Source organism: Eucyclogobius newberryi, unplaced genomic scaffold, assembly GCF_026437365.1.
Source record: "Eucyclogobius newberryi isolate DKJ021-1_F unplaced genomic scaffold, fEucNew1.0.hap1 SCAF_109, whole genome shotgun sequence".
NCBI lineage: Eukaryota > Metazoa > Chordata > Actinopteri > Gobiiformes > Gobiidae > Eucyclogobius > Eucyclogobius newberryi.
In genome coordinates, this window is record NW_027315734.1 from 239,432 (window position 1) to 311,520 (window position 72,089).

The 72,089-nt window shown below is 48.4% G+C and overlaps 1 protein-coding gene across 1 annotated transcript; it reads left to right on the forward strand.

Moving 5' to 3' along the window:
- Positions 1–13,633: 13,633 nt before the first annotated feature.
- Positions 13,634–39,900, forward strand: cd8a (CD8a molecule). Its single transcript, XM_072432254.1, has 6 exons — positions 13,634–13,692; positions 21,766–22,089; positions 35,124–35,213; positions 35,548–35,652; positions 39,459–39,498; positions 39,832–39,900. Exons 1-6 carry the CDS (start codon positions 13,644–13,646, stop codon positions 39,881–39,883), a joined length of 660 nt encoding a protein of 219 aa, XP_072288355.1. The 5' UTR covers positions 13,634–13,643; the 3' UTR covers positions 39,884–39,900.
- Positions 39,901–72,089: the final 32,189 nt, after the last annotated feature.

Here is a 72,089-nt window from a genome sequence, read left to right on the forward strand (position 1 = left end):
AGGGTCTACAGGGTCTACAGGGTCTACAGGGTCTACAGGGTTTACAGGGTCTACAGGGTCTACAGGGTCTACAGGGTCTACAGGGCCTACAGGGTCTACAGGGTCTACAGGGTTTACAGGGTCTACAGGGTCTACAGGGTCTACAGGGTTTACAGGGTCTACAGGGTTTACAGGGTCTACAGGGTCTACAGGGTCTACAGGGTTTACAGGGTTTACAGGGTCTACAGGGTCTACAGGGTCTACAGGGTTTACAGGGTTTACAGGGTCTACAGGGTCTACAGGGTCTACAGGCTTTACAGGGTTTACAGGGTCTACAGGGTCTACAGGGTTTACAGGGTTTACAGGGTCTACAGGGTCTACAGGGTCTACAGGGTTTACAGGGTTTACAGGGTCTACAGGGTCTACAGGGTTTACAGGGTCTACAGGGTCTACAGGGTTTACAGGGTTTACAGGGTTTACAGGGTCTACAGGGTTTACAGGGTTTACAGGGTTTACAGGGTCTACAGGGTCTACAGGGTCTACAGGGTTTACAGGGTTTACAGGGTCTACAGGGTCTACAGGCTTTACAGGGTTTACAGGGTCTACAGGGTCAACAGGGTCTACAGGGTCTACAGGGTCTACAGGCTTTACAGGGTCTACAGGGTCTACAGGGTCTACAGGGTCTACAGGGTCTACAGGGTTTACAGGGTCTACAGGGTCTACAGGGTTTACAGGGTTTACAGGGTCTTCAGGGTCTACAGGGTTTACAGGGTTTACAGGGTCTACAGGGTCTACAGGGTCTACAGGGTCTACAGGATCTATAGGGTCTACAGGGTCTACAGGGTTTTCAGGGTCTACAGGGTCTACAGGGTCTACAGGGTTTACAGGGTTTACCCGGTTTACAGGGTCTACAGGGTTTACAGGATCTACAGGGTCTACAGGGTCTACAGGGTCTACAGGGTCTACAGGATCTACAGGATCTACAGGGTTTACAGGGTCTACAGGGTCTACAGGGTTTACAGGGTTTACAGGGTCTACAGGGTCTACAGGGTCTACAGGGTCTACAGGGTTTACAGGGTTTACAGGGTTTACAGGATCTACAGGGTTTACAGGGTCTACAGGGTTTACAGGGTTTACAGGGTCTACAGGGTCTACAGGGTCTACAGGGTTTACAGGGTTTACAGGGTCTACAGGGTCTACAGGGTCTACAGGGTCTACAGGGTTTACAGGGTCTACAGGGTCTACAGGGTCTACAGGGTCTACAGGGTTTACAGGGTTTACAGGGTCTACAGGGTCTACAGGGTTTACAGGGTCTACAGGGTTTACAGGGTCTACAGGGCCTACAGGGTCTACAGGGTCTACAGGGTCTACAGGGTTTACAGGGTCTACAGGGTTTACAGGGTTTACAGGGTCTACAGGGTTTACAGGGTCTACAGGGTTTACAGGGTTTACAGGGTTTACAGGGTCTATAGGGTCTACAGGGTCTACAGGGTCTACAGGGTTTACAGGGTCTACAGGGTTTACAGGGTTTACAGGGTCTACAGGGTTTACAGGGTCTACAGGGTCTACAGGGCCTACAGGGTCTACAGGGTCTACAGGGTCTACAGGGTCTACAGGGTCTACAGGGTTTACAGGGTCTACAGGGTTTACAGGGTTTACAGGGTCTACAGGGTTTACAGGGTCTACAGGGTTTACAGGGTTTACAGGGTCTACAGGGTCTACAGGGTCTACAGGGTCTACAGGGTTTACAGGGTCTACAGGGTCTACAGGGTTTACAGGGGCTACAGGGTTTACAGGGTCTACAGGGTCTACAGGGTCTACAGGGTTTACAGGGTCTACAGGGTCTACAGGGTTTACAGGGTCTACAGGGTCTACAGGGTCTACAGGGCCTACAGGGTCTACAGGGTCTACAGGGTCTACAGGGTCTACAGGGTCTACAGGGTTTACAGGGTCTACAGGGTCTACAGGGTCTACAGGGTCTACAGGGCCTACAGGGTCTACAGGGTCTACAGGGTTTACAGGGTCTACAGGGTCTACAGGGTCTACAGGGTTTACAGGGTCTACAGGGTTTACAGGGTCTACAGGGTCTACAGGGTCTACAGGGTTTACAGGGTTTACAGGGTCTACAGGGTCTACAGGGTCTACAGGGTTTACAGGGTTTACAGGGTCTACAGGGTCTACAGGGTCTACAGGCTTTACAGGGTTTACAGGGTCTACAGGGTCTACAGGGTTTACAGGGTTTACAGGGTCTACAGGGTCTACAGGGTTTACAGGGTCTACAGGGTCTACAGGGTTTACAGGGTTTACAGGGTCTACAGGGTTTACAGGGTTTACAGGGTTTACAGGGTCTACAGGGTCTACAGGGTCTACAGGGTTTACAGGGTTTACAGGGTCTACAGGCTTTACAGGGTTTACAGGGTCTACAGGGTCAACAGGGTCTACAGGGTCTACAGGGTCTACAGGCTTTACAGGGTCTACAGGGTCTACAGGGTCTACAGGGTCTACAGGGTCTACAGGCTTTACAGGGTCTAAAGGGTTTACAGGGTCTACAGGGTCTACAGGGTCTACAGGGTTTACAGGGTTTGCAGGGTTTACTGGGTTTACAGGGTCTACAGGGTCTACAGGGTCTACAGGGTTTACAGGGTTTACAGGGTTTACAGGGTCTACAGGATTTACAGGGTCTACAGGGTCTACAGGGTTTACAGAATTTACAGGGTCTACAGGGTCTACAGGGTCTACAGGATCTACAGGGTTTACAGGGTCTACAGGGTCTACAGGGTCTACAGGCTCTACAGGGTCTACAGGGTCTACAGGGTTTACAGGGTCTACAGGGTCTACAGGGTTTACAGGGTTTACAGGGTCTTCAGGGTCTACAGGGTTTACAGGGTTTACAGGGTCTACAGGGTCTACAGGGTCTACAGGATCTATAGGGTCTACAGGGTCTACAGGGTTTTCAGGGTCTACAGGGTCTACAGGGTTTACAGGGTTTACCCGGTTTACAGGGTCTACAGGGTTTACAGGATCTACAGGGTCTACAGGGTCTACAGGGTCTACAGGATCTACAGGATCTACAGGGTTTACAGGGTCTACAGGGTCTACAGGGTTTACAGGGTTTACAGGGTCTACAGGGTCTACAGGGTTTACAGGGTCTACAGGGTCTACAGGGTCTACAGGGTCTACAGGGTTTACAGGGTTTACAGGGTTTACAGGATCTACAGGGTTTACAGGGTCTACAGGGTTTACAGGGTTTACAGGGTTTACATGGTTTACAGGGTTTACAGGGTTTACAGGATCTACAGGGTCTACAGGGTCTACAGGGTCTACAGGGTTTACAGGGTTTACAGGGTTTACAGGATCTACAGGATCTACAGGGTCTACAGGGTCTACAGGGTTTACAGGGTTTACAGGGTTTACAGGGTTTACAGGGTCTACAGGGTTTACAGGGTTTACAGGGTTTACAGGGTTTACAGGGTTTACAGGATCTACAGGGTCTACAGGATCTACAGGGTTTACAGGGTCTACAGGGTTTACAGGGTCTACAGGGTCTACAGGGTCTACAGGGTTTACAGGGTCTACAGGGTTTACAGGGTCTACAGGGTCTACAGGGTCTACAGGGTTTACAGGGTTTACAGGGTTTACAGGGTCTACAGGGTCTACAGGGTTTACAGGGTCTACAGGGTTTACAGGGTTTACAGGGTCTACAAGGTCTACAGGGTTTACAGGGTCTACAGGGTCTACAGGGTCTACAGGGTCTACAGGGTCTACAGGGTTTACAGGGTCTACGGGGTTTACAGGGTTTACAGGGTCTACAGGGTCTACAGGGTCTACAGGGTCTACAGGGTCTACAGGGTTTACAGGGTCTACAGGGTCTACAGGGTCTACAGGGTTTACAGGGTTTACAGGGTCTACAGGGTCTACAGGGTTTACAGGGTCTACAGGGTTTACAGGGTCTACAGGGTTTACAGGGTCTACAGGGTCTACAGGGCCTACAGGGTCTACAGGGTCTACAGGGTCTACAGGGTTTACAGGGTCTACAGGGTTTACAGGGTTTACAGGGTCTACAGGGTTTACAGGGTCTACAGGGTTTACAGGGTTTACAGGGTTTACAGGGTTTACAGGGTCTACAGGGTCTACAGGGTATACAGGGTTTACAGGGTCTACAGGGTTTACAGGGTCTACAGGGTTTACAGGGTCTACAGGGTCTACAGGGCCTACAGGGTCTACAGGGTCTACAGGGTCTACAGGGTCTACAGGGTTTACAGGGTCTACAGGGTTTACAGGGTCTACAGGGTCTACAGGGTCTACAGGGTTTACAGGGTCTACAGGGTCTACAGGGTTTACAGGGTCTACAGGGTCTACAGGGTCTACAGGGTCTACAGGGTCTACAGGGCCTACAGGGTCTACAGGGTCTACAGGGTCTACAGGGTTTACAGGGTCTACAGGGTCTGCAGGGTTTACAGGGTCTACAGGGTCTACAGGGTCTACAGGGTCTACAGGGTCTACAGGGCCTACAGGGTCTACAGGGTCTACAGGGTCTACAGGGTTTACAGGGTCTACAGGGTTTACAGGGTTTACAGGGTCTACATGGTCTACAGGGTCTACAGGGTCTACAGGGTTTACAGGGTCTACAGGGTCTACAGGGTCTACAGGGTCTACAGGGTTTACAGGGTCTACAGGGTCTACAGGGTCTACAGGGTTTACAGGGTCTACAGGGTCTACAGGGTTTACAGGGTTTACAGGGTCTACAGGGTCTACAGGGTTTACAGGGTTTACAGGGTCTACAGGGTCTACAGGGTCTACAGGGTTTACAGGGTCTACAGGGTTTACAGGGTCTACAGGGTCTACAGGGTCTACAGGGTTTACAGGGTTTACAGGGTCTACAGGGTCTACAGGGTCTACAGGGTCTACAGGGTTTACAGGGTTTACAGGGTCTACAGGGTCTACAGGGTCTACAGGCTTTACAGGGTTTACAGGGTCTACAGGGTCTACAGGGTTTACAGGGTTTACAGGGTCTACAGGGTCTACAGGGTTTACAGGGTCTACAGGGTCTACAGGGTTTACAGGGTTTACAGGGTTTACAGGGTCTACAGGGTTTACAGGGTTTACAGGGTTTACAGGGTCTACAGGGTCTACAGGGTCTACAGGGTTTACAGGGTTTACAGGGTCTACAGGGTCTACAGGCTTTACAGGGTTTACAGGGTCTACAGGGTCAACAGGGTCTACAGGGTCTACAGGGTCTACAGGCTTTACAGGGTCTACAGGGTCTACAGGGTCTACAGGGTCTACAGGGTCTACAGGGTTTACAGGGTCTACAGGGTCTACAGGGTTTACAGGGTTTACAGGGTCTTCAGGGTCTACAGGGTTTACAGGGTTTACAGGGTCTACAGGGTCTACAGGGTCTACAGGGTCTACAGGATCTATAGGGTCTACAGGGTCTACAGGGTTTTCAGGGTCTACAGGGTCTACAGGGTCTACAGGGTTTACAGGGTTTACCCGGTTTACAGGGTCTACAGGGTTTACAGGATCTACAGGGTCTACAGGGTCTACAGGGTCTACAGGGTCTACAGGATCTACAGGATCTACAGGGTTTACAGGGTCTACAGGGTCTACAGGGTTTACAGGGTTTACAGGGTCTACAGGGTCTACAGGGTTTACAGGGTCTACAGGGTCTACAGGGTCTACAGGGTCTACAGGGTTTACAGGGTTTACAGGGTTTACAGGATCTACAGGGTTTACAGGGTCTACAGGGTTTACAGGGTTTACAGGGTCTACAGGGTCTACAGGGTCTACAGGGTCTACAGGGTTTACAGGGTTTACAGGGTCTACAGGGTCTACAGGGTCTACAGGGTTTACAGGGTCTACAGGGTCTACAGGGTCTACAGGGTCTACAGGGTTTACAGGGTTTACAGGGTCTACAGGGTCTACAGGGTTTACAGGGTCTACAGGGTTTACAGGGTCTACAGGGCCTACAGGGTCTACAGGGTCTACAGGGTCTACAGGGTTTACAGGGTCTACAGGGTTTACAGGGTTTACAGGGTCTACAGGGTTTACAGGGTCTACAGGGTTTACAGGGTTTACAGGGTTTACAGGGTCTATAGGGTCTACAGGGTCTACAGGGTCTACAGGGTTTACAGGGTCTACAGGGTTTACAGGGTTTACAGGGTCTACAGGGTTTACAGGGTCTACAGGGTCTACAGGGCCTACAGGGTCTACAGGGTCTACAGGGTCTACAGGGTCTACAGGGTCTACAGGGTTTACAGGGTCTACAGGGTTTACAGGGTTTACAGGGTCTACAGGGTTTACAGGGTCTACAGGGTTTACAGGGTTTACAGGGTCTACAGGGTCTACAGGGTCTACAGGGTCTACAGGGTTTACAGGGTCTACAGGGTCTACAGGGTTTACAGGGGCTACAGGGTTTACAGGGTCTACAGGGTCTACAGGGTCTACAGGGTTTACAGGGTCTACAGGGTCTACAGGGTTTACAGGGTCTACAGGGTCTACAGGGTCTACAGGGCCTACAGGGTCTACAGGGTCTACAGGGTCTACAGGGTCTACAGGGTCTACAGGGTTTACAGGGTCTACAGGGTCTACAGGGTCTACAGGGTCTACAGGGCCTACAGGGTCTACAGGGTCTACAGGGTTTACAGGGTCTACAGGGTCTACAGGGTCTACAGGGTTTACAGGGTCTACAGGGTTTACAGGGTCTACAGGGTCTACAGGGTCTACAGGGTTTACAGGGTTTACAGGGTCTACAGGGTCTACAGGGTCTACAGGGTTTACAGGGTTTACAGGGTCTACAGGGTCTACAGGGTCTACAGGCTTTACAGGGTTTACAGGGTCTACAGGGTCTACAGGGTTTACAGGGTTTACAGGGTCTACAGGGTCTACAGGGTTTACAGGGTCTACAGGGTCTACAGGGTTTACAGGGTTTACAGGGTCTACAGGGTTTACAGGGTTTACAGGGTTTACAGGGTCTACAGGGTCTACAGGGTCTACAGGGTTTACAGGGTTTACAGGGTCTACAGGCTTTACAGGGTTTACAGGGTCTACAGGGTCAACAGGGTCTACAGGGTCTACAGGGTCTACAGGCTTTACAGGGTCTACAGGGTCTACAGGGTCTACAGGGTCTACAGGGTCTACAGGCTTTACAGGGTCTAAAGGGTTTACAGGGTCTACAGGGTCTACAGGGTCTACAGGGTTTACAGGGTTTACAGGGTTTACTGGGTTTACAGGGTCTACAGGGTCTACAGGGTCTACAGGGTTTACAGGGTTTACAGGGTTTACAGGGTCTACAGGATTTACAGGGTCTACAGGGTCTACAGGGTTTACAGAATTTACAGGGTCTACAGGGTCTACAGGGTCTACAGGATCTACAGGGTTTACAGGGTCTACAGGGTCTACAGGGTCTACAGGCTCTACAGGGTCTACAGGGTCTACAGGGTTTACAGGGTCTACAGGGTCTACAGGGTTTACAGGGTTTACAGGGTCTTCAGGGTCTACAGGGTTTACAGGGTTTACAGGGTCTACAGGGTCTACAGGGTCTACAGGATCTATAGGGTCTACAGGGTCTACAGGGTTTTCAGGGTCTACAGGGTCTACAGGGTTTACAGGGTTTACCCGGTTTACAGGGTCTACAGGGTTTACAGGATCTACAGGGTCTACAGGGTCTACAGGGTCTACAGGATCTACAGGATCTACAGGGTTTACAGGGTCTACAGGGTCTACAGGGTTTACAGGGTTTACAGGGTCTACAGGGTCTACAGGGTTTACAGGGTCTACAGGGTCTACAGGGTCTACAGGGTCTACAGGGTTTACAGGGTTTACAGGGTTTACAGGATCTACAGGGTTTACAGGGTCTACAGGGTTTACAGGGTTTACAGGGTTTACATGGTTTACAGGGTTTACAGGGTTTACAGGATCTACAGGGTCTACAGGGTCTACAGGGTCTACAGGGTTTACAGGGTTTACAGGGTTTACAGGATCTACAGGATCTACAGGGTCTACAGGGTCTACAGGGTTTACAGGGTTTACAGGGTTTACAGGGTTTACAGGGTCTACAGGGTTTACAGGGTTTACAGGGTTTACAGGGTTTACAGGGTTTACAGGATCTACAGGGTCTACAGGATCTACAGGGTTTACAGGGTCTACAGGGTTTACAGGGTCTACAGGGTCTACAGGGTCTACAGGGTTTACAGGGTCTACAGGGTTTACAGGGTCTACAGGGTCTACAGGGTCTACAGGGTTTACAGGGTTTACAGGGTTTACAGGGTCTACAGGGTCTACAGGGTTTACAGGGTCTACAGGGTTTACAGGGTTTACAGGGTCTACAAGGTCTACAGGGTTTACAGGGTCTACAGGGTCTACAGGGTCTACAGGGTCTACAGGGTCTACAGGGTTTACAGGGTCTACGGGGTTTACAGGGTTTACAGGGTCTACAGGGTCTACAGGGTCTACAGGGTCTACAGGGTTTACAGGGTCTACAGGGTCTACAGGGTCTACAGGGTTTACAGGGTTTACAGGGTCTACAGGGTCTACAGGGTTTACAGGGTCTACAGGGTTTACAGGGTCTACAGGGTTTACAGGGTCTACAGGGTCTACAGGGCCTACAGGGTCTACAGGGTCTACAGGGTCTACAGGGTTTACAGGGTCTACAGGGTTTACAGGGTTTACAGGGTCTACAGGGTTTACAGGGTCTACAGGGTTTACAGGGTTTACAGGGTTTACAGGGTTTACAGGGTCTACAGGGTCTACAGGGTATACAGGGTTTACAGGGTCTACAGGGTTTACAGGGTCTACAGGGTTTACAGGGTCTACAGGGTCTACAGGGCCTACAGGGTCTACAGGGTCTACAGGGTCTACAGGGTCTACAGGGTTTACAGGGTCTACAGGGTTTACAGGGTCTACAGGGTCTACAGGGTCTACAGGGTTTACAGGGTCTACAGGGTCTACAGGGTTTACAGGGTCTACAGGGTCTACAGGGTCTACAGGGTCTACAGGGTCTACAGGGCCTACAGGGTCTACAGGGTCTACAGGGTCTACAGGGTTTACAGGGTCTACAGGGTCTGCAGGGTTTACAGGGTCTACAGGGTCTACAGGGTCTACAGGGTCTACAGGGTCTACAGGGCCTACAGGGTCTACAGGGTCTACAGGGTCTACAGGGTTTACAGGGTCTACAGGGTTTACAGGGTTTACAGGGTCTACATGGTCTACAGGGTCTACAGGGTCTACAGGGTTTACAGGGTCTACAGGGTCTACAGGGTCTACAGGGTCTACAGGGTTTACAGGGTCTACAGGGTCTACAGGGTCTACAGGGTTTACAGGGTCTACAGGGTCTACAGGGTTTACAGGGTTTACAGGGTCTACAGGGTCTACAGGGTTTACAGGGTCTACAGGGTCTACAGGGTCTACAGGGTTTACAGGGTCTACAGGGTCTACAGGGTCTACAGGGTTTACAGGGTCTACAGGGTCTACAGGGTCTACAGGGTTTACAGGGTCTACAGGGTCTACAGGGTCTACAGGGTCTACAGGGTTTACAGGGTCTACAGGGTCTACAGGGTCTACAGGGTCTACAGGGTCTACAGGGTCTACAGGGTCTACAGGGTTTACAGGGTTTACAGGGTCTACAGGGTCTACAGGGTCTACAGGCTTTACAGGGTTTACAGGGTCTACAGGGTCTACAGGGTTTACAGGGTTTACAGGGTCTACAGGGTCTACAGGGTTTACAGGGTCTAGAGGGTCTACAGGGTTTACAGGGTTTACAGGGTCTACAGGGTTTACAGGGTTTACAGGGTTTACAGGGTCTACAGGGTCTACAGGGTCTACAGGGTTTACAGGGTTTACAGGGTCTACAGGGTCTACAGGCTTTACAGGGTTTACAGGGTCTACAGGGTCAACAGGGTCTACAGGGTCTACAGGGTCTACAGGCTTTACAGGGTCTACAGGGTCTACAGGGTCTACAGGGTCTACAGGCTTTACAGGGTCTAAAGGGTTTACAGGGTCTACAGGGTCTACAGGGTCTACAGGGTTTACAGGGTTTACAGGGTTTACTGGGTTTACAGGGTCTACAGGGTCTACAGGGTCTACAGGGTTTACAGGGTTTACAGGGTTTACAGGGTCTACAGGATTTACAGGGTCTACAGGGTCTACAGGGTTTACAGAATTTACAGGGTCTACAGGGTCTACAGGGTCTACAGGATCTACAGGGTTTACAGGGTCTACAGGGTCTACAGGGTCTACAGGCTCTACAGGGTCTACAGGGTCTACAGGGTTTACAGGGTCTACAGGGTCTACAGGGTTTACAGGGTTTACAGGGTCTTCAGGGTCTACAGGGTTTACAGGGTTTACAGGGTCTACAGGGTCTACAGGGTCTACAGGATCTATAGGGTCTACAGGGTCTACAGGGTTTTCAGGGTCTACAGGGTCTACAGGGTTTACAGGGTTTACCCGGTTTACAGGGTCTACAGGGTTTACAGGATCTACAGGGTCTACAGGGTCTACAGGGTCTACAGGATCTACAGGATCTACAGGGTTTACAGGGTCTACAGGGTCTACAGGGTTTACAGGGTTTACAGGGTCTACAGGGTCTACAGGGTTTACAGGGTCTACAGGGTCTACAGGGTCTACAGGGTCTACAGGGTTTACAGGGTTTACAGGGTCTACAGGGTCTACAGGGTCTGCAGGGTTTACAGGGTTTACATGGTTTACAGGGTTTACAGGGTTTACAGGATCTACAGGGTCTACAGGGTCTACAGGGTTTACAGGGTTTACAGGGTTTACATGGTTTACAGGGTTTACAGGGTTTACAGGATCTACAGGGTCTACAGGGTCTACAGGGTCTACAGGGTTTACAGGGTTTACAGGGTTTACAGGATCTACAGGATCTACAGGGTCTACAGGGTCTACAGGGTTTACAGGGTTTACAGGGTTTACAGGGTTTACAGGGTCTACAGGGTTTACAGGGTTTACAGGGTTTACAGGGTTTACAGGGTTTACAGGATCTACAGGGTCTACAGGATCTACAGGGTTTACAGGGTCTACAGGGTTTACAGGGTCTACAGGGTCTACAGGGTCTACAGGGTTTACAGGGTCTACAGGGTTTACAGGGTCTACAGGGTCTACAGGGTCTACAGGGTTTACAGGGTTTACAGGGTTTACAGGGTCTACAGGGTCTACAGGGTTTACAGGGTCTACAGGGTTTACAGGGTTTACAGGGTCTACAAGGTCTACAGGGTTTACAGGGTCTACAGGTCTACAGGGTCTACAGGGTCTACAGGGTCTACAGGGTCTACAGGGTTTACAGGGTCTACGGGGTTTACAGGGTTTACAGGGTCTACAGGGTCTACAGGGTCTACAGGGTCTACAGGGTCTACAGGGTTTACAGGGTCTACAGGGTCTACAGGGTTTACAGGGTTTACAGGGTCTACAGGGTCTACAGGGTTTACAGGGTCTACAGGGTTTACAGGGTCTACAGGGTTTACAGGGTCTACAGGGTCTACAGGGCCTACAGGGTCTACAGGGTCTACAGGGTCTACAGGGTTTACAGGGTCTACAGGGTTTACAGGGTTTACAGGGTCTACAGGGTTTACAGGGTCTACAGGGTTTACAGGGTTTACAGGGTTTACAGGGTCTACAGGGTCTACAGGGTATACAGGGTTTACAGGGTCTACAGGGTTTACAGGGTCTACAGGGTTTACAGGGTCTACAGGGTCTACAGGGCCTACAGGGTCTACAGGGTCTACAGGGTCTACAGGGTCTACAGGGTCTACAGGGTTTACAGGGTCTACAGGGTTTACAGGGTCTACAGGGTCTACAGGGTCTACAGGGTTTACAGGGTCTACAGGGTCTACAGGGTTTACAGGGTCTACAGGGTCTACAGGGTCTACAGGGTCTACAGGGTCTACAGGGCCTACAGGGTCTACAGGGTCTACAGGGTCTACAGGGTTTACAGGGTCTACAGGGTCTGCAGGGTTTACAGGGTCTACAGGGTCTACAGGGTCTACAGGGTCTACAGGGTCTACAGGGCCTACAGGGTCTACAGGGTCTACAGGGTCTACAGGGTTTACAGGGTCTACAGGGTTTACAGGGTTTACAGGGTCTACATGGTCTACAGGGTCTACAGGGTCTACAGGGTTTACAGGGTCTACAGGGTCTACAGGGTCTACAGGGTCTACAGGGTTTACAGGGTCTACAGGGTCTACAGGGTCTACAGGGTTTACAGGGTCTACAGGGTCTACAGGGTTTACAGGGTTTACAGGGTCTACAGGGTCTACAGGGTTTACAGGGTCTACAGGGTCTACAGGGTCTACAGGGTTTACAGGGTCTACAGGGTCTACAGGGTCTACAGGGTCTACAGGGTTTACAGGGTCTACAGGGTCTACAGGGTCTACAGGGTCTACAGGGTCTACAGGGTCTACAGGGTCTACAGTGAGACAGGACAGAGTTTTTCAGTTTGAAACCACAAACAGAAGAAGCTTGAGTAGCAGAGACCACACCAGAGTTTGCATGTGAGACCAAAGGACAGAGTCAAACCTCAAACCACAAACGAAGTGTGAGCAGAGGCCGGACCCAGAGTCCAAGTTTAGTCCTGGTTTAGACCTGGTTTGTCCTGGTTTAGTCCTGGTTTAGTCCTGGTTTAGTCCTGGTTTAGACCTGATTTAGTCCTGGTTTAGACCTGATTTAGTCTGGTTTAGACCTGGTTTAGTCCTGGTTTAGTCCTGGTTTAGTCTGGTTTAGACCTGGTTTAGTCCTGGTTTAGTCCTGGTTTAGTCCTGGTTTAGTCCTGGTTTAGACCTGGTTTAGACCTGGTTTAGTCCTGGTTTAGACCTGGTTTTGACCTGGTTTAGTCCTGGTTTAGTCCTGGTTTAGTCCTGGTTTAGTCCTGGTTTAGTCCTGGTTTAGACCTGATTTAGTCCTGGTTTAGTCCTGGTTTAGTCCTGGTTTAGTCCTGGTTTAGACCTGATTTAGTCCTGATTTAGTCCTGATTTAGTCCTGGTTTTGACCTGGTTTAGTCCTGGTTTAGTCCTGGTTTAGTCCTGGTTTAGTCCTGATTTAGACCTGATTTAGTCCTGGTTTAGACCTGGTTTTGACCTGGTTTAGTCCTGGTTTAGTCCTGGTTACACTTTGAGTTTATGTCGTTTATGATTTATTCATATCTCGTTTCACTTCTGCTTAAACACGAGACATTTCTTCTGATAAAAACACAAACTCTGACACAAATAAAACACAAACTCTGACACAAATAAAAACACAAACTCTGACACAAATAAAAACACAAACTCTGACACAAATAAAAACACAAACTCTGACACAAATAAAAACACAAACTCTGACACAAATAAAAACACAAACTCTGACACAAATAAAAACACAAACTCTGACACAAATAAAAACACAAACTCTGACACAAATAAAAACACAAACTCTGACACAAATGGATCATTTGATCAAAGGAGGAAAAGCTCCTTAAACGCTGGATCTAAACCACAGATAAAGAAAAGAAAAGCATAATTCAGGTCTTTTTCTCTCACACTTTTTGCAGTGTTAAAGCTGCAGGTGGAATGCACTGCTCTGATTGGCCGAGGCGGCTGCAGGAGGCGGGGCTTCTTCTGCCTCTGGATCAAACTTCATCAAACTTTTATTTCTCAAACGAAAAGAAACGAGACAAAATGGAGCGAGAAATTGTCTTTGTTTTGGGATTTTTTCTGATTCACCAAGGTAAGAAACTAAACTGGGTCTAAACCGGGTCTAAACTGGGTCTAAACCGGGTCTAAACCAGGACTAAACCAGGACTAAACCGGGTCTAAACTGGGACTAAACCAGGACTAAACCAGGTCTAAACCAGGTCTAAACCAGGACTAAACCGGGTCTAAACCGGGTCTAAACTGGGACTAAACCAGGACTAAACCAGGACTAAACCAGGACTAAACCAGGTCTAAACCAGGACTAAACCGGGTCTAAACCGGGTCTAAACTGGGACTAAACCAGGACTAAACCAGGTCTAAACCAGGACTAAACCAGGTCTAAACCAGGACTAAACCGGGTCTAAACCGGGTCTAAACTGGGACTAAACCAGGACTAAACCAGGTCTAAACCAGGACTAAACCGGGTCTAAACCGGGTCTAAACTGGGACTAAACCAGGACTAAACCAGGTCTAAACCAGGACTAAACCAGGTCTAAACCAGGACTAAACCGGGTCTAAACCAGGTCTAAACTGGGACTAAACCAGGACTAAACCAGGTCTAAACCAGGACTAAACCGGGTCTAAACTGGGACTAAACCAGGACTAAACCAGGACTAAACCAGGACTAAACCAGGACTAAACCAGGACTAAACCAGGTCTAAACTAGGACTAAACCAGGTCTAAACCAGGACTAAACCAGGACTAAACCAGGACTAAACCAGGACTAAACCAGGTCTAAACTAGGACTAAACCAGGTCTAAACTAGGACTAAACCAGGACTAAACCAGGACTAAACCGGGACTAAACCAGGACTAAACCAGGACTAAACCGGGACTAAACCAGGACTAAACCAGGACTAAACCAGGACTAAACCGGGACTAAACCGGGACTAAACAGATTGATCCAACACAAATGTAAAAGGTGGAAAAACAGAAGATCAAATGTCATTAATAATAATATATAATGTGTGTAATTTTATTTATGAAGTAAAAGTCGAGACGAATGAAACAGTTTCACATTTGAGTAAAAATAAAAAGACAAAGCGAGTTTATTTGTGCCGCACATTTCACACAAAAGACAAAAATATATACGAATATATACAAATACAAATACACAAATATACAAACACAGAAATATACAAATATACAAATATACAAATACACAATTACACAATTACACAAATACACAAATATACAAACACAGAAATATACAAATATACAAATATACAAATACACAATTACACAATTACACAATTACACAAATATACAAACACAGAAATATACAAATACACAATTACACAAATATACAAACACACAAATATACAAATATACAATTACACAATTACACAATTACACAATTACACAATTACACAAATACACAAATATACAAACACAGAAATATACAAATACACAAATACATCACAAACGTCTCATGCTCTTGGTGTTTGTAACTTCAGATGTAGATTTAATTTAAATGTAAAATTATTTGAGCTTTTTGTTTTTTGCAGCGTTTTAGAAAATATACATTTCTGTAAATTCAAGTAAATATTATTTCAAACTTAATTTGTTTTGTAGTTTTAGACTTTGATTCTTTTTATTTCATGGGCAAAAAACAAACTGTGAATGATTTAAAAAAATAACCAGGAATGATTTTTTCCGTTCCAATGGAGTTTTGTAAAGTTGGATTTTAGCGTCGCTGGAACATATTTCGAAATCTAAAAACGGTTGACATTTTCAAACAAACTGATGCAACAAACGTTTAAAATGACTCAAACCAAATGATTTATTCCTTTTTTAAATATCGTTAACTCTGTTTTCTGAAAAGAAACAACACTTGAAATAGACTAAAACTGCTTTTTTTATTTAATCACTTTTATTCAGACTCTTTTCACTTCTTATCGTGTTTTGTGAATTATTATTGAATACATTTTCTTATTTCTTTTCCTTGGTTTTGAGAGATTGAACAGTTTTCTTGTTCTTTTGTGATTTCTTGTGTTTTGTGCTGCACGCGTCGCTCAAACATCTGTGATTAGAACAACTTTATAATTATGAGCGTTAAATGTTCTGACACGAGTAAAAGAGACGGAAATTATGAAACACAAACGCTCAAACCTAAGAAACAAATGCTTCTCGTCATTTTCTGTGTCAAAACCACTAAAATGTCACATATTTGGCACATTAAAAATGGACACAGCAGGTCTCTGTGGGACATGGACATGTCTCTGTGGGACACAGCAGGTCTCTGTGGGACATGGACATGTCTCTGTGGGACACAGCAGGTCTCTGTGGGACATGGACATGTCTCTGTGGGACATGGACATGTCTCTGTGGGACATGGACATGTCTCTGTGGGACATGGACATGTCTCTGTGGGACACAGCAGGTCTCTGTGGGACATGGACATGTCTCTGTGGGACATGGACATGTCTCTGTGGGACACAGCAGGTCTCTGTGGGACATGGACATGTCTCTGTGGGACATGGACATGATTCCATGGCAGAAGTTTGATTGTTTCAGGTGAAAGTTTGGACGTTTTCGCCGGCGTCGTCGAGCGTTACGTCTCGTTTGTGTCTCCAGAGAAATGGACGGCCGATATTTGGTTTGGCTCCGGGAGGATTTAGTTCATTTGTCTCAGACAAAGAGCTTCAAACTCACACGACGAGGTTCAGAAGACGCTCCATTTAACACCAAAAGTGCAAAGATAATGGCCTTATTTCAAATGTAGACCAACATATACTTCATATACTTCATATACTTCATATACTTCATAACTTCATATACTTCATATACTTCATATTCTTCATATACTTCATATACTTCATATACTTCATATTCTTCATATACTTCATATACTTCATATACTTCATATACTTCATATTCTTCATATTCTTCATATACTTCATATACTTCATATACTTCATATTCTTCATATTCTTCATATACTTCATATACTTCATATTCTTCATATACTTCATATTCTTCATATTCTTCATATACTTCATATTCTTCATATTCTTCATATACTTCATATACTTCATATACTTCATAACTTCATATTCTTCATATACTTCATATACTTCATAACTTCATATACTTCATAACTTCATATACTTCATATACTTCATATTCTTCATATACTTCATATACTTCATATACTTCATATTCTTCATATACTTCATATACTTCATATTCTTCATATTCTTCATAACTTCATATACTTCATATACTTCATATTCTTCATATACTTCATATTCTTCATATTCTTCATATACTTCATATACTTCATATTCTTCATATTCTTCATATACTTCATATACTTCATATACTTCATATTCTTCATATTCTTCATATTCTTCATATACTTCATATACTTCATATACTTCATAACTTCATATACTTCATAACTTCATATTCTTCATATTCTTCATATTCTTCATATTCTTCATATTCTTCATATACTTCATATACTTCATATACTTCATATTCTTCATATACTTCATATACTTCATATACTTCATATTCTTCATATTCTTCATATTCTTCATATTCTTCATATACTTCATATACTTCATATACTTCATAACTTCATATACTTCATATACTTCATATTCTTCATATACTTCATATTCTTCATATTCTTCATATTCTTCATATTCTTCATATACTTCATATACTTCATATACTTCATCTCGATACGCGCTCAATTTCAAAAAACAATTATTGAAAAATGGTTTGCACAGAAATATGAATTATTTGGTTGATTTATGTTTTAGATCCAGATTTACTCTTCAAACTGATCAAAAGGTCAGAGTATTTCTGGACTTTTGTGTCTTGAATGTAATAATGATGCTTTAAGGGTCTTTAATAACAGACAACAATATATTTACACAAATAATACATTTGTGTGAGTGGATTAGTCCAATGTGTCGCCGTCTGTTTAGTTCTTTTTTAATTCAACACACAATGAGGCCGCCATCTTTATCGAGTCAAAAGTGCAGAGCCCAAGGCGCGCGGGCCCGCGGCCCCCGAGGGCCAGCGGCCCCCGAGGGCCCTCGGGGGACGCGGGCCGGCGGGGCGCAGGCCTAATGATGGACTTTGTCTTGTTTGCTGATTTCGTTACTTCAATTTAAACGACCGTTCTAATAAAAATTGTAAAATAAATCATCGTCAAATTGGGAAAAACTAAATATATGATTTTTGGAAAATATGAGGAGAATATAAAAATAAAGTTTATTTGTCGAGCACGATTCAAAGAGGAAAAAACAGGAGAAAAGCTTAATTTCTTTCCATTGAATTTAAAATTTTTGCTGAAATGAATCACACATTTTGTCCGTGTTTTGTGAAATTTATGTATTTATGTATTTATTTAAAATACATTTGTGGGAGTGATATTAGACAAAGTACATAAAGTAAATGTACTGCATCCTCGGGTCAAATGCATGTCGTCTGCATCAGGCCCGAGCCTCACGAGTCAGCTCTGCGGAGGAGCAAGACCTCGCTCAGGTCCAGAACATATTATTTCTCACCATGATGAAGAGTTTTTAGTACTTTTTACATGTACTTCTTTAGTACATTTTACACGTACTTCTTTAGTACATTTTACACGTACTTCTTTAGTACTTTTTACACGTACTTCTTTAGTACTTTTTACACGTACTTCTTTAGTACTTTTTACACGTACTTCTTTAGTACATTTTACACGTACTTCTTTAGTACATTTTACACGTACTTCTTTAGTACTTTTTACATGTACTTCTTTAGTACATTTTACACGTACTTCTTTAGTACTTTTTACACGTACTTCTTTAGTCCTTTTTACACGTACTTCTTTAGTACTTTTTACACATACTTCTTTAGTCCTTTTTACACGTACTTCTTTAGTACTTTTTACACGTACTTCTTTAGTACTTTTTACACGTACTTCTTTAGTACTCTTTACACATTCTTCTTTAGTACTTTTTACACGTACTTCTTCAGTACATTTTACACGTACTTCTTTTGTAATTTTTACACACACTTCTTTTGTACTTTTTCACGTACTTCTTTAGTACTTTTTACACGTACTTCTTTAGAACTTTTTACACATACTTCTTGAGTACATTTTACACGTACTTCTTTAGTACTTTTTACACGTACTTCTTTAGTACTTTTTACACGTACTTCTTTAGTACTTTTTACACATACTTTTTTAGTACATTTTACACGTACTTCTTTAGTACTTTTTACACGTACTTCTTTAGTACTTTTTACACGTACTTCTTTAGTCCTTTTTACACATACTTCTTTAGTACTTTTTACACGTACTTCTTTGGTACTTTTTCACGTACTTTTTTAGTACTTTTTACATATACTTTTTTAGTACTTTTTACACGTACTTCTTTAGTACATTTTACACGTACTTCTTTAGTACTTTTTTCCACGTACTTCTTTAGTACTTTTTACACGTACTTCTTTAGTACTTTTTACGCGAACCTCGTTAGTACTTTTTACATGTATTTCCTACTTTTTACACAAATTTCTTTATGTGTTACACATGTATGTTGTATGTGTTACACATGTATGTTATATGTGTTACACATGTATGTTGTATGTGTTACACATGTATGTTGTATGTGTTACACATGTATGTTGTATGTGTTACACATGTATGTTGTATGTGTTACACATGTATGTTGTATGTGTTACACATGTATGTTATATGTCTTACACATGTATGTTGTATGTGTTACACATGTATGTTGTATGTGTTACACATGTATGTTGTATGTCTTACACATGTATGTTGTATGTGTTACACATGTTTGTTGTATGTCTTACACATGTATGTTGTATGTGTTACACATGTATGTTATATGTGTTACACATGTATGTTGTATGTCTTACACATGTATGTTGTATGTGTTACACATGTATGTTGTATGTCTTACACATGTATGTTGTATGTGTTACACATGTTTGTTGTATGTCTTACACATGTATGTTGTATGTGTTACACATGTATGTTATATGTGTTACACATGTATGTTATATGTGTTACACATGTATGTTGTATGTCTTACACATGTATGTTGTATGTGTTACACATGTTTGTTGTATGTCTTACACATGTATGTTGTATGTGTTACACATGTATGTTATATGTGTTACACATGTATGTTGTATGTGTTACACATGTGTGTTATATGTCTTACACATGTATGTTGTATGTGTTACACATGTATGTTGTATGTCTTACACATGTATGTTGTAAGTGTTACACATGTATGTTATATGTGTTACACATGTGTGTTGTATGTGTTACACATGTGTGTTATATGTGTTACACATGTATGTTGTATGTGTTACACATGTGTGTTGTATGTGTTACACATGTGTGTTATATGTGTTACACATGTGTGTTATATGTGTTACACATGTATGTTGTATGTGTTACACATGTGTGTTGTATGTGTTACACATGTATGTTGTATGTGTTACACATGTATGTTGTATGTGTTACACATGTGTGTTGTATGTGTTACACATGTATGTTATATGTGTTACACATGTGTGTTATATGTGTTACACATGTATGTTGTATGTGTTACACATGTGTGTTGTATGTGTTACACATGTGTGTTATATGTGTTACACATGTATGTTGTATGTCTTACACATGTATGTTGTATGTGTTACACATGTGTGTTATATGTGTTACACATGTGTGTTATATGTGTTACACATGTGTGTTGTATGTGTTACACATGTGTGTTGTATGTGTTACACATGTATGTTGTATGTCTTACACATGTATGTTGTATGTGTTACACATGTGTGTTGTATGTGTTACACATGTGTGTTGTATGTGTTACACATGTATGTTGTATGTCTTACACATGTGTGTTGTATGTGTTACACATGTATGTTGTATGTGTTACACATGTGTGTTGTATGTGTTACACATGTATGTTGTATGTCTTACACATGTATGTTGTATGTGTTACACATGTGTGTTGTATGTGTTACACATGTGTGTTGTATGTGTTACACATGTATGTTGTATGTCTTACACATGTATGTTGTATGTGTTACACATGTGTGTTATATGTGTTACACATGTGTGTTATATGTGTTACACATGTGTGTTATATGTGTTACACATGTGTGTTGTATGTGTTACACATGTATGTTGTATGTAAGATGATTTCAGTTCTTCTCTGACACTTTCAATCTGCTGCTTCTGTCAGAAGAACATAAACATGTCAGAGTGAAATAACATCTTTGGAAATACAAACGTCTTATTATATTTTGACTCCGTCTTGTGTTCTAGGATTATTCTTTAAAAGATATAATTATATCATAATGTTCAGACTTTTGTCACGTTTTCAGTTTCAGGTGATGAAGTTTAACGAGAGGATTTCAACTTTATACATTTGATACATTTATGTTTTTGATGCATCTGCTTATTAATATTGTAAAAAAATATCTGTGTTTTTTTGGCCATCGGCAAAAACCAGTGTCACTTTTTATAAACGACACTTTAATCAAGAACCATTAAACTCAATTTCATTTGTTTTTGTAACGTTGAAAATCACAACAGTAAAAAATGAACATTTGATGAAATATGTTTCAGACTTAATTCATGTCAAAGTTTTTGTGAAGAAAGCTAATGCTAATGCTAATGCTAATGCTAATGCTAATGCTAACCACATGCGCTCTGTGAGACCTAAAGTGGTGATTTTGTGCATATTTATTTTACAAAATCACAAACTAAAAGATGATCATAAAATCTGCACAAACTAAAATCATTTTATTTTTCCCTTTGACATGTTTTTGGTGATGTTTGATGTTTGAGGAGAAACACTTGGATCTCCTCAGACTCAATTTAGAAGTTTGTTCTTTTCATATTTTCTATTTGGTGATTTTTAGTTTTGACAAAATTCAAATGTTACATATTTGAAATCACATAAAAACAGTCCAGTCTTGTGTCTTTGGTTAGTGGTGGTCACGTGCGCCACCTGCTGGACTCAGGGAGAAGGTGCAGGCCCCTCCCCCTGCTGTGAGGCTCCTCCCACACTCCGGCATGTTCTGCTCGTTCTCTTTAAACACTTCCCATGTTTGTGTTGCAGGAGCCTCAGCAGCGCCTCCTGAGGTCAGGCAGGTCCGAGAGGGTCAGCGGGTGGAGATCTCGTGTCGGGTCACAGACTCGGGTCCTTCTGTGGTCTGGTTCAGGGTCCTGGACGCGTCCGGAATGCACCACATCGCCTCCATCACCTCCATGAACCCGGCGGTGAAGAAAGAGGGAGACGGCTTTAAGTCCTTGTTCGACACCTCCAAGATCTCGTCCCACGTCCTGGTCCTCAAGGCCTTCAGCAGCTCCGACGCCGGAACTTACAGCTGTTTGTCCATGAACAAGGAGATGAAGTTTGGACCGGTCACTCGCCTGCACACAGGTCAGAGGTCAACGCTTCAGAGGTCAGAGCTTCAGAGCTTTAGAGGTCAGAGCTTCAGAGGTCAGAGGTCAGAGCTTCAGAGCTTTGGAGCTTCAGAGGTCAGTGCTTCAGAGGTCAGCGCTTCAGCGGTCAGTGCTTCAGAGGTCAGAGCTTCAGAGGTCAGAGCTTCAGAGGTCAGTGGTCAGAGCTTCAGAGGTCAGAGCTTCAGAGGTCAGAGCTTCAGAGGTCAGAGCTTCAGAGGTCAGTGGTCAGAGCTTCAGAGGTCAGAGCTTCAGAGGTCAGTGGTCAGAGCTTCAGAGGTCAGAGCTTCAGAGCTTCAGAGCTCCAGGGGTCAGAGGTTCAGAGGTCAGAGCTTCAGAGGTCAGTGGTCAGAGCTTCAGATGTCAGAGCTTCAGAGGTCAGAGCTTTAGAGGTCAGAGCTTCAGAGGTCAGTGGTCAGAGCTTCAGAGGTCAGAGCTTCAGAGCTCCAGGGGTCAGAGGTTCAGAGGTCAGAGCTTCAGAGGTCAGTGGTCAGAGCTTCAGAGGTCAGAGCTTCAGAGCTTTAGATGTCAGAGGTCAGAGCTTCAGAGCTTTAGAGGTCAGAGGTCAGAGCTTCAGAGGTCAGCGCTTGAGAGGTCAGAGGTCACAGCTTCAGAGCTTTGGAGCTTCAGAGGTCAGTGCTTCAGAGCTCCAGGGGTCAGAGGTTCAGAGGTTCAGAGGTCAGAGCTTCAGAGGTCAGAGCTTCAGAGGTCAGAGCTTCAGAGGTCAGAGCTTCAGAGCTTCAGAGGTCAGAGGTTCAGAGGTCAGAGCTTCAGAGGTCAGGGCTTCAGAGGTCAGAGCTTCAGAGCTCCAGGGGTCAGAGGTTCAGAGGTCAGAGCTTCAGAGGTCAGAGCTTCAGAGGTCAGAGCTTCAGAGCTTCAGAGGTCAGAGGTCAGAGGTTCAGAGGTCAGAGCTTCAGAGGTCAGGGCTTCAGAGGTCAGAGCTTCAGAGCTTCAGAGGTCAGAGGTCAGAGGTTCAGAGGTCAGAGCTTCAGAGGTCAGGGCTTCAGAGGTCAGAGCTTCAGAGCTCCAGGGGTCAGAGGTTCAGAGGTCAGAGCTTCAGAGGTCAGAGCTTCAGAGGTCAGAGCTTCAGAGCTTCAGAGGTCAGAGGTTCAGAGGTTCAGAGGTTCAGAGGTTCAGAGGTTCAGAGGTTCAGAGGTTCAGAGGTTCAGAGGTTCAGAGGTTCAGACTACAGCAGGTCAGAATGAGGAGAAGTGATTCTTTAACGTTCTTCTCTTTCATGAGTTTGTCAATCACTTTCCACGTCTGAACCTCAGTGTGAACATTGACATACTCAGACTACTCCACAAGTCAGATTACTCTGATGTTTATTAATAATAATAATAATAACAATAACTTTTATTTATATAGCGCTTTTCAAAGACCCAAAGACGCTGAACATAATAAAAAAGGGGGGGGTGTATTTACAGACAGGGGGGACAACACGTACAGAACACATTAATATACAGATAAAATGAACGAGACAGAAGAAGTAGAGAGAGAAAGATGGGGATGTAACAGGGGGTAGAAGAGTAGGCAATGGGGTAGAGGAGGCTAGGGGTAGGGGAGGTCATAAGCTTGGGTGAAGAGGTCATGTTTTTAGGCGGGATTTGAATGTTGTGAGTGAGGGAGAGTGGGACGGGGGGGGAGGGAGTTCCAGAGTCGGGGTGCTGTTCGGGAGAATGCTCTGTCGCCAAAAGTTTTGAGTCGGGATGTTGGTGCAGTCAGGGTGAGAGAGGAGGAGGATCGGAGAGCTCGGGTGGGGCGGTGGGGGATGAGGAGGTCAGACAGGTAGGGGGGGGCAAGGTGGGGGATGAGGAGGTCAGACAGGTAGGGGGGGGCAAGGTGGTGAAGAGCTTTGAAGGTGAGGAGGAGTATTTTAAAGTTTATGCGCTGCTTGATGGGGAGCCAGTGAAGAGAGCGGAGAACGGGAGTGATGTGATCACGGGACCGGGTGTGGGTGAGGAGGCGGGTGTGGGTGAGGAGGGTGTGGGTGAGGAGGCGGGTGTGGGTGAGGAGGCGGGTGTGGGTGAGGAGGCGGGTGTGGGTGAGGAGGCGGGTGTGGGTGAGGAGGGTGTGGGTGAGGAGGCGGGTGTGGGTGAGGAGGGTGTGGGTGAGGAGGCGGGTGTGGGTGAGGAGGGTGTGGGTGAGGAGGCGGGTGTGGGTGAGGAGGCGGGTGTGGGTGAGGAGGGTGTGGGTGAGGAGGCGGGTGTGGGTGAGGAGGGTGTGGGTGAGGAGGCGGGTGTGGGTGAGGAGGGTGTGGGTGAGGAGGCGGGTGTGGGTGAGGAGGGTGTGGGTGAGGAGGCGGGTGTGGGTGAGGAGGGTGTGGGTGAGGAGGGTGTGGGTGAGGAGGCGGGTGTGGGTGAGGAGGGTGTGGGTGAGGAGGCGGGTGTGGGTGAGGAGGGTGTGGGTGAGGAGGCGGGTATGGGTGAGGAGGGTGTGGGTGAGGAGGCGGGTGTGGGTGAGGAGGAGGGTGTGGGTGAGGAGGCGGGTGTGGGTGAGGAGGGTGTGGGTGAGGAGGCGGGTGTGGGTGAGGAGGAGGGTGTGGGTGAGGAGGCGGGTGTGGGTGAGGAGGCGGGTGTGGGTGAGGAGGAGGGTGTGGGTGAGGAGGAGGGTGTGGGTGAGGAGGAGGGTGTGGGTGAGGAGGCGGGTGTGGGTGAGGAGGGTGTGGGTGAGGAGGCGGGTGTGGGTGAGGAGGCGGGTGTGGGTGAGGAGGCGGGTGTGGGTGAGGAGGGTGTGGGTGAGGAGGCGGGTGTGGGTGAGGAAGGTGTGGGTGAGGAGGCGGGTGTGGGTGAGGAGGCGGGTGTGGGTGAGGAGGGTGTGGGTGAGGAGGCGGGTGTGGGTGAGGAGGAGGGTGTGGGTGAGGAGGCGGGTGTGGGTGAGGAGGAGGGTGTGGGTGAGGAGGCGGGTGTGGGTGAGGAGGGTGTGGGTGAGGAGGCGGGTGTGGGTGAGGAGGCGGGTGTGGGTGAGGAGGTGGGTGTGGGTGAGGAGGCGGGTGTGGGTGAGGAGGGTGTGGGTGAGGAGGCGGGTGTGGGTGAGGAGGCGGGTGTGGGTGAGGAGGCGGGTGTGGGTGAGGAGGCGGGTGTGGGTGAGGAGGAGGGTGTGGGTGAGGAGGCGGGTGTGGGTGAGGAGGGTGTGGGTGAGGAGGCGGGTGTGGGTGAGGAGGAGGGTGTGGGTGAGGCGGGTGTGGGTGAGGAGGCGGGTGTGGGTGAGGAGGGTGTGGGTGAGGAGGCGGGTGTGGGTGAGGAGGCGGGTGTGGGTGAGGAGGCGGGTGTGGGTGAGGAGGAGGGTGTGGGTGAGGCGGGTGTGGGTGAGGAGGCGGGTGTGGGTGAGGAGGGTGTGGGTGAGGAGGCGGGTGTGGGTGAGGAGGAGGGTGTGGGTGAGGCGGGTGTGGGTGAGGAGGCGGGTGTGGGTGAGGAGGGTGTGGGTGAGGAGGCGGGTGTGGGTGAGGAGGGTGTGGGTGAGGAGGCGGGTGTGGGTGAGGAGGAGGGTGTGGGTGAGGCGGGTGTGGGTGAGGAGGCGGGTGTGGGTGAGGAGGCGGGTGTGGGTGAGGAGGCGGGTGTGGGTGAGGAGGCGGGTGTGGGTGAGGAGGCGGGTGTGGGTGAGGAGGAGGGTGTGGGTGAGGAGGCGGGTGTGGGTGAGGAGGGTGTGGGTGAGGAGGCGGGTGTGGGTGAGGAGGCGGGTGTGGGTGAGGAGGCGGGTGTGGGTGAGGAGGAGGGTGTGGGTGAGGCGGGTGTGGGTGAGGAGGCGGGTGTGGGTGAGGAGGGTGTGGGTGAGGAGGCGGGTGTGGGTGAGGAGGAGGGTGTGGGTGAGGCGGGTGTGGGTGAGGAGGCGGGTGTGGGTGAGGAGGGTGTGGGTGAGGAGGCGGGTGTGGGTGAGGAGGGTGTGGGTGAGGAGGCGGGTGTGGGTGAGGAGGAGGGTGTGGGTGAGGCGGGTGTGGGTGAGGAGGCGGGTGTGGGTGAGGAGGCGGGTGTGGGTGAGGAGGCGGGTGTGGGTGAGGAGGCGGGCAGCGGAGTTTTGGACCATTTGGAGTCTATGGAGGGAATGGGAGGAGGTGCCAGTGAGGAGGGAGGTGCAGTAGTCGAGGCGGGAGGAGGTGGAAGTATGAGGTCTTGACGATGTGGCTGACATGGGGAGTGAAGGAGAGGGTGGAGTCCATGATGACACCGAGATTGCGTACCAGGGTAGAGGGGGTGATGGTCGAGGTGTCGATGCTGAGTGAAAAGGGACCAGTTTTATTGAGAGTGGATTTGGTGCCAATGAGGAGGAGCTCTGTTTTGTCACTGTTCAGTTTGAGGAAGTTGAGAGTGAGCCATGATTTTATTGTAGAGATGCAGGTTTGGATGTGGCTGAGGGGAGGGTGTGGGTGTGGGTGTGGGTGAGGGGAGGGTGTGGGTGTGGCTGAGGGGAGGGTGTGGGTGGATTTGGTGGTGAGGTATATCTGGGTGTCGTCAGCGTAGCAGTGAAAGTCCAGGTTGAGTTGGCGGAGGATGTGACCAAGGGGGAAGATGTAGCAGATGAAGAGGAGGGGGCCGAGGACTGAGCCCTGGGGGACCCCCTGCGTTACTAGGGAGAGGGTGGATGAGTGACCGGAGAGGGAAATGAACTCTTGCCTGTTGGTGAGGAGGATGTGAGCCAGTCAAGTGCAGAGCCCTCAACACCCAGTTGGCACAGCCTTTGTAGGAGGATGGAATGGTTTATAGTGTCAAAGGCTGCGCTGAGGTCCAGTAGTAACAGGATGTTGAGGGCCCCGGAGTCTGCAGAGGTGAGGAGATCGTTGAGGGCCCCGGAGTCTGCAGAGGTGAGGAGATCGTTGAGTACTTTGACCAGGGCTGTTTCAGTGCTGTGAAGTGGGCAGAAGCCAGATTGGAGGGGTTCATAGAGGTTGTTTGACTGGAGGTGGGTGTGAAGTTGGGCGGCGACGATGCGTTCCAGCGTTTTTGAGAGGAACGGCAGGTTGGAGATGGGGCGGTAGTTGGAGAGGTTGGCGGAGTCTAGGGTGGGTTTTTTGAGGATGGGGGTGATGGAGGCCAGTTTGTAGATGGAAGGAACATGGCCGAGGGATAAAGACTGGTTGAAGAGGGTGGTGAGATGGGGGATGAGAGCAGGGAGGCAGGCCTTGGTTAGAGTCGTTGGGAGGGGGTCGAGAGAGCAGGTGGTGGTTTTGGAAGCGGTGATGAGGTCTATGATATGAGAGGAGTTAACAGAGGAGAAGGTGGTGAGGGGAGGGAAGGGTGGGTGGTCAGGGAGAGGGGGGGGGCAGGGGTGGGGGTGGTGATGGAGTTAATGAAGACGGCAGTCATGGAGCTGTTGATTTTGGAAATTTTGTCATTGAAGGCAAGGAGGAAAGAGTTGCAGAGGTCAGGGGAGGAGGGTGGAGTGATGTCCGGTGGCTGGAGCAGCTTGTTGACGGTGGAGAACAGGGTGCGAGGGCTCCGGTGGGAGCTGCTGATGAGGGTGGAGAGGTGGAGAACAGGGTGCGAGGGCTCCGGTGGGAGCTGTGGATGAGGGTGGAGAGGTGGAGAACAGGGTGCGAGGGCTCCGGTGGGAGCTGTGGATGAGGGTGGAGAGGTGGGCAGATTTGGCGGCTTGGAGAGCGTCACGGTAGGAGGAGATGTGTAATTTGAAAGCTTCGGCGTGGACGGTGAGGCGGGTTCTTTTGAGGAGTCGTTCGAGTTGGCGGCCAGTCTGCTTCATGGTGCGGAGTTCAGGGGTGTACCAGGGGGCGGGGTTGATGTATGAGACGGAGGAGGTTTTCCAGGGGGCTAGGGAGTCAAGGGAGTCAGAGAGGGTGGTGTTGAGCATGACAGCATAGTCGTCGGGGGAAGAGGGGGGGGAGTCAGGGGGGAAAGCAGAGGATATGAGCTGGGAGAGCGTGAGGGGGTTGACTGACTTGATATTGCGGTAGGTGATGGTGCGTTTTTTGGGGTTGTGGGGCGAGGGTAGGGGGGCAGAGAAAAGGATGCAGAGATGATCAGAGAGTGGGAAGGGGAGGGGGTGGGGCTTAGATATGGGTAGGAGAGAGGAACAGACTAAGTCCAGAGTGTGGCCTTTGGTATGGGTGGGGAAGTCAATATGTTGGGTGAGATGGAAGCAGTCCAGGAGAGAGAGGAAGTGGGACGTCAGTGCAGCGTTGGGGTGGTCGATGTGGATGCTGAAGTCACCGGTGAGTAGGAGGCGGGCAGAGAGAGAGGATGCGATGGTGAGGAGTTCAGACAATTCAGTGAGGAAAGAGGGGTGGGGCTTTGGGGGACGATAGATCAGGATAGCGGTGATAGAGTTGGGGAGGGAGAAGGCGAGGTATTCAAATGATGAGATGGATGGAAGGTTGAGGTTCAGTTCAGTGATGGATGTAGATTTTTTATGAATAACAGCAAGACCTCCCCCACGCCCGGAGAGGCGGGGTTTGGCAGTGTAAGTGTAGTTGGAGGGAGTGGCTTGGTTAAGAGCGTAGAAGTCCAGGGGCTGTTGCCATGTTTCACAGGAGAAGCAGATCAATGTTATTGTCCAGTAGCAGTTCAGATATAACAGAGAGGGGCGCGGAGATGGATGGGGGCGCAGGGGTGGGGGGGCTGAGATGGATGGGGGCGCAGAGATGGATGGGGGCGCAGGGGTGGGGGGGCTGAGATGGATGGGGGCGCGGAGATGGATGGGGGCGCGGAGATGGATGGGGGTGCGGAGATGGATGGGGGCGCAGGGGTGGGGGGGCGGAGGTTGCTGAGGTTGGCAGTGCGGCAGGTGGGGGTGACGGGGGGGCGAAAACTAGTCCAGAGTGAGGGGATAGGTGAGCCGTCGTTGGAGTGTTGGTTATGGGAGAGACCAGAGCCCCGGTGGATGTAGCGGGGCCGGCGAAGGATCCCAGCTGGCTGCAGAGGCCGCAGCAGCTGGGAGACGGTGGTTATGGTTGAGGAGGTGAAGGTCAGCAGCGGTGTAGGTGAGTAGGCGAGAAGTTGGTGGAGCGGTGGCCTGGAGGCGCGGGAGTGATAGTCCGAGGAGGAGATGGAACGTAGCAGCAGATGAGAGTAATCCAGTTAGAATGTTGGCAGTGGCTAGAAGCTGGTTAACTAGAAGCTGGTGGGCAGAGAGTTGTGAAAAAGCAGCAGTGGACCGGGTGTTGAAGCTGGTGGAGTGAGTGGCGTTGGTTGCCCCAGACCTTGTCTGCACGGCAGGGAGGCCCCGCGATACCATGACGGACCTCAGCAGGTGTTAATCCAGCTGTTAGCTGTTAGCTGGCGGCTAGGGCAGTAGATAGTCCAGGAGTGAGGGAGGAGATGAGTGATGGACGGTGCAGTAATGTCCGATGAAGTGAAGGAACAGGGATGTAGACAGAAGACAACACAGAGACGCGGGAACAAAACAAAACAATGGAAACAACTAACAAAACAAAGACGTTGGGACAGAAGCGGCAGTCCATATACCAGACGCCGGCGTTGCTCTAGCCCAGGGGTGTCCAAACTTTTTTAACCAAGGGCCGCATTTTGAAACTTAAACGGGGCAGAGGACCACAAACAACTTGACAATGTCGAATTTGTTGAATGACAAAGTGCATTTGCATTTGACGTAATTGCGATGAGCCTCCACTTTTAATCAGACCTAGAACATTAATATTAAGTTGGTATAACATCAATATGCCTGAATTTTCCCAATTTCACAGTAAAAAGCATTACTTTATGTTGACATAGCAGGAAGCTGGAGGGCCAACAAAAATTGGTCTGAGGGCCGCATTTGGCCCCCGGGCCCTAGTTTAGACATGCCTGCTCTAGCCCAATCAAGACGCATTTGAGTCCAGTTTTGTGACCAGATCGCCCCCGTCTGTGGAGCGGGGAAAGCAGAGAAACGGGGCTGTACCTTGGTTGTATGGGGCTGCTTTTCTCCGGGTGGAGCCGGTGCCCCGCTCTCCGTGTCTGCTCCTGTGGCGGGCTGGGGCCACACCTTCGCCCAGGTACAGACCTCCGGGGCGGCGGGAGCGCGGAGCCGGTGTTTACATACTCAGACTACTCCAGAAGTCAGATTACTCTGATGTTTACATACTCCAGAAGTCAGATTACTCTGATGTTTACACACTCAGACTACTCCAGAAGTCAGATTACTCTGATGTTTACATACTCAGACTACTCCAGCAGTCAGATTACTCTGATGTTTACATACTCCAGAAGTCAGATTACTCTGATGTTTACACACTCAGACTACTCCAGAAGTCAGATTACTCTGATGTTTACATACTCAGACTACTCCAGAAGTTAGATTACTCTGATGTTTACACACTCAGACTACTCCAGAAGTCAGATTACTCTGATGTTTACATACTCAGACTACTCCAGAAGTCAGATTACTCTGATGTTTACACACTCAGACTACTCCAGAAGTCAGATTACTCTGATGTTTACATACTCAGACTACTCCAGAAGTCAGATTACTCTGATGTTTACATACTCCAGAAGTCAGATTACTCTGATGTTTACACACTCAGACTACTCCAGAAGTCAGATTACTCTGATGTTTACATACTCAGACTACTCCAGAAGTCAGATTACTCTGATGTTTACATACTCAGACTACTCCAGCAGTCAGATTACTCTGATGTTTACATACTCCAGAAGTCAGATTACTCTGATGTTTACACACTCAGACTACTCCAGAAGTCAGATTACTCTGATGTTTACATACTCAGACTACTCCAGAAGTCAGATTACTCTGATGTTTACATACTCCAGAAGTCAGATTACTCTGATGTTTACACACTCAGACTACTCCAGAAGTCAGATTACTCTGATGTTTACATACTCAGACTACTCCAGAAGTCAGATTACTCTGATGTTTACATACTCAGACTACTCCAGCAGTCAGATTACTCTGATGTTTACATACTCCAGAAGTCAGATTACTCTGATGTTTACACACTCAGACTACTCCAGAAGTCAGATTACTCTGATGTTTACATACTCAGACTACTCCAGAAGTCAGATTACTCTGATGTTTACATACTCAGACTACTCCAGAAGTTAGATTACTCTGATGTTTACACACTCAGACTACTCCAGAAGTCAGATTACTCTGATGTTAACATACTCCAGAAGTCAGATTACTCTGATGTTTACACACTCAGACTACTCCAGAAGTCAGATTACTCTGATGTTTACATACTCAGACTACTCCAGAAGTCAGATTACTCTGATGTTTACATACTCCAGAAGTCAGATTACTCTGATGTTTACACACTCAGACTACTCCAGAAGTTAGATTACTCTGATGTTTACATACTCAGACTACTCCAGAAGTCAGATTACTCTGATGTTTACATACTCAGATTACTCCAGAAGTCAGATTACTCTGATGTTTACATACTCAGACTACTCTAGAAGTCAGATTACTCAGATGTTTATATATTCAGACTACTCCAGAAGTCAGATTACTCTGATGTTTACATACTCCAGAAATCAGATTACTCTGATGTTTACATACTCCAGAAGTCAGATTACTCTGATGTTTACATACTCAGACTACTCCAGAAGTCAGATTACTCTGATGTTTACATACTCCAGAAGTCAGATTACTCTGATGTTTACATACTCAGACTACTCCAGAAATTAGATTACTCTGATGTTTACATACTCAGACTACTCCAGAAGTCAAATTACTCAGATGTTTACATACTCAGACTACTCCAGAAGTCAGATTACTCTGATGTTTACATACTCCAGAAGTCAGATTACTCTGATGTTTACATACTCAGACTACTCCAGAAATTAGATTACTCTGATGTTTACATACTCAGACTACTCCAGAAGTCAAATTACTCAGATGTTTACATACTCAGACTACTCCAGAAGTCAGATTACTCTGATGTTTACATACTCAGACTACTCTAGAAGTCAGATTACTCAGATGTTTACATATTCAGACTACTCCAGAAGTCAGATTACTCTGATGTTCACATACTCCAGAAGTCAGATTACTCTGATGTTTACACACTCAGACTACTCCAGAAGTCAGATTACTCTGATGTTTACATACTCCAGAAGTCAGATTACTCTAATGTTTACATACTCAGACTACTCCAGAAGTGAGATTACTCTGATGTTTACATACTCAGATTACTCCAGAAGTGAGATTACTCTGATGTTTACATACTCAGACTACTCCAGAAGTCAGATTACTCAGATGTTTACATACTCAGACTACTCCAGAAGTCAGATTACTCTGATGTTTACATACTCAGACTACTCCAGAAGTCAGATTACTCTGATGTTTACATACTCAGACTACTCCAGAAGTCAGATTACTCAGATGTTTACATACTCAGACTACTCCAGAAGTCAGATTACTCTGATGTTTACATACTCCAGAAGTCAGATTACTCTGATGTTTACACACTCAGACTACTCCAGAAGTCAGATTACTCTGATGTTTACATACTCAGATTACTCCAGAAGTCAGATTACTCTGATGTTTACATACTCAGACTACTCCAGAAGTCAGATTACTCTGATGTTTACATACTCAGACTACTCCAGAAGTCAGATTACTCAGATGTTTACATACTCAGACTACTCCAGAAGTCAGATTACTCTGATGTTTACATACTCCAGAAGTCAGATTACTCTGATGTTTACACACTCAGACTACTCCAGAAGTCAGATTACTCAGATGTTTACATACTCAGACTACTCCAGAAGTCAGATTACTCTGATGTTTACATACTCAGACTACTCCAGAAGTCAGATTACTCTGATGTTTACATACTCAGACTACTCCAGAAGTCAGATTACTCTGATGTTTACATACTCAGACTACTCCAGAAGTCAGATTACTCTGATGTTTACATACTCAGATTACTCCAGAAGTCAGATTACTCTGATGTTTACATACTCAGACTACTCCAGAAGTCAGATTACTCTGATGTTTACATACTCAGACTACTCCAGAAGTCAGATTACTCTGATGTTTACATACTCAGACTACTCCAGAAGTCAGATTACTCTGATGTTTACATACTCAGATTACTCCAGAAGTCAGATTACTCTGATGTTTACATACTCAGACTACTCCAGAAGTCAGATTACTCTGATGTTTACATACTCAGACTACTCCAGAAGTCAGATTACTCAGATGTTTACATACTCAGACTACTCCAGAAGTCAGATTACTCTGATGTTTACATACTCCAGAAGTCAGATTACTCTGATGTTTACACACTCAGACTACTCCAGAAGTCAGATTACTCTGATGTTTACATACTCAGATTACTCCAGAAGTCAGATTACTCTGATGTTTACATACTCAGACTACTCCAGAAGTCAGATTACTCTGATGTTTACATACTCAGACTACTCCAGAAGTCAGATTACTCAGATGTTTACATACTCAGACTACTCCAGAAGTCAGATTACTCTGATGTTTACATACTCCAGAAGTCAGATTACTCTGATGTTTACACACTCAGACTACTCCAGAAGTCAGATTACTCAGATGTTTACATACTCAGACTACTCCAGAAGTCAGATTACTCTGATGTTTACATACTCAGACTACTCCAGAAGTCAGATTACTCTGATGTTTACATACTCAGACTACTCCAGAAGTCAGATTACTCTGATGTTTACATACTCAGACTACTCCAGAAGTCAGATTACTCTGATGTTTACATACTCAGATTACTCCAGAAGTCAGATTACTCTGATGTTTACATACTCAGACTACTCCAGAAGTCAGATTACTCTGATGTTTACATACTCAGACTACTCCAGAAGTCAGATTACTCTGATGTTTACATACTCAGACTACTCCAGAAGTCAGATTACTCTGATGTTTACATACTCAGATTACTCCAGAAGTCAGATTACTCTGATGTTTACATACTCAGACTACTCCAGAAGTCAGATTACTCTGATGTTTACATACTCAGACTACTCCAGAAGTCAGATTACTCTGATGTTTACATACTCAGACTACTCCAGAAGTCAGATTACTCTGATGTTTACATACTCAGACTACTCCAGAAGTCAGATTACTCTGATGTTTACATACTCAGACTACTCCAGAAGTCAGATTACTCTGATGTTTACATACTCAGACTACTCCAGAAGTCAGATTACTCAGATGTTTACATACTCAGACTACTCCAGAAGTCAGATTACTCTGATGTTTACATACTCCAGAAGTCAGATTACTCTGATGTTTACATACTCAGACTACTCCAGAAGTCAGACTAGGAGCAGTGGTTTGGTCTCCTGCAGATTATGAGGCAGAAGCTGAGATGAAACTCCAAAGTCTCATTCTAGATCTAATGATGGCATAAACTTTGGGTTAGACCTCTGACCTCTGACCTCTGACCCTGACTCATGAGCTTCTTTGTTTCTGAGCACTTCATGGAGCTTGAAGTATTTTGATTTTGAAAAAGACCTTTGTGTTTTTAAAATGGTAAACGTTTAATTTCTACAATTCTGTTTCAAATATTTGGATCATGACATGTTCCTGGTGTTAATATAATATAATATAATATGATTTAATATAATATAATATGATTTAATATAATATAATATGATTTAATATAATATAATATGATTTAATATAATATAATATAATATGATTTAATATAATAAAATATGATTTAATATAATATAATATGATTTAATATAATATAATATAGTATAATATAGTATAATATAATATAATATGATTTAATATAATATAATATGATTTAATATAATATAATATGATTTAATATAATATAATATAATATGATTTAATATAATATAATATGATTTAATATAATATAATATGATTTAATATAATATAATATGATTTAATATAATATAATATGATTTAATATAATATAATATAATATGATTTAATATAATATAATATGATTTAATATAATATAATATGATTTAATATAATATGATATGATTTATTATAATATAGTATAATATAGTATAATATCTTATCATATTATATCATATTATATTATATTATATTTACTGGTCAAGAAGTACAATCCTAACATGTGTTTCTCAGAACCACCAGCAGGAGGCACTACCTCCACTAAGAAGACCACACCCACAACAAGACCTTTGACCCCCGAACCCTGCTCCTGCCCCACACCAGGTACATGTACTCCTACTGAAGTACTACTGAATACTACTGTAGTACTACTGCACAACTGCTGTAGTACTACTGAAGTACAACTGTAGTATTACTGTAGAAATACTGTTGTAAAAGTACTGCAGTAAAAGTACTGTTGTAAAAGTACTGTTGTAAAAGTACTGCAGTAAAAGTACTGTTGTAAAAGTACTGTAGTAAAAGTACTGTAGTCCACTAGTAAAAGTACTGAAGTAAAAGTCCTGCAGTAAAAGTACTGTTGTAAAAGTACTGCTGTTAAAGTCCTGCAGTAAAAGTACTGTGGCAAATGTACTGTGGTAAAAGTACTTGTACTTCTCAGCTGCTGTGGCCCCGACTCACTGCTCTGTCCTGATTCTGGCGCCTCTCGCTGGAGGATGTGGGTTATTACTGCTGATACTACTGTGTACTGTCCTCTACTGCAACAGTGAGTACTACTACTACTACTACTACTACTACTACTACTACTACTACTACTACTACTACTACTACTACTACTAGTTACTACTACTACTACTGCTACTACTACTAGTTACTACTAGTTACTACTACTATTAGTTACTACTACTATTACTACTACTACTACTACTACTACTACTACTACTACTACTACTACTACTAGTTACTACTACTACTACTACTAGTTACTACAACTACTACTACTACTACTAGTTACTAGTACTACTACTACTACTACTACTACTACTACTACTACTAGTTACTACTACTACTACTGCTACTACTACTAGTTACTACTAGTTACTACTACTATTAGTTACTACTACTATTACTACTACTACTACTACTACTACTACTACTACTAGTTACTACTACTACTACTGCTACTACTACTAGTTACTACTAGTTACTACTACTATTAGTTACTACTACTATTACTACTACTACTACTACTACTACTAGTTACTACTACTACTACTACTACTACTACTAGTTACTACAACTACTACTACTACTACTAGTTACTACTACTACTACTACTACTACTACTACTACTAGTTACTGCTACTACTACTACTACTAGTTACTACTACTACAACTACTACTACTACTACTAGTTACTACTACTACTACTACTACTACTACTACTACTAGTTACTGCTACTACTACTACTACTAGTTACTACTACTACTACTACTACTACTACTACTAGTTACTACTACTACTACTGCTACTACTACTAGTTACTACTAGTTACTACTACTATTAGTTACTACTACTATTACTACTACTACTACTACTACTACTACTACTACTAGTTACTACTACTACTACTGCTACTACTACTAGTTACTACTAGTTACTACTACTATTAGTTACTACTACTATTACTACTACTACTACTACTACTACTAGTTACTACTACTACTACTACTAGTTACTACAACTACTACTACTACTACTAGTTACTACTACTACTACTACTACTACTACTACTACTAGTTACTGCTACTACTACTACTACTAGTTACTACTACTACTACTACTACTACTACTACTACTACTACTACTACTACTACTACTACTACTACTACTACTACTACTACTGCTGTGAATACATTTTGCGAATATATTAATATTGTATTAGTTTTTGATTTAGTGATTTTCCGCTCCTCTGTCATCCTCTGATCCTCTGTCATCCTCTGATCCTCTGTGATCCTCTGATCCTCTGTCATCCTCTGTGATCCTCTGTCATCCGCTGCTCCTCTGTGATCCTCTGCTCCTCTGTGATCCTCTGCTCCTCTGTGATCCTCTGCTCCTCTGATATCCTCTGTGATTCTCTGCTCCTCGGTCATCCTCTGCTCCTTTGTCATCCTCTATGATCCTCTACTCCTCTGCGATCCTCTGCTCCTCTGTCATCCTCTGCTCCTCTGATATCCTCTGTGGTCCTCTGCTCCTCGGTCATCCTCTGCTCCTCTGTGATCCTCTGCTCCTCGGTCATCCTCTGCTCCTCGGTCATCCTCTGCTCCGCGGTCATCCTCTGCTCCTCTGTTACCATCTGCTCCTCGGTCATCCTCTGCTCCGCGGTCATCCTCTGCTCCTCTGTTACCATCTGCTCCTCAGTCATCCTTTGATCCTCGGTCATCCTCTGTTCCTCTGTGATCCTCTGATCCTCGGTCATCCTCTGCTCCTCGGTCATCCTCTGTTCCTCTGTGATCCTCTGCTCCTCGGTCATCCTCTGCTCCTCTGTCATCCTCTGTGATCCTCTGCTCCTTGGTCATCCTCTGCTCATCGGTCATCTGCTCCTCGGTATCCACTGATCCTCGGTCATCCTCTGCTCCTCTGTCATCCTCTGTGATCCTCTGCTCCTTGGTCATTCTCTGCTCCTCGGTCATCCTCAGCTCCTTGGTCATCCTCTGCTCCTCGGTCATCCTCTGCTCCTCGGTGATCCTCTGATCCTTGGTCATCCTCTCCTCCTCTGTCATCCTCTGTGATCCTCTGCTCCTCTGTGATCCTCTGCTCCTCTGTGATCCTCTGCTCCTCTGTCATCCTCTGCTCCTCGGTCATCCTCTGCTCCTTGGTGATCCTCTGATCCTTGGTCATCCTCTGCTCCTCTGTCATCCTCTGTGATCCTCTGCTCCTCTGTGATCCTCTGCTCCTCGGTCATCCTCTGCTCCTCGGTGATCCTCTGATCCTTGGTCATCCTCTGCTCCTCTCTCATCCTCTGTGATCCTCTGCTCCTTGGCCATCCTCTGCTCCTCGGTCATTCTCAGCTCCTTGGTCATCCTCTGCTCCTCGGTCATCCTCTGCTCCTCGGTGATCCTCTGATCCTTGGTCATCCTCTGCTCCTCTGTCATCCTCTGTGATCCTCTGCTCCTCGGTCATCCTCTGCTCCTCGGTCATCCTCTGATCCTTGGTCATCCTCTGTGATCCTCTGCTCCTCGGTCATCCTCTGCTCCTCTGTCATCCTCTGTGATCCTCTGCTCCTCTGTGATCCTCTGCTCCTCTGTCATCCTCTGCTCCTCGGTCATCCTCTGCTCCTCGGTCATCCTCTGATCCTTGGTCATCCTCTGTGATCCTCTGCTCCTCTGTGATCCTCTGCTCCTCTGTGATCCTCTGCTCCTCGGTCATCCTCTGCTCCTTGGTGATCCTCTGATCCTTGGTCATCCTCTGCTCCTCTGTCATCCTCTGTGATCCTCTGCTCCTCTGTGATCCTCTGCTCCTCGGTCATCCTCTGCTCCTCGGTGATCCTCTGATCCTTGGTCATCCTCTCCTCCTCTGTCATCCTCTGTGATCCTCTACTCCTCTGTGATCCTCTGCTCCTCTGTGATCCTCTGCTCCTCTGTCATCCTCTGCTCCTCGGTCATCCTCTGCTCCTTGGTGATCCTCTGATCCTTGGTCATCCTCTGCTCCTCTGTCATCCTCTGTGATCCTCTGCTCCTCTGTGATCCTCTGCTCCTCGGTCATCCTCTGCTCCTCGGTGATCCTCTGATCCTTGGTCATCCTCTGCTCCTCTCTCATCCTCTGTGATCCTCTGCTCCTCGGTCATCCTCTGCTCCTCGGTGATCCTCTGATCCTTGGTCATCCTCTGCTCCTCTGTCATCCTCTGTGATCCTCTGCTCCTCGGTCATCCTCTGCTCCTCGGTCATCCTCTGATCCTTGGTCATCCTCTGTGATCCTCTGCTCCTCGGTCATCCTCTGCTCCTCTGTCATCCTCTGTCATCCTCTGCTCCTCTGTGATCCTCTGCTCCTCTGTCATCCTCTGCTCCTCGGTCATCCTCTGCTCCTCGGTCATCCTCTGATCCTTGGTCATCCTCTGTGATCCTCTGCTCCTCGGTCATCCTCTGCTCCTCTGTCATCCTCTGTGATCCTCTGCTCCGCTGTGATCCTCTGCTCCTCTGTGATCCTCTGCTCCTCGGTCATCCTCTGCTCCTCTGTCATCCTCTGTGATCCTCTGCTCCGCTGTGATCCTCTGCTCCTCTGTGATCCTCTGCTCCTCGGTCATCCTCTGCTCCTCTGTCATCCTCTGTGATCCTCTGCTCCTCTGTGATCCTCTGCTCCTCTGTCATCCTCTGCTCCTCGGTCATCCTCTGCTCCTCTGTCATCCTCTGTGATCCTCTGCTCCGCTGTGATCCTCTGCTCCTCTGTGATCCTCTGCTCCTCGGTCATCCTCTGCTCCTCTGTCATCCTCTGTGATCCTCTGCTCCTCTGTGATCCTCTGCTCCTCTGTCATCCTCTGCTCCTCGGTCATCCTCTGCTCCTCTGTGTTACAGGCGTTCGCACTCGCAGATGTCCTCATCATTACAGGAGAAAGTAAGTGTTTATTTAAATTGTATTATTTAAATACTTTATTAAACCAGTGCCCGGAATGTTCCGCCGTACGGCATTAAACTTCTCTGTCGCCATGGAGACCAGCAGGGGGCTTTACACTTCAGTCTGAAGTGCACTTTTATTCTGTAACATTGCTGAAACATCTCAAAGAATCATAGAAAGCTTCAGTTGTCTCTGATCTTAGAGTCTGTGGGCTCCTGTGCAAGCCCCGCCCACCTGCTGGACGAAGGAGGAATTACACCCGATCAAACACTTCTGATCTTTAAACGTTTCCACAAGAAGAATTTCCCTTCAAACGTGTTCTTTGTGTTTCAGGCCTCGGGCGGCGGCTCCGGACAAACACTTCAAGACAAACACACACTTTTAGTTTTCAGTCAAAAGGAAAAACTGTAGATTCATCTTTCTTTCTTTTTTCATTTAAATAGTTTTCTTTTTTGAATTAAAGATCATATAAAAACTAACTCAGAGAAAGAGAAACGAGAAACAAGAGAGAGAACGAGAAAAAACACAAGCAGCAGAGCAACAGATGACATTCAGGAGGAGAACCTGTTCTTCAGGAGGAGAACCTGTTCTTCAGGAGGAGAACCTGTTCTTCAGGAGGAGAACCTGTTCTTCAGGAGGAGAACCTGTTCTTCAGGAGGAGAACCTGTTCTTCAGGAGGAGAACCTGTTCTTCAGGAGGAGAACCTGTTCTTCAGGAGGAGAACCGGTTCTTCAGGAGGAGAACCTGTTCTTCAGGAGGAGAACCTGTTCTTCAGGAGGAGAACCTGTTCTTCAGGAGGAGAACCTGTTCTTCAGGAGGAGAACCAGTTCTTCAGGAGGAGAACCAGCTCTTCAGGAGGAGAACCGGCTCTTCAGGAGGAGAACCTGTTCTTCAGGAGGAGAACCTGTTCTTCAGGAGGAGAACCTGTTCTTCAGGAGGAGAACCGGTTCTTCAGGAGGAGAACCGGTTCTTCAGGAGGAGAACCAGTTCTTCAGACAGATGTTTCATCATGGATGTGTCTGTTCCACTCGCGACAGGAAGTGAGAGAAGAAGACATGAAAAAGTAAAGACATGGCCCAGAGAACCCTAAAAAAAAAGGTCCCATTTTGTCAAGTCTGTCAAATTTGTCCATTTTCACTTTGAGTCCAAATGTGATCTTTTACATTTTGTGAATGTCCAGTTCAATGTCAGTCGAGTCCTTGATCGTCGGGCATTTTGTGTCATTTTTTTTGTTAGAGCCTTTTTCACTGCTGCCAAGAGGAGGCGCCAGAGAGAGCTGCTGGAGGTGTCCATGGCAGGAGTCCTGAGGCCCAAACACAGAGTCCTGAGGCCCAAACACAGAGTCCTGAGGCCCAAACACAGAGTCCTGAGGCCCAAACACAGAGTCCTGAGGCCCAAACACAGAGTCCTGAGGCCCAAACACAGAGTCCTGAGGCCCAAACACAGAGTCCTGAGGCCCAAACACAGAGTCCTGAGGCCCAAACACAGAGTCCTGAGGCCCAAACACAGAGTCCTGAGGCCCAAACACAGAGTCCTGAGGCCCAAACACAGAGTCCTGAGGCCCAAATACAGAGTCATGAGGCCCAAACACAGAGTCCTGAGGCCCAAACACAGAGTCCTGAGGCCCAAACACAGAGTCCTGAGGCCCAAACACAGAGTCCTGAGGCCCAAACACAGAGTCCTGAAGCCCAAATACAGAGTCCTGAGGCCCAAACACAGAGTCCTGAGGCCCAAACACAGAGTCCTGAGGCCCAAACACAGAGTCCTGAGGCCCAAACACAGAGTCCTGAGGCCCAAATACAGAGTCCTGAGGCCCAAACACAGAGTCCTGAGGCCCAAACACAGAGTCCTGAGGCCCAAATACAGAGTCCTGAGGCCCAAACACAGAGTCCTGAGGCCCAAACACAGAGTCCTGAGGCCCAAACACAGAGTCCTGAGGCCCAAACACAGAGTCCTGAGGCCCAAACACAGAGTCCTGAGGCCCAAACACAGAGTCCTGAGGCCCAAACACAGAGTCCTGAGGCCCAAATACAGAGTCATGAGGCCCAAACACAGAGTCCTGAGGCCCAAACACAGAGTCCTGAGGCCCAAACACAGAGTCCTGAGGCCCAAACACAGAGTCCTGAGGCCCAAACACAGAGTCCTGAAGCCCAAATACAGAGTCCTGAGGCCCAAACACAGAGTCCTGAGGCCCAAACACAGAGTCCTGAGGCCCAAACACAGAGTCCTGAGGCCCAAACACAGAGTCCTGAGGCCCAAATACAGAGTCCTGAGGCCCAAACACAGAGTCCTGAGGCCCAAACACAGAGTCCTGAGGCCCAAATACAGAGTCCTGAGGCCCAAACACAGAGTCCTGAGGCCCAAACACAGAGTCCTGAGGCCCAAACACAGAGTCCTGAGGCCCAAACACAGAGTCCTGAGGCCCAAACACAGAGTCCTGAGGCCCAAACACAGAGTCCTGAGGCCCAAACACAGAGTCCTGAGGCCCCAATACAGAGTCCTGAGGCCCAAACACAGAGTCCTGAGGCCCAAACACAGAGTCCTGAGGCCCAAATACAGAGTCCTGAGGCCCAAACAAAGAGTCCTGAGGCCCAAATACAGAGTCCTGAGGCCCTAATACAGAGTCCTGAGGCCCAAATACAGAGTCCTGAGGCCCAAATACAGAGTCCTGAGGCCCAAATACAGAGTCCTGAGGCCCAAATACAGAGTCCTGAGGCCCAAACACAGAGTCCTGAGGCCCAAACACAGAGTCCTGAGGCCCAAACACAGAGTCCTGAAGCCCAAATACAGAGTCCTGAGGCCCAAATACAGAGTCCTGAGGGCCAAACACAGAGTCCTGAGGCCCAAATACAGAGTCCTGAGGGCCAAACACAGAGTCCTGAGGCCCAAATACAGTGTCTTGAGGCCCAAACACAGAGTCCTGAGGCCCAAATACAGAGTCCTGAGGCCCAAACACAGTGTCTTGAGGCCCAAACACAGAGTCCTGAGGCCCAAACACAGAGTCCTGAGGCCCAAATAGAGTCCTGAGGCCCAAATACAGAGTCCTGAGGCCCAAACACAGAGTCCTGAGGCCCAAATACAGAGTCCTGAGGCCCAAACACAGAGTCCTGAGGCCCAAATAGAGTCCTGAGGCCCAAATACAGAGTCCTGAGGCCCAAACACAGAGTCCTGAGGCCCAAACACAGTGTCTTGAGGCCCAAACACAGAGTCCTGAGGCCCAAATACAGAGTCCTGAGGCCCAAACACAGAGTCCTGAGGCCCAAACACAGAGTCCTGAGGCCCAAACACAGAGTCCTGAGGCCCAAACACAGAGTCCTGAGGCCCAAATACAGAGTCACGAGGTCCAAATACAGAGTCCTGAGGCCCAAATACAGAGTCCTGAGGTCCAAACACAGAGTCCTGAGGCCCAAACACAGAGTCCTGAGGCCCAAACACAGAGTCCTGAGGCCCAAACACAGAGTCCTGAGGCCCAAATACAGAGTCCTGAGGTCCAAACACAGAGTCCTGAGGCCCAAACACAGAGTCCTGAGGCCCAAATACAGAGTCCCAGAACACGTGACAGTGGTCTCTCTCCTGCTGCCACATCCTCTCCAACAGTCTGATCCTTCATGAGTCATGTGACTGTCCAGACTCTTCATACATTTGTTTCTTTTAGATATTAATTCACTTGAAAGTTCAGAATTATAAACTTTAATAAATCTTTCAGTCCTAAAGCTCTGATGTCATTATTATCTTTAATCTATTGGTTATAATAATGTTTGTTCTGATCAGCTCCTTCCATGTTGTAAGAACAGATTTGACCCAGGGATTCTTCACTTCCTCCTCATGACTCAAGCGTCTGTCATCTGCAGTAAGAACTGTACAGGAACCTCAGGCACCACATTACTCTCAGTATAAGATCCGTACAGGAACCTCAGGCACCACATGACTCTCAGTATAAGACCTGTACAGGAACCTCAGGCACCACATTACTCTCAGTATAAGATCCGTACAGGAACCTCAGGCACCACATGACTCTCAGTTTAAGAACTGTACAGGAACCTCAGGCACCACATGACTCTCAGTATAAGACCTGTACAGGAACCTCAGGCACCACATGACTCTCAGTTTAAGAACTGTACAGGAACCTCCGGCACCACATGACTCTCAGTATAAGACCTGTACAGGAACCTCAGGCACCACATGACTCTCAGTATAAGACCTGTACAGGAACCTCAGGCACCACATTACTCTCAGTATAAGATCCGTACAGGAACCTCAGGCACCACATGACTCTCAGTATAAGACCTGTACAGGAACCTCAGGCACCACATGACTCTCAGTATAAGACCTGTACAGGAACCTCAGGCACCACATTACTCTCAGTATAAGATCCGTACAGGAACCTCAGGCACCACATGACTCTCAGTATAAGACCTGTACAGGAACCTCAGGCACCACATGACTCTCAGTATAAGACCTGTACAGGAACCTCAGGCACCACATGACTCTCAGTATAAGACCTGTACAGGAACCTCAGGCACCACATGACTCTCAGTATAAGACCTGTACAGGAACCTCAGGCACCACATGACTCTCAGTATAAGACCTGTACAGGAACCTCAGGCACCACATGACTCTCAGTATAAGACCTGTACAGGAACCTCAGGCACCACATGACTCTCAGTATAAGACCTGTACAGGAACCTCAGGCACCACATGACTCTCAGTATAAGACCTGTACAGGAACCTCAGGCACCACATGACTCTCAGTATAAGACCTGTACAGGAACCTCAGGCACCACATGACTCTCAGTATAAGACCATTGAGCACAATATTCTGGTTCACACCAGCAACGCTCTGATTTCACCTGAAATAAAGTCATAAACTCCGCCTCCTTTTACTTTTTATAATTGTAGAGTTTTAAATCAGATCCAGGTTTCTCGTCTTATCGAGGTCTGAACCCTCTCACTGCTGTTCTGCAGAGGTCTGAACCCCCTCACTGCTGTTCTGCAGAGGTCTGAACCCCCTCACTGCTGTTCTGCAGAGGTCTGAACCCCCTCACTGCTGTTCTGCAGAGGTCTGAACCCTCTCACTGCTGTTCCGCAGAGGTCTGAACCCCCTCACTGCTGTTCTGCAGAGGTCTGAACCCCCTCACTGCTGTTCTGCAGAGGTCTGAACCCCCTCACTGCTGTTCTGCAGAGGTCTGAACCCCCTCACTGCTGTTCTGCAGAGGTCTGAACCCTCTCACTGCTGTTCTGCAGAGGTCTGAACCCCCTCACTGCTGTTCTGCAGAGGTCTGAACCCCCTCACTGCTGTTCTGCAGAGGTCTGAACCCCCTCACTGCTGTTCTGTAGAGGTCTGAACCCCCTCACTGCTGTTCTGCAGAGGTCTGAACCCCCTCACTGCTGTTCTGTAGAGGTCTGAACCCCCTCACTGCTGTTCTGCAGAGGTCTGAACCCTCTCACTGCTGTTCCGCAGAGGTCTGAACCCCCTCACTGCTGTTCCGCAGAGGTCTGAACCCCCTCACTGCTGTTCTGCAGAGGTCTGAACCCTCTCACTGCTGTTCTGCAGAGGTCTGAACCCTCTCACTGCTGTTCTGTAGAGGTCTGAACCCCCTCACTGCTGTTCTGCAGAGGTCTGAACCCCCTCACTGCTGTTCTGTAGAGGTCTGAACCCCCTCACTGCTGTTCTGCAGAGGTCTGAACCCCCTCACTGCTGTTCTGCAGAGGTCTGAACCCCCTCACTGCTGTTCTGTAGAGGTCTGAACCCCCTCACTGCTGTTCTGCAGAGGTCTGAACCCCCTCACTGCTTTTCTGCAGAGGTCTGAACCCCCTCACTGCTGTTCTGCAGAGGTCTGAACCCCCTCACTGCTGTTCTGCAGAGGTCTGAACCCCCTCACTGCTGTTCTGCAGAGGTCTGAACCCCCTCACTGCTGTTCTGCAGAGGTCTGAACCCCCTCACTGCTGTTCTGCAGAGGTCTGAACCCCCTCACTGCTGTTCTGTAGAGGTCTGAACCCCCTCACTGCTGTTCTGCAGAGGTCTGAACCCTCTCACTGCTGTTCTGCAGAGGTCTGAACCCTCTCACTGCTGTTCTGTAGAGGTCTGAACCCCCTCACTGCTGTTCTGCAGAGGTCTGAACCCCCCCACTGCTGTTCTGCAGAGGTCTGAACCCCCCCACTGCTGTTCTGCAGAGGTCTGAACCCCCTCACTGCTGTTCTGCAGAGGTCTGAACCCCCCCACTGCTGTTCTGCAGAGGTCTGAACCCCCTCACTGCTTCTCTGCAGAGGTCTGAACCCCCTCACTGCTGTTCTGCAGAGGTCTGAACCCCCTCACTGCTGTTCTGCAGAGGTCTGAACCCCCTCACTGCTGTTCTGCAGAGGTCTGAACCCCCTCACTGCTGTTCTGCAGAGGTCTGAACCCCCTCACTGCTGTTCTGCAGAGGTCTGAACCCTCTCACTGCTGTTCTGCAGAGGTCTGAACCCCCTCACTGCTGTTCTGCAGAGGTCTGAACCCCCTCACTGCTTCTCTGCAGAGGTCTGAACCCCCCACAGCTGTTGGTCCACACAGAGGGAAGGTGGTCCATACAGAGGGAAGGTGGTCCACACAGAGGGAAGGTGGTCCACACAGAGGGAAGGTGGTCCATACAGAGGGAAGGTGGTCCACACAGAGGGAAGGTGGTCCATACAGAGGGAAGGTGGTCCACACAGAGGGAAGGTGGTCCACACAGAGGGAAGGTGGTCCATACAGAGGGAAGGTGGTCCACACAGAGGGAAGGTGGTCCATACAGAGGGAAGGTGGTCCACACAGAGGGAAGGTGGTCCACACAGAGGGAAAGTGGTCCATACAGAGGGAAGGTGGTCCATACAGGGGGAAGGTGGTCCACACAGAGGGAAGGTGGTCCACACAGAGGGAAGGTGGTCCACACAGAGGGAAGGTGGTCCACACAGAGGGAAGGTGGTCCATACAGAGGGAAGGTGGTCCACACAGAGGGAAGGTGGTCCACACAGAGGGAAGATGAAGACCCTGCTACGCCCTGCCAGAGATCAGACCCTGCCACGTCCTGCCAGTGATCAGACCCTGCCACGTCCTGCCAGTGATCAGACCCTGCCACGTCCTGCCAGAGATCAGACCCTGCCACGCCCTGCCAGTGATCAGACCCTGCCACGTCCTGCCAGTGATCAGACCCTGCCACGTCCTGCCAGAGATCAGACCCTGCCACGCCCTGCCAGTGATCAGACCCTGCCACGCCCTGCCAGAGATCAGACCCTGCCACGTCCTGCCAGTGATCAGACCCTGCCACGTCCTGCCAGTGATCAGACCCTGCCACGTCCTGCCAGTGATCAGACCCTGCCACGTCCTGCCAGTGATCAGACCCTGCCACGTCCTGCCAGTGATCAGACCCTGCCACGTCCTGCCAGTGATCAGACCCTGCCACGTCCTGCCAGTGATCAGACCCTGCCACGTCCTGCCAGTGATCAGACCCTGCCACGTCCTGCCAGTGATCAGACCCTGCCACGTCCTGCCAGTGATCAGACCCTGCCACGTCCTGCCAGTGATCAGACCCTGCCACGTCCTGCCAGTGATCAGACCCTGCCACGTCCTGCCAGTGATCAGACCCTGCCACGCCCTGCCAGAGATCAGACCCTGCCACGTCCTGCCAGTGATCAGACCCTGCCACGTCCTGCCAGTGATCAGACCCTGCCACGTCCTGCCAGTGATCAGACCCTGCCACGTCCTGCCAGTGATCAGACCCTGCCACGTCCTGCCAGTGATCAGACCCTGCCACGTCCTGCCAGTGATCAGACCCTGCAGGAGGAGATACAGACCACAGATGTTAAGACACAAAAGCTCCTGACACTAGCACCCTGAGACTGTACACTAGCACCCTGAGACTGTACACTAGCACCCTGAGACTGTACACTAGCACCCTGAGACTGTACACTAGCACCCTGAGACTGGACACTAGCCGTAAGGAAGGAGGCGGGACTAGTGAGTGTGAGAGCCACTGTCCAGGACGAAACGTCCAAGATCCAGAAGTACATCAAGGACAAGGCTCCTACAGAGGACGTGCTCAGTGAACGTCTCAGACACTAAGGAACAGATGATGAGGTGATGGAGGGACCATCATGAGAGGACATGCCCCAATATGGGAGGACACGCCCCTAAATGGGAGGACTCGCCCCTACATGGGAGGACACACCCCTACATGGGAGAACCCGCCCTTACACGGGAGGACCCGCCCTTACACGGGAGGACCCGCCCTTACACGGGAGGACCCGCCCTTACACGGGAGGACCCGCCCTCACACGGGAGGACCCGCCCTTACACGGGAGGACCCGCCCTTACACGGGAGGACCCGCCCTTACATGGGAGGACACGCCCCTACATGGGAGGACCCGCCCTTACACGGAAGGACCCACCCCTACATGGAAGGACCCGCCCCTACATGGAAGGACCCGCCCTTACACGGGAGGACACGCCCCTTCATGGGATGTACCACCGGAACATAACTGAAGTGGCTGATATCACGAAATCCTACCAATGGCTAGAAAGAGTCGGTCTGAAGCACAGAGGCCCTGATCTACCACACCAGACAAGACCCAAGGTGTAGGCTGTGCAAAAGGCCCTGAGACAAGACCCAAGGTGTAGGCTGTGCAAAGGGTGCCCTGAGACAAGACCCAAGGTGCAGCTGTGCAAAGGGCCCTGAGACAAGACCCAAGGTGTAGGCTGTGCAAAGGGCCCTGAGACCATCCCACACATAACTGCAGGTGCAGATGCTGCAGGGACAACATACATGGAGCTCCATCACCAGGAGCTGACATAGAGTAAGAAACATCTGTGCACTATATATATATATATATATATATATATATATATATATATATATATATATATACACACACACAGTGACAGAAACATCTGTGCAGAGTACGAGCTGGAGACCCCAAGGACAAAGTGTTTCCTCTTTGTCCTTGGGGTCCGAGTCAAGGTCCTCTGGGACTTCAGATACAGACAGAATGGTAATGGATAACCAACTGGACATAGTGATGGTCTCAAGGGTCAGAGGAAAGCTGTGGTGGTGGACATTGCGGTTCATGAGATGGAAACATCCGGAAAAAGGAACATGAGAAACTAGAGAAAACCCAAGGCCTCAGAGAGGAGCTGGAGATGGTCAAGAGCCTGAAGGTGTCAATAATGCTGAAGTGACCCCCAAACTGGAGGAGTGACCCCCAAATTGGAGGAATGACCCCCAAACTGGAGGAGTGACCCTCAAACTGGAGGAAAGACCCCCAAACTGGAGGAATGACCCTCAAACTGGAGGAATGACCCTCAAACTGGATGAAAGACCCCCAAACTGGAGGAGTGACCCCCAAACTGGAGGAATGACCCTCAAACTCGAGGAATGACCCCCAAACTGGAGGAGTGACCCCCAAACTGGAGTAGTGACCCTCAAACTGGAGGAGTGACCCCCAAACTGGAGGAATGACCCCCCTAACTAGAGGAATGACCCTCAAACTGAAGGAGTGACCCTGAAACTGGAGGAGTGACCCTCAAACTGGAGGAATGACCCTCAAACTGTAGGAATCACCCCCAAACTGGACGAGTGACCCCCAAACTGGAGGAATGACCCCCAAAGTTGAAAAATGACCCCCAAACTCGAAAAATGACCCCCAAACTGGAGGAGTGACCACAAAACTGGAGAAATAACCCCCAAACTGGAGGAGTGACCCTCAAACTGGAGGAATGACCCTCAAACTGGAGGAATGACCCTCAAACTGGAGGAAAGACCCCCAAACTGGAGGAGTGACCCCCAAACTGGAGGAATGACCCTCAAACTCGAGGAATGACCCTAAAACTGGAGGAGTGACCCCCAAACTGGAGTAGTGACCCCCTAACTGGAGGAATGACCCTCAAACTGAAGGAGTGACCCCCAAACTGGAGGAATGACCCCCCTAACTAGAGGAATGACCCTCAAACTGAAGGAGTGACCCTGAAACTGGAGGAGTGACCCTCAAACTGGAGGAGTGACCCCCAAACTGGAGGAATGACCCTCAAACTGTAGGAATCACCCCCAAACTGGACGAGTGACCCCCAAACTGGAGGAATGACCCCCAAAGTGGAAAAATGACCCCAAAACTGGAGAAATGACCCCCAAACTGGAGGAGTGACCCTCAAACTGGAGGAATGACCCCCAAACTGGAGGAATGACCCCCAAACTGGAGGAGTGACCCTCATTCTGGAGGAATGACCCCCAAACTGGAGGAATGACCCCAAAACTGGAGGAGTTACCCTCAAACTGAAGGAATGACCCTCAAACTGGAGGAATGACCCCCAAACTGGAGGAGTGAACTTCAAACTGGAGGAGTGACCCTCAAACTGGATGAGTGACCCCCAAACTGGAGGAATGACCCTCAAACTGGAGGAGTGACCCCCAAACTGGAAGAATGACCCTCAAACTGGAGGAGTGACCCTCAAACTGGATGAGTGACCCCCAAACTGGAGGAATGACCCTCAAACTGGAGGAGTGACCCCCAAACTGGAGGAATGACCCTCAAACTGGAGGAGTGACCCCCAAACTGGAAGAATGACCCCCAAACTGGAGGAGTGACCCCCAACCTGGAGGAATGACCCCCAAACTGGAGGAGTGACACCCAAACTGGAGTAGTGACCCCCAAACTGGAAGAATGACCCTCAAACTGGAGGAATGACCCTCAAACTGGAGGAGTGACCCTCAAACTGGAGGAATGACCCTCAAACTGGACGAGTGAACCCCAAACTGGAGGAATGACCCTCAGACTGGAGGAGTGACCCCCAAACTGGAGGAGTGGCCCCAAACTGGAATAATTACCCCCAAACTGGACGAGTGACCCCCAAACTGGAGGAATGACCCCCCAAATGGAGAAATGACCCCCAAATTGGAAGAATGACCCCCAAACTGGAGGAGTGACCCTCAAACTGGAGGAATGACCCCCAAACTGGAGGAATGACCCCCAAACTGGAGGAGTGACCCTCATTCTGGAGGAATGACCCCCAAACTGGAGGAATGACCCCCAAACTGGAGGAGTTACCCTCAAACTGAAGGAATGACCCTCAAACTGGAGGAATGACCCCCAAACTGGAGGAGTGACCCTCAAACTGGAGGAATGACCCTCAAACTGGAGGAGTGACCCCCAAACTGGAGGAATGACCCTCAAACTGGAGGAGTGACCCTCAAACTGGAGGAATGACCCTCAAACTGGAGGAATGACCCTCAAACTGGAGCAGTGACCCTCAAACTGGAGGAGTGACCCCCAAACTGGAGGAATGACCCCCAAACTGGAGGAGTGACCCTCAAACTGGAGGAATGACCCCCAAACTGGAGGAGTGACCCTCAAACTGGAGGAATGACCCTCAAACTGGAGGAATGACTCTCAAACTGGAGGAAAGACCCCCAAACTGGAGGAGTGACCCCCAAACTGGAGGAATGACCCTCAAACTCGAGGAATGACCCTAAAACTGGAGGAGTGACCCCCAAACTGGAGGAATGACCCCCCTAACTAGAGGAATGACCCTCAAACTGAAGGAGTGACCCTGAAACTGGAGGAGTGACCCTCAAACTGGAGGAGTGACCCCCAAACTGGAGGAATGACCCTCAAACTGTAGGAATCACCCCCAAACTGGACTAGTGACCCCCAAACTGGAGGAATGACCCCCAAAGTGGAAAAATGACCCCAAAACTGGAGAAATGACCCCCAAACTGGAGGAGTGACCCTCAAACTGGAGGAATGACCCCCAAACTGGAGGAATGACCCCAAAACTGGAGGAGTTACCCTCAAACTGAAGGAATGACCCTCAAACTGGAGGAATGACCCCCAAACTGGAGGAGTGAACTTCAAACTGGAGGAATGACCCTCAAACTGGAGGAGTGACCCCCAAACTGGAGGAATGACCCTCAAACTGGAGGAGTGACCCTCAAACTGGATGAGTGACCCCCAAACTGGAGGAATGACCCTCAAACTGGAGGAGTAACCCCCAAACTGGAAGAATGACCCCCAAACTGGAGGAGTGACCCCCAAACTGGAGTAGTGACCCCCAAACTGGAAGAATGACCCTCAAACTGGAGGAATGACCCTCAAACTGGAGGAGTGACACCCAAACTGGAGTAGTGACCCCCAAACTGGAAGAATGACCCTCAAACTGGAGGAATGACCCTCAAACTGGAGGAGTGAACCCCAAACTGGAGGAATGACCCTCAGACTGGAGGAGTGACCCCCAAACTGGAGGAGTGGCCCCAAACTGGAATAATTACCCCCAAACTGGACGAGTGACCCCCAAACTGGAGGAATGACCCCCCAAATGGAGAAATGACCCCCAAATTGGAAGAATGACCCCCAAACTAGAGGAGTGACCCCCAAACTGGAGGAGTGACCCTCAAACTGGATGAGTGACCCCCAAACTGGAGGAATGACCCTCAAACTGGAGGAGTGACCCCCAAACTGGAAGAATGACCCTCAAACTGGAGGAGTGACCCTCAAACTGGATGAGTGACCCCCAAACTGGAAGAATGACCCTCAAACTGAAGGAGTGACCCCCCTAACTAGAGGAATGACCCTCAAACTGGAGGAGTGACCCTCAAACTGGATGAGTGACCCCCAAACTGGAAGAATGACCCTCAAACTGGAGGAGTGACCCCCCTAACTAGAGGAATGACCCTCAAACTGAAGGAGTGACCCTGAAACTGGAGGAGTGACCCTCAAACTGGAGGAGTGACCCCCAAACTGGAGGAATGACCCTCAAACTGTAGGAATCACCCCCAAACTGGACGAGTGACCCCCAAACTGGAGGAATGACCCCCAAAGTGGAAAAATGACCCCCAAACTCGAAAAATGACCCCCAAACTGGAGGAGTGACCACAAAACTGGAGAAATAACCCCCAAACTGGAGGAGTGACCCTCAAACTGGAGGAATGACCCCCAAACTGGAGGAGTGACCCTCAAACTGGAGGAATGACCCTCAAACTGGAGGAATGACCCTCAAACTGGAGGAAAGACCCCCAAACTGGAGGAGTGACCCCCAAACTGGAGGAATGACCCTCAAACTCGAGGAATGACCCTACAACTGGAGGAGTGACCCCCAAACTGGAGTAGTGACCCCCTAACTGGAGGAATGACCCTCAAACTGAAGGAGTGACCCCCAAACTGGAGGAATGACCCCCCTAACTAGAGGAATGACCCTCAAACTGAAGGAGTGACCCTGAAACTGGAGGAGTGACCCTCAAACTGGAGGAGTGACCCCCAAACTGGAGGAATGACCCTCAAACTGTAGGAATCACCCCCAAACTGGACGAGTGACCCCCAAACTGGAGGAATGACCCCCAAAGTGGATAAATGACCCCAAAACTGGAGAAATGACCCCCAAACTGGAGGAGTGACCCTCAAACTGGAGGAATGACCCCCAAACTGGAGGAATGACCCCCAAACTGGAGGAGTGACCCTCATTCTGGAGGAATGACCCCCAAACTGGAGGAATGACCCCAAAACTGGAGGAGTTACCCTCAAACTGAAGGAGTGACCCCCAAACTGGAGGAGTGACCCCCAAACTGGAGGAGTGAACTTCAAACTGGAGGAGTGACCCTCAAACTGGATGAGTGACCCCCAAACTGGAGGAATGACCCTCAAACTGGAGGAGTGACCCCCAAACTGGAAGAATGACCCTCAAACTGGAGGAGTGACCCTCAAACTGGATGAGTGACCCCCAAACTGGAGGAATGACCCTCAAACTGGAGGAGTGACCCCCAAACTGGAAGAATGACCCCCAAACTGGAGGAGTGACCCCCAACCTGGAGGAATGACCCCCAAACTGGAGGAGTGACACCCAAACTGGAGTAGTGACCCCCAAACTGGAAGAATGACCCTCAAACTGGAGGAATGACCCTCAAACTGGAGGAGTGACCCTCAAACTGGAGGAATGACCCTCAAACTGGACGAGTGAACCCCAAACTGGAGGAATGACCCTCAGACTGGAGGAGTGACCCCCAAACTGGAGGAGTGGCCCCAAACTGGAATAATTACCCCCAAACTGGACGAGTGACCCCCAAACTGGAGGAATGACCCCCCAAATGGAGAAATGACCCCCAAATTGGAAGAATGACCCCCAAACTAGAGGAGTGACCCCCAAACTGGAGGAGTGACCCTCAAACTGGAGGAATGACCCCCAAACTGGAGGAATGACCCCCAAACTGGAGGAGTGACCCTCATTCTGGAGGAATGACCCCCAAACTGGAGGAATGACCCCCAAACTGGAGGAGTTACCCTCAAACTGAAGGAATGACCCTCAAACTGGAGGAATGACCCCCAAACTGGAGGAGTGACCCTCAAACTGGAGGAATGACCCTCAAACTGGAGGAGTGACCCCCAAACTGGAGGAATGACCCTCAAACTGGAGGAGTGACCCTCAAACTGGAGGAATGACCCTCAAACTGGAGCAGTGACCCTCAAACTGGAGGAGTGACCCCCAAACTGGAGGAATGACCCTCAAACTCGAGGAATGACCCTAAAACTGGAGGAGTGACCCCCAAACTGGAGTAGTGACCCCCTAACTGGAGGAATGACCCTCAAACTGAAGTAGTGACCCCCAAACTGGAGGAATGACCCCCCTAACTAGAGGAATGACCCTCAAACTGAAGGAGTGACCCTGAAACTGGAGGAGTGACCCTCAAACTGGAGGAGTGACCCCCAAACTGGAGGAATGACCCTCAAACTGTAGGAATCACCCCCAAACTGGACGAGTGACCCCCAAACTGGAGGAATGACCCCCAAAGTGGAAAAATGACCCCAAAACTGGAGAAATGACCCCCAAACTGGAGGAGTGACCCTCAAACTGGAGGAATGACCCCCAAACTGGAGGAATGACCCCAAAACTGGAGGAGTTACCCTCAAACTGAAGGAATGACCCTCAAACTGGAGGAATGACCCCCAAACTGGAGGAGTGAACTTCAAACTGGAGGAATGACCCTCAAACTGGAGGAGTGACCCCCAAACTGGAGGAATGACCCTCAAACTGGAGGAGTGACCCTCAAACTGGATGAGTGACCCCCAAACTGGAGGAATGACCCTCAAACTGGAGGAGTGACCCCCAAACTGGAAGAATGACCCCCAAACTGGAGGAGTGACCCCCAACCTGGAGGAATGACCCCCAAACTGGAGGAGTGACACCCAAACTGGAGTAGTGACCCCCAAACTGGAAGAATGACCCTCAAACTGGAGGAGTGACCCTCAAACTGGAGGAATGACCCTCAAACTGGACGAGTGAACCCCAAACTGGAGGAATGACCCTCAGACTGGAGGAGTGACCCCCAAACTGGAGGAGTGGCCCCAAACTGGAATAATTACCCCCAAACTGGACGAGTGACCCCCAAACTGGAGGAATGACCCCCCAAATGGAGAAATGACCCCCAAATTGGAAGAATGACCCCCAAACTAGAGGAGTGACCCCCAAACTGGAGGAGTGACCCTCAAACTGGAGGAATGACCCCCAAACTGGAGGAATGACCCCCAAACTGGAGGAGTGACCCTCATTCTGGAGGAATGACCCCCAAACTGGAGGAATGACCCCCAAACTGGAGGAGTGACCCTCATTCTGGAGGAATGACCCCCAAACTGGAGGAATGACCCCCAAACTGGAGGAGTTACCCTCAAACTGAAGGAATGACCCTCAAACTGGAGGAATGACCCCCAAACTGGAGGAGTGACCCTCAAACTGGAGGAATGACCCTCAAACTGGAGGAGTGACCCCCAAACTGGAGGAATGACCCTCAAACTGGAGGAGTGACCCTCAAACTGGAGGAATGACCCTCAAACTGGAGGAATGACCCTCAAACTGGAGCAGTGACCCTCAAACTGGAGGAGTGACCCCCAAACTGGAGGAATGACCCTCAAACTGGAGGAATGACCCCCAAACTGGGGGAGTGACCCCAAAACTGGAGGAGTGGCCCCAAACTGGAAGAAAGATCCTCAAACTGGAGGAGTGACCCCCAAAATGGAGGAGTGACCCTCGAACTGGAGGAGTGACCCTCAAACTGGAGGAATGACCCCAGAACTGGAGGAAAGAACCTCAAACTGGAGGAGTGACCCTCAAACTGGAGGAATGACCCCAGAACTGGAGAAAAGAACCTCAAACTGGAGGAGTGAACCCGAAACTGGAGGAGTGACCCCCAAACCGGAAGAATGAACCTCAAACTGCAGGAATGACCCCCAAACTGGAGGAGTGACCCCCAAACCGGAAGAATGAACCTCAAACTGCAGGAATGACCCCCAAACTGGACGAGTGACCCCCAAACTGGAGGAGTGACCCTCAAACTGGAGGAGTGACCCCCCCAAACTGGAGGAATGACCCCCAAACTGGAGGAATGACCCTCAAACTGGAGGAATGATCCCCAAACTGGAGGAATGACCCTCAAACTGGAGGAGTGACCCTCAAACTGGAGGAATGACCCTCAAACTGGAGGAGTGACCCTCAAACTGGAGGAGTGACCCTCAAACTGGAGGAATGACCCTCAAACTGGAGGAATGACCCTCAAACTGGAGAAGTGACCCCCAAACTTTAGGAATGACCCTCAAACTGGAGGAATAACCCTCAAACTGGAGGAGTGACCCTCAAACTGGAGGAGTGACCCTCAAACTGGAGGAGTGACCCTCAAACTGGAGTAGTGACCCTCAAACTGGAGGAATGACCCCCAAACTGGAGGAATGACCCTCAAACTGGAGGAATGATCCCCAAACTGGAGGAATGACCCTCAAACTGGAGGAGTGACCCTCAAACTGGAGGAGTGACCTTCAAACTGGAGGAGTGACCCTGAAACTGGAGGAGTGACCCTCAAATTGGAGGAGTGACCCTTTAACTGGAGGAGTGACCCCCAAACTGGAGGAGTGACCTTCAAACTGGAGGATGACCCTCAGACTGGAGGAGTGACCCCCAAACTGGAGGAATGACCCTCAAACTGGTGGAATCACCCCCTAACTGGAAGAATGACCCTCAAACTGAAGGAGTGACCCTCAAACTGGAGGAATGACCCTAAAACTGGAGGAATGACCCTCAAACCGGAGGAATGACCCCCAAACTGGAGTAGTGACGCCCAAACTGGAGGAAAGACGCCCAAACTGGAGGAATGACCCTCAAACTTGAGGAATGACCCCCAAACTGGAGGAGTGACGCTCAAACTGGAGGAGTGACCCTCAAACTGGAGGAATGACCCCCAAACTGGAGGAGTGACCCTCAAACTGGAGGAGTGACCCCCAAACTGGAGGAGTGACGCTCAAACTGGAGGAGTGACCCTCAAACTGGAGGAATGACCCTAAAACTGGAGGAATGACCCTCAAACTGGAGGAGTGACCCTCAAACTGGAGGAATGACCCTCAAACTGGAGTAGTGACCCTCAAACTGGAGGAATGACCCCCAAACTGGAGGAATGACCCTCAAACTGGAGGAGTGACCATCAAACTGGAGGAGTGACCCCCAAACTGGAGGAATGACCCTCAAACTGGAGGAATGATCCCCAAACTGGAGGAATGACCCTCAAACTGGAGGAGTGACCCTCAAACTGGAGGAATGACCCTCAAACTGGAGGAGTGACCCTCAAACTGGAGGAGTGACCCTCAAACTGGAGGAATGACCCTCAAACTGGAGGAATGACCCTCAAACTGGAGGAATAACCCTCAAACTGGAGGAGTGACCCTCAAACTGGAGGAGTGACCCTCAAACTGGAGGAGTAACCCTTTAACTGGAGGAGTGACCCCCAAACTGGAGGAGTGACCTTCAAACTGGAGGATGACCCTCAGACTGGAGGAGTGACCCCCAAATTGGAGGAATGACCCTCAAACTGGAGGAGCGATCCTTAAACTGGAGGAATGACCCCCAAACTGGTGGAATCACCCCCTAACTGGAAGAATGACCCTCAAACTGAAGGAGTGACCCTCAAACTGGAGGAATGACCCTAAAACTGGAGGAATGACCCTCAAACCGGAGGAATGACCCCCAAACTGGAGGAAAGACGCCCAAACTGGAGGAATGACCCTCAAACTGGAAGAATGACCCTCAAACTGGAGGCGTTACCCTCAAACTGAAGGAATGACCCTAAAACTGGAGGAATGACCCTCAAACTGGAGGAGTGACCCTCAAACTGGAGGAATGACCCTCAAACTGGAGTAGTGACCCTCAAACTGGAGGAATGACCCCCAAACTGGAGGAATGACCCTCAAACTGGAGGAGTGACCATCAAACTGGAGGAGTGACCCCCAAACTGGAGGAGTGACCCTCATTCTGGAGGAATGACACCCAAACTGGAGGAATGACCCCCAAACTGGAAGAATGACCCTCAAACTGGAGGGGTGACCCTCAAACTGGAGGAGTGACCCCCAAACTGGAGGAATGACCCTCAAACTGGAGGAGTGACCCCCAAACTGGAAGAATGACACCCAAACTGGAGTGACCCCCAAACTGGAGGAATGACCCCCAAACTGGAGGAATGACCCCCAAACTGGAGGAATGACCCCCTAACTGGAGGAGTGACCCCCTAACTGGAAGAATGACCCTCAAACTGAAGGAGTGACCCCCAAACTGGAGGAATGACCTTCAAACTGGAGGAATGACCCTCAAACTGGAGCAGTGACCCTCAAACTGGAGGAATGACCTTCAAACTGGAGGAATGACCCTCAAACTGGAGCAGTGACCCTCAAACTGGAGGAGTGACCCCCAAACTGGAGGAATGACCCCCAAACTGGACGAGTGAACCCCAAACTGGAGGAATGACCCTCAAACTGGATGAGTGACCCCCAAACTGGAGGAGTGGCCCCAAACTGGAGGAATGACCTTCAAACTGGAGGAATGACCCTCAAACTGGAGCAGTGACCCTCAAACTGGAGGAGTGACCCCCAAACTGGAGGAATGACCCCCAAACTGGACGAGTGAACCCCAAACTGTAGGAATGACCCTCAAACTGGAGGAGTGACCCCCAAACTGGAGGAGTAGCCCCAAACTGGAGGAATGACCCCCAAACTGGACGAGTGACCCCCAAACTGGAGGAATGACCCCCCAAATGGAGAAATGACCCCAAAATTGGAAGAATGACCCCCAAACTGGAGGAGTGACCCCCAAACTGGAGAAGTGACCCCCAAACTGGAGGAGTGACCCTCAAACTGGAGGAATGACCCCCAAACTGGAGGAATGACCCCCAAACTGGAGGAGTGACCCTCATTCTGGAGGAATGACCCCCAAACTGGAGGAATGACCCCCAAACTGGAGGAGTTACCCTCAAACTGGAGGAATGACCCCCAAACTGGAAGAGTGACCCTCAAACTGGAGGAATGACCCTCAAACTGGAGGAGTGACCCCCAAACTGGAGGAATGACCCTCAAACTGGAGGAGTGAACCCCAAACTGGAGGAATGACCCCCAAACTGGAGGAGTGACACCCAAACTGGAGTAGTGACCCCCAAACTGGAGGAATGACCCTCAAACTGAAGGAGTGACCCTCAAACTGGACGAGTGACCCCCAAACTGGAGGAATGACCCCCAAACTGGACGAGTGAACCCCAAACTGGAGGAATGAACCTCAAACTGGAGGAGTGACCCCCAAACTGGAGGAGTGACCCTCACACTGGAGGAGTGAACCCGAAACTGGAGAGGTGACCCCCAAACTGGAGGAATGACCCCCAAACTGGAGGAGTGAACCCCAAACTGGAGGAATGACCCTCAAACTGGAGGAATGACCCCCAAACTGGAGGAGTGACCCCCAAACTGGAGGAGTGACCCCCAAACTGGAGGAGTGGCCCCAAACTGGAGGAATGAACCTCAAACTGCAGGAATGACCCCCAAACTGGAGGAGTGACCCTCAAACTGGAGGAGTGAACCCAAAACTGGAGGAGTGACCCCCAAACCGGAGGAATGAACCTCAAACTGGAGGAATGACCCCCAAACTGGAGGAATGAACCTCAAACTGGAGGAATGACCCCCAAACTGGAGGAATAACCCCCAAACTGGAGGAATGACACTCAAACCGGAGGAATGACCCCCAAACTGGAGGAGTGACCCCCAAACTGGAGGAATGACCCCCTAACTGGAGGAGTGACCCTCAAACTGGAGGAATGACCCTCAAACTGGAGGAATGACCCCCAAACTGGAGGAGTGACCCCCAAACTGGAGTAGTGACCCCCAAACTGGAGGAATGACCCTCAAACTGGAAGAATGACCCTCAAACTGGAGGAATGACCCTCAAACTGGAGGAATGACCCTCAAACTGGAGGAATGACCCCCAAACTGGAGGAGTGACCCCCAAACTGGAGGAGTGGCCCCAAACTGGAGGAATGAACCTCAAACTGGAGGAGTGACCCCCAAACTGGAGGAGTGACCCTCACACTGGAGGAGTGACACCCAAACTGGAGTAGTGACCCCCAAACTGGAGGAATGACCCCCAAACTGCACGAGTGAACCCCAAACTGGAGGAATGACCCTCAAACTGGAGGAATGACCCCCAAACTGGAGGAGTGACCCCCAAACTGGAGGAGTGGCCCAAAAACTGGAGGAATGAACCTCAAACTGCAGGAATGACCCCCAAACTGGAGGAGTGACCCTCAAACTGGAGGAGTGAACCCAAAACTGGAGGAGTGACCCCCAAACCGGAGGAATGAACCTCAAACTGGAAGAATGACAACCAAACTGGAGGAATGACCCCCAAACTGGAGGAGTGACCCCCAAACTGGAGGAATGACCCCCTAACTGGAGGAGTGACCCTCAAACCGGAGGAATGACCCCCAAACTGGAGGAGTGAACCCCAAACTGGAGGAATGACCCCCTAACTGGAGGAGTGACCCTCAAACTGGAGGAATGACCCTCAAACTGGAGGAATGACCCCCAAACTGGAGGAGTGACCCCCAAACTGGAGTAGTGACCCCCAAACTGGAGGAATGACCCTCAAACTGGAGGATTGACCCTCAAACTGGAGGAGTTACCCCCAAACTGGAGGAATGACCCCCAAACTGGAGGAATGACCCCCAAACTGGACGAGTGAACCCCAAACTGGAGGAATGACCCTCAAACTGGAGGAGTGACCCCCAAACTGGAGGAGTGGCCCCAAACTGGAGGAATGACCCCCAAACTGGAGGAGTGACCCCCAAACTGGAGGAATAACCCCCTAACTGGAGGAGTGACCCCCAATGTGGAGGAATGACCCCCAAACTGGAGGAGTGACCCCCAAACTGGAGAAGTGACCCCCAAACTGGAGGAATGACCCTCAAACTGGAAGAATGACCCTCAAACTGAAGGAGTGACCCCCAAACTTGAGGAATGACCCTCAAACTGGAGGAGTGACCCCCAAACTGGAGGAGTGACCCCCAAACTGGAGAAATGACCCTCAAACTGGAGGAATGACCCTCCAACTGGAGGAGTGACCCCCAAACTGGAGGAGTGGCCCCAAACTGGAGGAATGACCCCCAAACTGGACGAGTGACCCCCAAACTGGAGGAATGACCCCCCAAATGGAGAAATGACCCCCAAATTGGAAGAATGACCCCCAAACTGGAGGAGTGACCCCCAAACTGGAGAAGTGACCCCCAAACTGGAGGAGTGACCCTCATTCTGGAGGAATGACCCCCAAACTGGAGGAATGACCCCCAAACTGGAGGGGTGACCCTCAAACTGGAGGAATGACCCTCAAACTGGAGGAGTGACCCCCAAACTGGAAGAAAAACCCTCAAACTAGAGGGGTGAACCTCAAACTGGAGGAGTGACCCCCAAACTGGAGGAATGACCCTCAAACTGGAGGAGTGACCCCCAACCTGGAAGAATGACACCCAAACTGGAGGAGAAACCCCCAAACTGGAGGAGTGACCCCCAAACTGGAGGAATGACCCTCAAACTGGAGCAGTGACCCTCAAACTGGAGGAGTGACCCCCAAACTGGAGGAATGACCCCCAAACTGGACGAGTGAACCCCAAACTGGAGGAATGACCCTCAAACTGGAGGAGTGACCCCCAAACTGGAGGAGTGGCCCCAAACTGGAGGATTGACCCCCAAACTGGACGAGTGACCCCCAAACTGGAAGAATGACACCCAAACTGGAGTGACCCCCAAACTGGAGGAATGACCCCCTAACAGGAGGAGTGAACTTCAAACTGGAGGAATGACCCTCAAACTGGAGGAGTGACCCCCTAACTGGAAGAATGACCCTCAAACTGAAGGAGTGACCCCCAAACTGGAGGAATGACCCTCAAACTGGAGGAATGACCCTCAAACTGGAGCAGTGACCCCCAAACTGGAGGAATGACCCCCAAACTGGACGAGTGAACCCCAAACTGGAGGAATGACCCTAAAACTGGAGGAGTGACCCCCAAACTGGAGGAGTGGCCCCAAACTGGAGGAATGACCCCCAAACTGGACGAGTGACCCCTAAACTGGAGGAAAACCCCCCAAATGGAGAAATGACTCCCAAAGTGGAAGAATGACCCCCAAACTGGAGGAGTGACCCCCAAACTGGAGAAGTGACCCCCAAACTGGAGGAGTGACCCTCAAACTGGAGGAATGACCCCCAAACTGGAGGAATGACCCCCAAAATGGAGGAGTGACCCTCATTCTGGAGGAATGACCCCCAAACTGGAGGAATGACCCCCAAACTGGAGGAGTTACCCTCAAACTGAAGGAATGACCCTCAAACTGGAGGAATGACCCCCAAACTGGAAGAGTGACCCTCAAACTGGAGGAATGACCCTCAAACTGGAGGAGTGACCCCCAAACTGGAGGAATGACCCTCACACTGGAGGAGTGAACCCCAAACTGGAGGAATGACCCCCAAACTGGAGGAGTGACACCCAAACTGGAGTAGTGACCCCCAAACTGGAGGAATGACCCTCAAACTGAAGGAGTGACCCTCAAACTTGACGAGTGACCCCCAAACTGGAGGAATGACCCCCAAACTGGACGAGTGAACCCCAAACTGGAGGAATGACCCTCAAACTGGAGGAATGACCCCCAAACTGGAGGAGTGACCCCCAAACTGGAGGAGTGGCCCCAAACTGGAGGAATGAACCTCAAACTGGAGGAGTGACCCCCAAACTGGAGGAGTGACCCTCACACTGGAGGAGTGAACCCGAAACTGGAGAAGTGACCCCCAAACCGGAGGAATGAACCTCAAACTGGAGGAATGACAACCAAACTGGAGGAATGACCCCCAAACTGGAGGAATAAACTGGAGGAATGACCCTCAAACTGGAGGAATGACCCCCAAACTGGAGGAGTGACCCCCAAACTGGAATAGTGACCCCCAAACTGGAGGAATGACCCTCAAACTGGAAGAATGACCCTCAAACTGAAGGAGTGACCCCCAAACTGGAGGAATGACCCTCAAACTGGAGGATTGACCCTCAAACTGGAGGAGTGACCCCCAAACTGGAGGAATGACCCCCAAACTGGAGGAATGACCCTCAAACTGGAGGATTGACCCTCAAACTGGAGGAGTGACCCCCAAACTGGAGGAGTGGCCCCAAACTGGAGGAATGACCCCCAAACTGGACGATTGACCCCCAAACTGGAGGAATGACCCCCCAAATGGAGAAATGACCCCCAAATTGGAAGAATGACCCCCAAACTGGAGGAGTGACCCCCAAACTGGAGGAGTGACCCTCAAACTGGAGGAGTGAACCCGAAACTGGAGGAGTGACCCACAAACTGGAGGAGTGACCCTCAAACTGGAGGAATGACCCTCAAACTGGAGGAGTGACCCCCAAACTGGAGGAATGACCCTCAAACTGGAGGAATGACCCTCAAACTGGAGGAGTGACCCTCAAACTGGAGGAGTGACCCCCAAACTGGAGTAATGACCCTCAAACTGGAGGAGTGACCCTCAAACTGGAGGATTGACCCTCAAACTGGGGGAATGACCCTCAAACTGGAGGAGTGACCCCCAAACTGGAGGAATGACCCTCAAACTGGAGGAGTGACCCTCAAACTGGAGGAGTGACCCTCAAACTGGAGGATTGACCCTCAAACTGGAGGAATGATCCCCAAACCGGAGGAATGACCCTCAAACTGGAGGAGTGACCCCCAAACTGGAGGAATGACCCTCAAACTGGAGGAGTGACCCTCAAACTGGAGGAGTGACCCTCAAACTGGAGGAATGACCCTCAAACTGGAGGAGTGACCCTCAAACCGGAGGAATGACCCTCAAACTGGAGGAGTGACCCCCTAACTGGAGAAGTGACCCTCAAACTGGAGGAATGACCCTCAAACTGGAGGAGTGACCCTCAAACTGGAGGAGTGACCCTCAAATTGGAGGAGTGACCCTCAAACTGGAGGAATGACCCTCAAACTGGAGAAGTGACCCTCAAACTGGAGGAATGACCCTCAAACTGGAAGAGTGACCCTCAAACTGGAGGAGTGACCCTCAAATTGGAGGAGTGACCCTCAAACTGGAGGAATGACCCTCAGACTGGAGGAATGACCCCAAAAGGGAGGAATGACCCTCAAACAGGAGTGACCCTCAAACTGGAGGAGTGACCCTCAAACTGGAGGAGTGACCCCCAAACTGGAAGAGTGACCCTCAAACTGGAGGAGTGACCCCCAAAGTGGAGGAATGACCCTCAAACTGGAGGAGTGACCCTCAAACTGGAGGAGTGACCCCCCCAAACTGGAGGAATGACCCTCAAACTGGAGGAATGACCCCCAAAGTGGAGGAATGACCCTCAAACTGGAGGAGTGACCATCAAACTGGAGGAGTGACCCCCAAACTGGAGGAATGACCCTCAAACTGGAGGAATGATCCCCAAACTGGAGGAATGACCCTCAAACTGGAGGAGTGACCCTCAAACTGGAGGAATGACCCTCAAACTGGAGGAGTGACCCTCAAACTGGAGGAGTGACCCTCAAACTGGAGGAATGACCCTCAAACTGGAGGAATGACCCTCAAACTGGAGGAGTGACCCCCAAACTGGAGGAATGACCCTCAAACTGGAGGAATAACCCTCAAACTGGAGGAGTGACCCTCAAACTGGAGGAGTGACCCTCAAACTGGAGTAGTGACCCTCAAACTGGAGGAATGACCCCCAAACTGGAGGAATGACCCTCAAACTGGAGGAGTGACCATCAAACTGGAGGAGTGACCCCCAAACTGGAGGAATGACCCTCAAACTGGAGGAATGATCCCCAAACTGGAGGAATGACCCTCAAACTGGAGGAGTGACCCTCAAACTGGAGGAATGACCCTCAAACTGGAGGAGTGACCCTCAAACTGGAGTAGTGACCCTCAAACTGGAGGAATGACCCTCAAACTGGAGGAATGACCCTCAAACTGGAGGAGTGACCCCCAAACTGGAGGAATGACCCTCAAACTGGAGGAATAACCCTCAAACTGGAGGAGTGACCCTCAAACTGGAGGAGTGACCCTCAAACTGGAGGAATGACCAGTTCCGCAAACTGGAGGAATGACCCCCTAACTGGAGGAGTGACCCTCAAACTGGAGGAGTGACCTTCAAACTGGAGGAGTGACCCTGAAACTGGAGGAGTGACCCTCAAACTGGAGGAGTGACCCTTTAACTGGAGGAGCGATCCTTAAACTGGAGGAATGACCCTCAAACTGGAGGAATGACCCTAAAACTGGAGGAATGACCCTCAAACTGGAGGAGTGACCCCCAAACTGGAGGAATGACCCCCAAACTGGAGGAATGACCCTCAAACTGGAGGAATGACCCCCAAACTGGAGGAATGACCCCCAAACTGGAGGAGTGACGCTCAAACTGGAGGAGTGACCCTCAAACTGGAGGAATGACCCTAAAACTGGAGGAATGACCCTCAAACTGGAGGAGTGACCCCCAAACTGGAGGAATGACCCCCAAACTGGAGGAATGACCCTCAAACTGGAGGAATGACCCTCAAACTGGAGTAGTGACCCTCAAACTGGAGGAAAGACCCCCAAACTGGAGGAATGACCCTCAAACTGGAGGAGTGACCATCAAACTGGAGGAGTGACCCCCAAACTGGAGGAATGACCCTCAAACTGGAGGAATGATCCCCAAACTGGAGGAATGACCCTCAAACTGGAGGAGTGACCCTCAAACTGGAGGAATGACCCTCAAACTGGAGGAATGACCCTCAAACTGGAGGAGTGACCCCCAAACTGGAGGAGTGACCCTCAAACTGGAGGAATGACCCTCAAACTGGAGGAGTGACCCCCAAACTGGAGGAATGACCCTCAAACTGGAGGAATAACCCTCAAACTGGAGGAGTGACCCTCAAACTGGAGGAGTGACCCTCAAACTGGAGGAGTTACCCCCAAACTGGAGGAGTGACCTTCAAACTGGAGGATGACCCTCAGACTGGAGGAGTGACCCCCTAACTGGAAGAATGACCCTCAAACTGAAGGAGTGACCCTAAAACTGGAGGAATGACCCTCAAACCGGAGGAATGACCCCCAAACTGGAGGAGTGACCCCCAAACTGGAAGAATGACCCCCAAACTGGAGGAATGACCCACAAACAGGAGTGACCCTCAAACTGGAGGAGTGACCCTCAAACTGGAGGAGTGACCCTCAAACTGGAGGAGTTACCCCCAAACTGGAGGAGTGACCCTCAAACTGGAGGAGTGACCCTCAAACTGGAGGAATGACCCCCAAACTGGAGGAATGACCCACAAACAGGAGGAGTGAGCAGATCCAGTAAAAAACATTATATATATATATATATATATATATATATATATATATATATATATATATATATATATATATACAGAAACGAGACGGGCAGAACTGCAGCTTTGTTTCCACTTTTACTCATTTATGTTTCGTTTTCATGATTTGACTTTTTTACAAGTAAAAGTACTTTAAATGACTGAAGTACTTTAAATGACTAAAGTACTTTAAATGACTAAAGTACTTTTAGTCATATTAGCCTGTAAATATTTACATTTTGTTCAGTAGTAGTTTTATTCAGCAGTATGTAAGTATGACATTGATGAAAACTATGATGACATAATGAGCCCGGGACGTGCTGCTCGGTGGCGGAGTGGTCAGTGTGGCACGTATGCCAGGCTCTAAGTGCAGCTTGTGACATTTTGCTGTATGTCCTCCCGTCCTCTCCTTTGACCGTCACTGAAATAGACACAATGTAAAACAATGTTCTATTTATGTTGAACCGCGTCTCATTTAAGAAGCATGTGATATTGACTGCAGTACTTGTACTTGTACATGTACATGTACAAGCACATGTACATGTACATGTACATGTGCTTGTGCTTGTGCTTGTGCTTGTGCTTGTGCTTGTGCTTGTGCTTGTACATGTACATGTACTTGTACATGTACATGTACATGTACTTGTACTTGTACTTGTGCTTGTACTTGTACATGTACTTGTACTTGTGCTTGTGCTTGTACATGTGCTTGTGCTTGTGCTTGTACATGTACATGTACTTGTACTTGTACATGTACTTGTGCTTGTGCTTGTGCTTGTGCTTGTGCTTGTACTTGTACTTGTACTTGTACTTGTACTTGTGTAACTCTACTTTCACTCGAGTTTCCACCGCGGCTGAAACGTAAGAAAGAAACAAACGCTTTTGATTTGTCCAAAGTCTCAGTTTAGAAGTGATGCCTGTGGGCGGGGCTCTGACTCTCACTTTCCACCGGGACAAACGGGACAGGGACCCTCACGCGGGACAAACGGGACAGGGACCCTCACGCGGGACAAACGGGACAGGGACCCTCACGCGGGACAAACGGGACAGGGACCCTCACGCGGGACAAACGGGACAGGGACCCTCACGCGGGACAAACGGGACAGGGACCCTCACGCGGGACAAACGGGACCCTCACGCGGGACAAACGGGACAGGGACCCTCACGCGGGACAAACGGGACCCTCATGCGGGACAAACGGGACAGGGACCCTCACGCGGGACAAACGGGACAAACGCTCAAATCCAGCCGAAAAAAGTCAAAAACAGTTGAATTAAAAAACTATTCCAGCGCGTGTCCCTATCGTACAGTCAAATAGAAAAAATATACTAATTATATTTACAAAATATAGGAGATAAAGCACAATAAGTGTGAGAAAGAAGAGAGAGTGTTTACACCGGGCTGCCAGCTGTACCAGCGCCTTATGACGTAAGACCATCTTTACACACAATGAGACACACACAAGACGACATAAGACCATCTTTACACACAATGAGACACACAAGAGGACATAAGACCATCTTTACACACAATGAGACACACACAAGAGGACATAAGACCATCTTTACACACAATGAGACACACAAGACGACATAAGACCATCTTTACACACAATGAGACACACAAGAGGACATAAGACCATCTTTACACACAATGAGACACACACAAGACGACATAAGACCATCTTTACACACAATGAGACACACACAAGAGGACATAAGACCATCTTTACACACAATGAGACACACACAAGAGGACATAAGACCATCTTTACACACAATGAGACACACACAAGACGACATAAGACCATCTTTACACACAATGAGACACACACAAGATGACATAAGACCATCTTTACACACAATGAGACACACACAAGAGGACATAAGACCATCTTTACACACAATGAGACACACACAAGAGGACATAAGACCATCTTTACACACAATGAGACACACACAAGACGACATAAGACCATCTTTACACACAATGAGACACACAAGAGGACATAAGACCATCTTTACACACAATGAGACACACACAAGAGGACATAAGACCATCTTTACACACAATGAGACACACAAGAGGACATAAGACCATCTTTACACACAATGAGACACACACAAGAGGACATAAGACCATCTTTACACACAATGAGACACACACAAGACGACATAAGACCATCTTTACACACAATGAGACACACACAAGAGGACATAAGACCATCTTTACACACAATGAGACACACAAGAGGACATAAGACCATCTTTACACACAATGAGACACACACAAGAGGACATAAGACCATCTTTACACACAATGAGACACACAAGACGACATAAGACCATCTTTACACACAATGAGACACACAAGAGGACATAAGACCATCTTTACACACAATGAGACACACAAGAGGACATAAGACCATCTTTACACACAATGAGACACACACAAGACGACATAAGACCATCTTTACACACAATGAGACACACACAAGACGACATAAGACCATCTTTACACACAATGAGACACACAAGAGGACATAAGACCATCTTTACACACAATGAGACACACACAAGACGACATAAGACCATCTTTACACACAATGAGACACACACAAGACGACATAAGACCATCTTTACACACAATGAGACACACAAGAGGACATAAGACCATCTTTACACACAATGAGACACACAAGAGGACATAAGACCATCTTTACACACAATGAGACACACACAAGACGACATAAGACCATCTTTACACACAATGAGACACACACAAGACGACATAAGACCATCTTTACACACAATGAGACACACAAGAGGACATAAGACCATCTTTACACACAATGAGACACACACAAGACGACATAAGACCATCTTTACACACAATGAGACACACACAAGAGGACATAAGACCATCTTTACACACAATGAGACACACACAAGAGGACATAAGACCATCTTTACACACAATGAGACACACACAAGACGACATAAGACCATCTTTACACACAATGAGACACACACAAGAGGACATAAGACCATCTTTACACACAATGAGACACACACAAGACGACATAAGACCATCTTTACACACAATGAGACACACAAGAGGACGTAAGACCATCTTTACACACAATGAGACACACACAAGACGACATAAGACCATCTTTACACACAATGAGACACACACAAGACGACATAAGACCATCTTTACACACAATGAGACACACAAGAGGACATAAGACCATCTTTACACACAATGAGACACACACAAGACGACATAAGACCATCTTTACACACAATGAGACACACACAAGAGGACATAAGACCATCTTTACACACAATGAGACACACACAAGAGGACATAAGACCATCTTTACACACAATGAGACACACACAAGACGACATAAGACCATCTTTACACACAATGAGACACACACAAGAGGACATAAGACCATCTTTACACACAATGAGACACACACAAGACGACATAAGACCATCTTTACACACAATGAGACACACAAGAGGACATAAGACCATCTTTACACACAATGAGACACACACAAGACGACATAAGACCATCTTTACACACAATGAGACACACACAAGAGGACATAAGACCATCTTTACACACAATGAGACACACACAAGACGACATAAGACCATCTTTACACACAATGAGACACACACAAGAGGACATAAGACCATCTTTACACACAATGAGACACACACAAGAGGACATAAGACCATCTTTACACACAATGAGACACACACAAGAGGACATAAGACCATCTTTACACACAATGAGACACACACAAGACGACATAAGACCATCTTTACACACAATGAGACACACACAAGAGGACATAAGACCATCTTTACACACAATGAGACACACACAAGAGGACATAAGACCATCTTTACACACAATGAGACACACACAAGACGACATAAGACCATCTTTACACACAATGAGACACACACAAGAGGACATAAGACCATCTTTACACACAATGAGACACACACAAGAGGACATAAGACCATCTTTACACACAATGAGACACACACAAGACGACATAAGACCATCTTTACACACAATGAGACACACACAAGAGGACATAAGACCATCTTTACACACAATGAGACACACACAAGAGGACATAAGACCATCTTTACACACAATGAGACACACACAAGACGACATAAGACCATCTTTACACACAATGAGACACACACAAGACGACATAAGACCATCTTTACACACAATGAGACACACACAAGAGGACATAAGACCATCTTTACACACAATGAGACACACACAAGACGACATAAGACCATCTTTACACACAATGAGACACACACAAGACGACATAAGACCATCTTTACACACAATGAGACACACACAAGAGGACATAAGACCATCTTTACACACAATGAGACACACACAAGACGACATAAGACCATCTTTACACACAATGAGACACACACAAGACGACATAAGACCATCTTTACACACAATGAGACACACACAAGACGACATAAGACCATCTTTACACACAATGAGACACACACAAGACGACATAAGACCATCTTTACACACAATGAGACACACACAAGAGGACATAAGACCATCTTTACACACAATGAGACACACACAAGACGACATAAGACCATCTTTACACACAATGAGACGCATACAAGACGACACAAGACCATCTTTACACACAATGAGACACACACAAGACGACATAAGACCATCTTTACACACAATGAGACACACACAAGAGGACATAAGACCATCTTTACACACAATGAGACACACACAAGACGACATAAGACCATCTTTACACACAATGAGACACACACAAGAGGACATAAGACCATCTTTACACACAATGAGACACACACAAGACGACATAAGACCATCTTTACACACAATGAGACACACACAAGAGGACATAAGACCATCTTTACACACAATGAGACACACACAAGACGACATAAGACCATCTTTACACACAATGAGACACACAAGAGACGACATAAGACCATCTTTACACACAATGAGACACACACAAGACGACATAAGACCATCTTTACACACAATGAGACACACAAGACGACATAAGACCATCTTTACACACAATGAGACACACACAAGACGACATAAGACCATCTTTACACACAATGAGACGGACACAAGACGACATAAGACCATCTTTACACACAATGAGACACACACAAGACGACATAAGACCATCTTTACACACAATGAGACACACACAAGACGACATAAGACCATCTTTACACACAATGAGACACACACAAGACGACATAAGACCATCTTTACACACAATGAGACACACACAAGACGACATAAGACCATCTTTACACACAATGAGACACACACAAGACGACATAAGACCATCTTTACACACAATGAGACACACACAAGAGGACATAAGACCATCTTTACACACAATGAGACACACACAAGACGACATAAGACCATCTTTACACACAATGAGACACACACAAGAGGACATAAGACCATCTTTACACACAATGAGACACACACAAGACAACATAAGACCATCTTTACACACAATGAGACACACACAAGACGACATAAGACCATCTTTACACACAATGAGACACACACAAGAGGACATAAGACCATCTTTACACACAATGAGACACACAAGAGGACATAAGACCATCTTTACACACAATGAGACACACACAAGATGACATAAGACCATCTTTACACACAATGACACACACAAGACGACATAAGACCATCTTTACACACAATGAGACACACACAGGACGACATAAGACCATCTTTACACACAATGAGACACACACAAGACGACATAAGACCATCTTTACACACAATCAGACACACACAAG

Excerpts from the sequence above, each read along its gene's own strand:
- cd8a (XM_072432254.1), top strand. The coding sequence starts at position 13,644 with ATGGAGCGAGAAATTGTCTTTGTTTTGGGATTTTTTCTGATTCACCAA. Across the intron at positions 13,693-21,765 it reads ATTTTTTCTGATTCACCAAG|GAGCCTCAGCAGCGCCTCCT; the intron begins GTAAGAAACTAA and ends TTTGTGTTGCAG. Across the intron at positions 22,090-35,123 it reads GGTCACTCGCCTGCACACAG|AACCACCAGCAGGAGGCACT; the intron begins GTCAGAGGTCAA and ends TGTGTTTCTCAG.